This window comes from Suncus etruscus, chromosome 17 (genome assembly GCF_024139225.1).
Source record: "Suncus etruscus isolate mSunEtr1 chromosome 17, mSunEtr1.pri.cur, whole genome shotgun sequence".
Lineage (NCBI taxonomy): Eukaryota > Metazoa > Chordata > Mammalia > Eulipotyphla > Soricidae > Suncus > Suncus etruscus.
The window spans coordinates 32,473,109-32,533,036 of NC_064864.1; the positions used below are offsets into that span (position 1 = coordinate 32,473,109).

At 44.7% G+C, this 59,928-nt stretch overlaps 1 protein-coding gene across 1 annotated transcript; it reads right to left on the reverse strand.

Moving 5' to 3' along the window:
- Positions 1 to 22,170: 22,170 nt before the first annotated feature.
- Positions 22,171 to 50,979, reverse strand: OGDHL (oxoglutarate dehydrogenase L). Its single transcript, XM_049790768.1, has 24 exons — positions 50,884 to 50,979; positions 48,284 to 48,348; positions 46,623 to 46,830; positions 44,923 to 45,093; positions 38,811 to 38,913; positions 38,315 to 38,430; positions 38,057 to 38,211; positions 37,098 to 37,244; positions 35,346 to 35,436; positions 32,414 to 32,593; positions 32,131 to 32,259; positions 31,492 to 31,671; positions 31,079 to 31,231; positions 30,469 to 30,571; positions 29,917 to 30,045; positions 28,917 to 29,067; positions 27,976 to 28,103; positions 27,124 to 27,302; positions 25,507 to 25,578; positions 25,280 to 25,405; positions 25,101 to 25,173; positions 23,448 to 23,611; positions 23,138 to 23,292; positions 22,171 to 22,923 (listed from the first exon to the last, which is right to left on the reverse strand). Exons 3-24 carry the CDS (start codon positions 46,827 to 46,829, stop codon positions 22,800 to 22,802), a joined length of 3,036 nt encoding a protein of 1,011 aa, XP_049646725.1. The 5' UTR covers position 46,830; positions 48,284 to 48,348; positions 50,884 to 50,979; the 3' UTR covers positions 22,171 to 22,799.
- Between the last annotated feature and the right edge of the window lie 8,949 nt (positions 50,980 to 59,928).

Below are 59,928 nucleotides of genomic sequence, written 5' to 3' on the forward strand. Positions count from 1 at the left end.
CCGAGGCAAGCTGTCAGGGGATGCCTGGGGAAGCCCCCAAATGTCTCAAGACATCGGAAAAGAAAGTGCTAATGGGGTTTTTAGATGGGAGAATAGCACTAGAACTTTGGTAGAGAGAATGGTGATAATTATACAGAAAGATATGAAGCTAAACAACTGAAATTTTATAATATTACAAACCCATGACAAATCAATGAGAAATTAAAATCTTAAGTATCTAGGAGCTGAAACAATAGTACAGTGGATAGGGTATTTTTTCCTTTCGTAAGTTCACCTATGTTCAATCTACAGCATCCCATATAGTCCCCTAAGCCAGCCAGTAGTAATTCCTTCATGTATATTTAGGAGTAACTTCTGAGCATTGCCAGATGTGCCCCCCAAAGAAAAACATACCCCCAAAACCCAAAAATAAATATTATATACTTAATATTTTTTTAAAAAATATTTTGTGACAAGAATAGTTAAATATAATCTCTGGTTTGCTCATTCAGCTACTAGATTGTCCAAAACTGTAACTTGGTTGCCCTTTGTGACCAGAATGGGTATTTATAATAGCAAATTATTAAATACCTGATGAGACAAGCTAATTAAAGCCCACCATCTTTGCCATAAATGTGAGCCAACAGTCAGTTAACAAGACTCTGTGCTGTGCCATTTGAGCCATATCATCTTAGATTTCAGGTCACATGATCCTTGGCACTGTCTATGGTTCTCTGAGGCACCACCAGGAACAATCCATGAGCAACAAATCTAGCATAGCTCCTAAGCACTGCCAAGTATGGTCTAAAAATGGAAAGGTAGATCAGAGAGTTAGCTCAATAGGCTGAGCACACATGGAGGAGACACAAGTTCAATCCCCAGCACAACATATCCCTTGAGCAGCACTGAGAGTGGCTCCCTATGCACTGCCAGGTATGACTCCAAACCAAAAAATAACAACATTCAAACACAAAATCACAGGGTCAAGGAGATAGCTCAAAGGGCTGGCACTCATGATTTGCATGCAGAAAACCCTAGGTTTGATCCCAACAACACATGGTTCCCCAAGCATTACTGGGAGTGGATCCCGGACACTCCTTGGAAGTTCCCTCTAAGTACAAGGAGGAGGAATAGGAAGAAGAGGAAGAAAAGAGGAAGAGAAAAAGGAGGAAGAAGAAAAGGAAGAAAAAAAGGAGAAGGAGAGGAAAGAGAGAAGGGGGAAGGAAAGAGGAAAGGGAAGAAGAGGAGGAGAAGCCACCACCAAAATTAAGTATAAAAATAAATATTATGGGAAGAAATTCAGTAGATAGAATAAACTCTAGACAGAAGCTGAGGACATCACAAGGTTGGACTGAAATAGTGACACAAGAAGCTATACACAGAAATTGAGATGTTTAAAAAGGCACACAGGATCTTGAAGGCTATTTTGAGATGTATAACAAAAGATAATATGTGTTGCAACAGCAGAGGATAAAGAAATTGGGGAAATGCATATTTGAAGAGATAAGACATGAGAACTTTCCAGAATTGAAGGGCTTGTTCTCAGAGCACATTTTGAGAAATCGGGAAAAAAGGCAGAAAAAGAAAGCAGAAAAAAAAATCTATACTTGAAGAAATTGCAACAAGGCTGAAGAATGTGAAATGTAAAAAGCTGACAGATAAAAGACAAATTGCTAAGAACAACAACTTGGCTGATGACAGGTTTTCCATCAACAACTAGAACTTGAGAAGGGAGCAGGGGCTGGGGAAGGAGCTGGTTCAGAGATGGAGAAGCTGGTGGAAGGCTCTGGATTCAGTCCCCTCCAGTAACACTAAAGGGAGGGAGGCGAGAGAAAAGAAGTCCTGACTTCTAAATAACTGAAAATAAAAAATTCAATTTAAACTATTATGCCAGATAGACTATGAGTGATTTTTAAAAAAGGAACTTTTATACATCTGATGTCTAAAAGTCTAGCATATATAGACTCCCTAAAGTAACCATTTCACTTTGGTATGGTACGACATGAAAATGTTAAAATGTCTGACATGAAGAAAGCTTTTATACCTTCAGGTCCCTCATCACACAGAGCGGGGGGGGGGGTGTACCAGTGCTAATCAGGAGGAGGTGGAGAGAGTGATAGAGTATAGGCAAGTGTCTTTGGTATGATTTTGTTTCCTCTTTTTTTCAGAGTGGTGGGGGATTCAGTCTGTTGTACTATCCCTCCAACCCCTAGCCAAGCACTTCGTTTTTATGAATTCTTTAATTGAATCATCATGAGATACACAGTTACAAAGTTGTTCATGATTGAGTTTAAGTAATAAATGTAAAACACCCTTTACCAGTGCCCATTTCCTGCCACAAATGTCCCTAGTTTCCCTCCTGCCTCTATCCCCTGCCTGCCTCTGGAGCAGATATTTTCTTCTCTTATTCTCTTATTCTCTTATTCTCTTATTCTCTTATTCTCTTATTCTCTTATTCTCTCTCTCTCTCTCTCTCTCTCTCTCTCACACACACACACACACACACACACACACACACACATTTGCAATATTGTTACTGAGGGTGATTGTTACTGATAATGATGCCTATCACTTTATCTTCTTTCAGTATCCAATTCTTGTCCAGAGTGATCATTTCCAACTATCATTGTCATAGTGGCCTCTTCTCTGTCCTAACTGAATTCCTTAACTATTTGTAACGAACTTCATATCATGAATTGGTCCTCCTAGCTCTCATCACTTTGGTTCATTCCAGGAGTCTTTTTTGTTTATTTTAAATCAACATTCTAGCTTCCTCTGTTGTATGGAGGTGTTATGCAGCTAATCTTCCAGCTCACTGATTCTGTCCTCAGCAGCTGTTACTCCGCTGGTGAGTCCTTCCTGTTGCATTTTCATTTTGTCTGCCAAGTTTTTCAGTCCTGTTATTTCTGTTTGAGGTTTTCCTCATATCTACGCTCATATCATCTGGTAAAACAGAAATTTTAGGCCACAGAACTCTCTCCAGAGTCAGAGAGTACTCTTGTTTGGTTTGTTTACATTTTATGATTTGTATTTCAACTTGGACCATTTCTGCTGATGATCAAAATCACTGATCTTTTCTAATAGTGTCCAAATATGCTTATAATCATATCCTATAATCCATAACTTTTGACTTTGGAGAGTGTATTTTCTTTTTTGTTTGTTTGGTTTTGTTGAGACATTTGACTGTGTTCAAGGTTTATTCCTGGCCCTGTGCTCAGGGATTACTCCTGGTAGTGTTTCAGGACTACTGTATGTGGTGCTAGGGATTCAAACCAGGCACGAAGGTCTTACCTCTTTCCTGTACTATCTCTCTGGTCCCAGTGTTCTTTAGAATTACCTTATATTTTCTGAGCAGTAAATTTTCTTTTATGAAATTTCACATCCCTTCACCTGTGATATTTAACTTTTTATATAGATTTATTAATGAAATAATTCCTTTAAAATTAGACTGATCATAACAGCATGATACTGAAAAAAAGACAGACTTTCAGACCAATGGGTCAGAGTAGAATATTCAATGACAAACCCCCAGGTATATTAATATTTGAATGAATCAATTCAACAAATAGTGCTAAGATAATGTACAAGAAATTAAAGATTGAGCCATATCTAACACCTTACACAAAAGGTAAGACCTTGAGGTTCAAAGACCTTGAGATTAGATCTAAATTCATAAATTTCACTGAAGAAAACATAAGCAGAACATTCCAAGACTTAGATCTCAAAGGAGTTTTTAATGATAGGATGCCAATGGCAATGGTAAAGAATCAAATCTGAATGAATGGGACTACATCAAACTAAAAAGTTTCTATATGGCAAAAGAAACACAGGATAAAACTAACAGAAAGATAATTGAGAGGGAGAAAATATCTGCACTCAACACATTAGATAAAGGGTTGATACTAGGATATACAAAGTACTCACAAAGATTAATCTCCCAAAATCGAAAACCCCATCAATAAATGAGAATAAGAAATGAACAGATGCCTCTGTGAGAAAGACCAGCAAATGGCCAACAGGCACATGAAATAATGCTCATCATCATCAATTATCATTAGGGAAGTCCAAATCAAGACAACAATAAAATATCATCATACATCAGTGAGGATGGTGCATATCAAAAATATTGGGAACAATCTGTGTTGGTGGGGATCTGGTGAGAAAGGAACTCTCACTTGCTGCTTGTAGGAATGTTGTCAGGTTCAACCCCTAGGGAAAACAGTATGGAGAGTTCTCAGTAAACACAGAATTAAGCTGCCATATGGCCTAGCAATTTCAATTTTAGGTATCTATTTCCAGGAGAGATCCAAAATACTGTTACAAAAGGATGCATGCACACTGCTATTCATTGCAACGTTTAGTAAAGTAGCTAAGAGTTGGAATCAACCTAGATATTCATAACTATAAGGAATGACGTAATCATGTAAATTACCATAACTTGGATGGAACTGGAAGATATTATGTTAAATGAAATAAGTCAGAAGAAGGATATATACAGAATAATATCACTTGTATGTGGTATTTAGAATAACTGCATGAAGAAATGCAATGCTTTAAATAAGGGTTGTTGAGAACCCTATAGGCCCCAGAGTAGGAAAGAAATTGAATGAAGGAGAAACACAAACATGAAAGGATGAAGTATGGGGGACAATGGGTTTCAGGTTCATTGGTGGTGTTAAGAAAGTACAAAACTAAATATCCAAAACAACAATGAGATATCATCTTACACCAGTGAGGATGGCACATATAAAAAATAACGGGAACACTCTCTGTTGCCAAAGTTGTAGTGAGAAAGGAACTTTCCTCCACTGCTGATGAGAATGGTGCCTAATCCAACCACTCTGGAAAACAGTATGGAGGGTTCTCACTAAACTCAAAATTGAGCTGACATATGATCAAGCAACCTTCCTTTTGGGTATCTATCTATAGAACAGAAAAACATTCATTCAAAAGAATGTATGTGCAACACTATTAACTGCAGTATTCAGTACAATAGCTAAGACTTGGAATCAACCTAGATGCCCAACAACAAATGAATGGATCATAAAAGTGTGGTACAGGTATACAATGGAATACTACATAGTTATAAAAAATGATGCAATCATGCAATATCCAGCAACATGGATAGAATGAAAAGATTTTGTTAAATGAAGTAAATCATAAAAAGATAAACACAGAATGATATCACTTATATGTGGTATTTAGAATGACTGATACTATATTTATAAAATACTAAAGATTACCAAAACCTTCTAGAAACAATAGATTTGTATAGTAGAGTGGTAGGCTACATATATAAATTGGTATGCAAATATGCATGGCTTTTCTGTGTACAGATAATGAAAAACTAGAGATATTAAAAATTCCATTCACAATTGTGCCTCAGAAAAATCATGTATCTCAACTTAACAAAATAGATTAAAGATTTATACAAAGAAAACTACAAGGCATTGCTTTAAGAAAAAAAAGAGGACACAAGGAAATGAAGATATAAACTCTATTCATGGATTGAGAGGATTAACATAATTAAAATGGCAAGACTTCCCAAAGTATTTTATAGATGTAATGCAACCTCTATAAGAATACCCATGACATTTTTCAAACAAGTAGATCAAACACTCTCAAAATTCATTTGGAACAATTAACTTCTATGAATAGCAAAAGTAATTCTTGTGTAAAAGAAGATGAGAGAAATCACTATCCCCAACTTTAAGTTGTACTAAAAAGTAGTAGTCATTCAAACAGCACAGTACTGGAATAAAGACAAACTCTCAGATCAATGAAACAGATTTGAATATTCTGAGACTCACCCCATGAAAACTATTAATTAATCTTTATAAAGAAACAAGAAATATAAAGTGGAGCAAGAAAAGCCTTTTCAACAAATGGTGTTTGGAAAACTGGTGAATTATATATAAAACATGAACTCAGACCTCTCTTTAACACTATGCACAGATATAAAATCAAAAAGGATCAAATACTTTGATATCAGAGCTGATATCAAATGTACCACATGGTACATAGAGGAAAACATAGGAAAAACACTCTTTGACATTGAAGTTAAAGGCATCTTCAAGAATGAAACTCCATTGTCCAAACAAGTGGAAGCATAAACAAATGGGATAAACAAATGGAACTACTTTAAACTGAAAAGCTTCAGTACTTCAAAGTAAACAGTAACTAGAACACAAATAATATCCATAAAATATAAGATATTATTAACCCAATACCCAGCTGATAAGGGGTTAGTAGTATCTAAGATATAGTAGGTACTGCTAGAATTTAGCAGAAAAAACCTAACCCCATCAAAAAATGGGGAAAAGAAATGAACAGACATTTCCTCAAAGAAGAAATACAGATGGCCAAAAGGTATATGAAAATATGCTCCACATCATCAGTGAGATGCAAATCAAAACAATTATGAGAGGAGTACAGAGTAATATCACAGAGGTAGGGCATTTGCCTTTCATGCTGCTGACCCAGGATGGACCTGGGTTTGATCCCTGGCATCCGATATTTCCCCTGAGCCTGCCAGGAGATATTTCTGAGCTCAGAGCCAGGAGTAACCCCAGAGCACCATTGATGTGGTCCCAAAACTAAAAATCAAGCAAGCAAGCAAACAAACAAACAAACAACTATGAGATAGCATCTCACACCAAAGAGTCTATAACACATCACAAAACAAAACAAAACAAAACAAAACAAAACAAAACAAAACAAAACAAAAAAACAAGAACAACTACTTCTGGTGTAGATGCAGGGAGAAAGGGGCTCTCATTCACTGCTGGTGGGAATATAGACTGTCAGCCTTTTTGGAAAACAATACAGATATTCCCTCAAAACTAGAAATTGATCTTACATATTATCCAGAAATACCCTAGGAACTCAAAAACACCATGCAGAAAAACCTTCTACACTCCTGTTACAACACTATTTACTTTAGGCAGAATCTGGAAACAACCCAAGGGCCAGAGAACATATAGGTAGGTAAAGAAATTGTGATCTATATAATGGAATACTATGCAACTTTTAGTGAAAATCAAGTCATGGGGCCGGGCGGTGGCGCTGGAGGTAAGGTGCCTGCCTTGCCTGCGCTAGCCTAGGACGGACCGCGGTTCAATCCCCCGGCGTCCCATATGGTCCCCCAAGAAGCCAGAAGCAACTTCTGAGTGCATAGCCAGGAGTAACCCCTGAGCGTCACAGGGTGTGGCCCAAAAACCAAAAAAAAAAAAAAAAGAAAGAAAATCAAGTCATAAAATTTGCTTATACAGGGAGGCCAGCTTTTCTCAGGTATGGGGTTAGGGGACACCCCATGTCAGAGGCCTTCTCCCTAGCTTTGGGTGTGCTGGGAGGCTTGGCAGCCCCCAGCTGTTCCTCTGGACTCCAGGCCTTCCTTGGGTGCCGCTCAGGTGGCCTGAAGTGGGTTCCAGATGGACTCTTTAGGGGTCCTCAGGCTTCCCCCCCCATTCTAGGGGGGAGGAGCATGGAGAGGAGGCTGGGCAGATATCTGGCTTCTGGTTCTCTCTGATCCGGGAGGATAGCTCTTCCCAGGTACAGGGTTAGGGGACACCCCACGCCGGAGGCCTCATCCTTAGCTTGGGGGATGCTGGGAGGCTTGGCAGGCCCCCAGCCATTCCACTATTTCTCCCCTGGACTCCAGGCCTTCCCTGGGTGCCGGCTCAGGTGGACTCTATAGTGGTCCTCAGGTTTTCCCCCTTTCTCTCCTTACACTAAGGGAAGGATGCATGGGGAAGAGGGTGGGCCGATGCAGCACTGGTATATGTTGGGACATTCACTAGTAATTTGTTTTTCTTATTGGTCTTCATTTTAAAAACTATATACTAATACTATATATATTGAAAATAAAATGAGAGGATGGACTCTTAGGTTGGGAAGAGACCAGTAATCTTTTCCTACTTGTTTACTCTCAGTGGCCTCTTGGCCTCTTCCTTCCTTCATTGTGTAACTGTGGTTGCTACCATACTAGGTTTCTGATTAGTTCCACTCAAATGCATTTCCCGATATGAAACTGCAGGGAGTCATTTTGCAGACTCCAGAAGGCTAAATCACAGACCAAAGTGGTGTCCAGGATTCAGCACCCTCCTCCCAACTATTTCTAATGACATACAAGGGACATGTATATCTCCTTTGAATATTGTAGATATATTCCCTCAACCGCTATAACTATTATTGAACATCCCCTTAAACGGTGACAATTGTATCCACTGTTTTATGTTAGATTGTTTATTTTCCCCACTTTTTTTTTTTTGGTCACACCTGGCGGTGCTCAGGGGTTACTCCTGGCTGTCTGCTCAGAAATAGCTCCTGGCAGGCATGGGGGACCATATGGGACACCGGGATTCGAACCAACCACCTTTGGTCCTGGATCGGCTGCTTGCAAGGCAAACACCACTGTGCTATCTCTCCAGGCCCTATTTTCCTCACTTTTTATCTTTTCTTCTCTGTGAACTGTTCAATAAGGAATTTTGGTAAAAAGAGTCCCTCAGTTTAATGCTTATGTTTGAACCAAGTCACAGGGATTGTTGGACTTGTTCTTGCGGTCCCTATAGGCACTGATAATGCTACGTGGCATTATTCCTTGTTTGCATAGGCACATTAAAATGGAAAATACTATACATACAAATAAGTTCTTATCTAATAGAGATAGGAACACACAAATCTTGTAGTGCAATGGGACCTTACACCCTGAACATTGACATAATGACCTGGCACAGGTCTCAGATGAATGGGTATTCTCCCTTTACCGCGGAACCAGGGAAGTCATCTATGAAACATCCAAAGTTGTCTGTAACATCACCTGGAAGCAATTCTCTACCAGGGAAGACCTTACTGCTGCTCTGACATCGATCTACTCAAAAGAGTCTTCCCTTAACACTGAGAAGACTTAACTACAACAACAACCTGCTTACTGACCAGGGCTTTCTGCATAGCCCTTAATTGTGAGTTGAAATTAGAGGACGCTCCACAGCATCCTGACTTCAAAGTAGGATATGCAGGTTCCAGGATCTTTAATACATAAACCTGATGCCAACAACAGAGACTATGTGAAAAATAAAACTACAATGACCTGGACTGGACAAACTAGTTTGCCTGGAGCCTAGAGTTGGTCTTATGCCAGGAAATTTCAGGGGTAGGGTCTCCTTGTATTTAGACCAAGGCTTTTCCTTTCCATGTCCCCCATATTTGGTGGGCCTATGGAAATGATAATTGCCACTCTAACACCATTTTTACTGTGCTCCTTTGTTAAAAAATAAAACCCACTTAAACTTCTGAGGTTAACTTAAACTAATATGCATGTGCATGGAAATGTAAAAAACTACTATGCCTTCAAGTTTAAGAAGTTACATAAATTTTGTGGCTTTTGATTGCTTTGTGTACAGCTAAGAAATGTTATGATGTACTACAATCTGCGGTCTTGAGGGACAAAGTAATTGTACATGAGTTCTGTTTTATTTTTCTTAATGTTCTTTGACTGTAAGTTCAAAATTAAGGTGTCAGCAGGGGAATTTCTTCTGAGACCTTTCTTTTGGTGATTGTCCTTCCACTGTAACTTTACCTTGTCCTCTCTCTTTGCATGATTGTTCACATAATTAAAAATAAAGAAAAGAAAAAAGAAAAAAATAATAGGTAAAATTATTTTCCGAAGTGTAGTACATATCTTAACATTTATTATATACTACTATGATTTCTCTATGGTTATTTTGATGACCAATTTGTTTTTCGGTTGGAATATCCATTACATATGTAATTTTGTACATTAAAATTCTATTTAGCAAAAAAATTGCTTATATGTGAGTGTATATGAAGAGTATTATGTTGAGTAAAATTAGTCAAAGGAAAAGGATGAGATATAGAATAATGGCACTAATTTGTGGAACATAAGAAAACTTGAAATATGGTAATAATATCCAGAGACAATAGAGATGAAGGACAGGAATACCAATCCATGGTAGGATGCTTGCCACAAAAAGCAGTGGGTGCAATTAGGGTAAAGAAGAGTCCATTATGACGATGAAACCAATAATTTTGGACAAGAATTGGGTGCTGAAAGGGAATAAAGTGATACATATGCATGTTACCCATTCATTAATAATAGTGCAAACCAATGTCAGAAAGGGAAAACAAAGAGAAAAAGACAGCAACTGAGAGAGAAGTAAAATGCCTGCTCTAGAGGCAGACAGGGGGTGGTGGGTGGATGGAAAATTGGGAACACTGGCAATGGGAAAAATGAACTTTTGCAGGATGGTACACATAGAATGTACACATTCTATGACAAAAACTCAATCATAAGCAACTTTGTAATCATGGTACTTAAATTATTATTTTGAAAAGCTTCAACTTTTTATTTAGGATTCAAAACAATGTAAACCATTAAAAGTGATGAATTGAACTTCATTAAAATTATGTTATTTCATTCTGAAAAAAATAATATAAAAGATAGACTTTGGGCAGGTCCCTGCCCTTTCACACGGGCGCCTAGCCGGGCACATCTCCCGGAGACCCCAGACGCCGGCCGAAAGGCCTGCGCGGGTCCCTGCTCCTTTACACGGGCGCCTAGCCCGCCAAATCCCGCGGAGACTCCAGACGCCGGCCCGGGAAGCCTGTGCGGGTCCTTGCCCTTTCACACGGGCGCCTAGCCCGCCACATCCCCCGGAGACCCCAGACGCCGGCCCGGGAGGCCTGCGCGGGTCCCTGCTCCTTCACGCGGGTGCCTAGCCCACCACATACCCCGGAGACCCCAGACGCCGGCCTGGGAGGCCTGGGTGAGTCCCTGCTGCCTCACGCGGGAGCCTAGCCCAGCACATCCCCCAGGGACCACGAGCGCCTGCGAGAGTGATTTGGGTAAGTCCCTTCCCCCGGGTGGGCACCTGGAACGGCAACTTGAGCAACCCGAATAGACGGGGGGAGATAGGGCCAGCCTTCTGGACTCGCAGGTGACCTAGAGCAGTCCAACCCCCTGGACCCTGGAGTGGACCAGGGACTCCCCAAGGGCGAGGGCAGAGCCTGAAGGGTCGGACTGAGGGAACTCCTTCAAGGGAAACTTGGAGGGGGGAGAGCTCCATTGACTCCCAGAGAAAGGAGGGGGGATTGGGAGCTAGGCTCAATAGCGCCAGCAACCAGTGTGGCCAGGAGTGGAACTGCACCGCTGACAGAAATAAGGAGTAGAAAAGCTATAATACCCACTGCAGGAAGGCTGAACTCTAGGTAGCAAAGGGGAGGAGAAAGAGCTAGGTTCAACAAACCCACCCAACAGCACCCTCTAGAAACACCTTCAGGAAGGGGACCAAAGCAGGCCGAAATTAGAAGCCACAGCACTCCAAAACACACCATTAAATACAAAGAATTATGCGTAAATCAAGGAAATCCCTAATATCTGGAGACAACATGACAAACCCTATTAAGTTTCCAAGTCCACCAAAACGCACAGATCCATGCGAAGAAGACCTAAAAGCGGTCATGAGGAAGGAAATGCAAGAATTACTAAAACAGATGAAAGAAACCCTAGCAACCGAGTATAAGAAAGCCATGGATGAAAGAATCAGCCAAATTAAAGAAGAAATGTCAAAGAACATGAGAGATTCCATACAAAAAGAAGTGAAGGATTTAAAAGACAAAGTAACAAGCCTTACGAGCAGAAACACAGAGTTGGAGAAGCACATCGAAGAACTCGAAGGAAAACTGCAATCAAAAAATGATCAAGAAACCAACAAAGAAATAAAAGGCAAAGCACTGGAAGGAAAAATCCAATATCTAATGAACAAAGACAAAAGAAACAATCTAAGAATTGTGGGTATACCAGAAGGGGAGGAAATAGGGAAGGGGGAAGAACAGGTAGTCAGGGAGATAATAACAGAGAACTTTCCCACCCTCTGGAAAGACAATTCAGGACAAATCCAGGAAGTCAAGAGAGTCCCTAATAAAATAGACCCTAATAAACCCACACCAAGACACATAATAATCCAAATGGCAAAAAACAAAGAGAAAGAGGAACTCCTAAAAGCAATAAGGGAGAAAAAAAACCTCAAGTACAAAGGAAAAGACATAAGAATCAAACCAGATCTCCCATTTGAAATAATTCAAGCAAGAAGACGGTGGAATGACATATTTAAACGACTGAATGAAAGAAATTTCCAACCCAGGGTCCAATACCCAGCAAAACTATCATTCATATGGGAGGGCAGACTAAAAACATTCTCAAATATGAAAGAACTTGAACTATTTGTGCAAACTAAGCCGATCCTAAGCGACTTACTCAGAGATGAATTACACAATCCAAACCCCCGATTGTAACAACAACCACCCCACACAATACAACTGCACAACAGTCCTCTCTATCAATAATTTCCCTAAATGTTAACGGACTAAACTCTCCGATTAAAAGACACATAGTAGAGAACTGGGTTAGGAAAAATAAACCGGACTTCTGCTGTCTACAAGAAACACACCTACAGTTACAGGATAAGCACAGGCTTAGAATAAAAGGATGGAAAGTAATCATCCAGGCCAATGGAAAACAAAAAAGAGCAGGGACAGCAATTCTTATATCAGACCAAATTGTATTCAACCTCAAGAAAGTGATCAGAGACAAAGAGGGTCACTACTTACTGATCAGGGGAACATTAGATCAAGAAACACTAACCCTGGTCAATATATATGCACCTAGTCTAGAGTCAGCAAAATATGTGAGGCAATTACTGGCAAACCTGGAGAAACACATGAAGGGAAATGTGATAATAGTAGGGGACCTGAATACTCCACTATCACCACTGGACAGATCCACCAAACAGAAAAATAGCAAAGAAATAAGAGCTCTAAATGAAAAATTAGAAGATTTAGGGCTAATAGACTTATATAGGGCCCTCCATCCCCAGAAAGCAGAATACACATTCTTCTCAAACCCACATGGAATCTTCTCCAGAATAGACCATGTCTTAAAATACAAAGCCAACCTATATAAGACCACAAAGGTAAGGATCATTAGAAGTACCCTTTCAGATCACTATGCAACAGAGGTTAAAATTGATATCAAGAAGAAGCAATGGAGAAAAACTAATACCTGGAGATTAAATAACATGCTGCTCAACAACACCTGGATCAAAGAACAACTCAAGGAAGAAATAAAAAGATTCCTTGAGACAAATGACAATGAAGAGACAACATGTCAAAATTTATGGGACACAGCAAAAGCAGTAATTAGGGGGAAACTCATAGCAATACAGGCCTATGTCAAGAAACAGGAAAATAACAAAACCAACAGTTTAAAAGATCACCTCAAAGAATTGGAGCAACAGCAACAGAGAAATCCAACCACAACCAGAAGGCAAGAAATAATAAAAACCAGAGCAGAAATAAACAACATCGAAACTAAGAAAACAATACAAAAAATCAATGAGACCAGGAGTTGGTTTTTCGAAAAAATAAACAAGATAGACAAACCATTGGCAAAACTCACCAAAAAAAAAGAGGGAAAACACCCAAATCAGTAGGATCACAAATGAAAGGGGAGAGATTACAACAGAACCCCAAGAAATACAACATATCATGAGATCATATTATGAACAACTATACTCAACTAGGCTAGAGAACCCAGTAGAAATAGACAGATTCTTGGACAAACACCCTCTTCCAAGTCTGGAAAAGGAAGATCTAGAAAGTCTAAACAGTCCAATCACCTCAGAGGAAATTGAAGATGTAATTAAAAAACTCCCTAAGAACAAAAGCCCAGGCCCAGATGGATTTACAGGTGAATTCTATCAAACATTTCAAGAAGACTTACTACCACTTTTCCATAGGCTTTTCCAAACCATAGAAAAAACAGGAATCCTCCCCAACTCCTTTTATGAGGCTAATATCACACTCATTCCCAAAGAAGGCAAAGACACCACCAAGAAAGAAAACTACAGACCAATCTCACTAATGAACATAGATGCAAAAATTCTCAACAAAATCTTAGCAAACCGAATCCAACACTTCATCAAAAAGATCATTCATCACGACCAAGTGGGATTCATACCAGGAATGCAAGGGTGGTTCAACATACGCAAATCAATCAACATGATACATCACATCAACAACATGAAAGACAAAAACCACATGATCATATCAATCGACGCAGAGAAGGCGTTTGACAAAATCCAACATCCTTTCATGCTAAAGACACTCAGCAAAATAGGATTAGAAGGAACCTTCCTCAAGATAGTTACAGCTATATATGAAAAGCCTATAGCCAACATTATACTTAATGGCGAGAAACTAGAAGCATTCCCACTAAGGTCAGGAACTAGACAAGGCTGTCCACTCTCTCCACTCTTATTCAATATAACCTTAGAAGTCCTAGCAATAGCAATCCGACAAGAGAAGGGAATCAAAGGAATTCAAGTAGGGAAAGAGGAACACAAGCTATCTCTATTTGCCGACGATATGATGATCTACATCAAAAACCCTAAAGAGTCCACAGTAAAACTCCTAGAAACAATCAACCAATACAGCAAAGTGGCTGGATACAAAGTAAATACACAAAAGACAGTAGCGTTTCTATATACAAACAATGATGTTGAGGAGAGAGAGATTAAAAATACAATTCTATTCAAGATAGTATCAAAAAATATCAAGTATCTAGGAATCAACCTTACAAGAGAAGTGAAAGACCTATACCAGGAAAACTTCAAAACACTTCAGAAAGAAATTGAAGACGATCTGAAGAAATGGAAGAACATCCCATGCTCATGGATAGGTAGAATTAACATAGTCAAAATGACTATCTTACCCAAACTTCTATATAGATTTAATGCAATCCCTATCCAAATCCAGACACAATTCTTTAAAGAAATAGAACAATCAATCACAAAATTCATCTGGAACCACAAAAGAGCCAGGATAGCCAAACACATATTGAAAAACAAGAAGCTGGGAGGCATCTCCTTACCTAACTTGAAACTATACTATAAAGCCATAGTAATTAAAACAGCATGGTACTGGAACAGAGACAGGACCTCAGACCAGTGGGTCAGAACAGAATTCCCAGACATAAACCCCCAGATATACAGCCAACTAATATTTGATAAAAGAGGCAAGAATCTGAAATGGAACAAAGAAAGCCTATTCAACAAATGGTGTTGGTACAACTGGAAAACCACATGTAAGAAAGTGAAAATCGACCCATATCTCACCCCTTATACAAAAGTCAACTCAAAATGGATCAAAGACCTTGAAATCAGACCCGAATCTATAAAGTTTATCGAGAATAAAATAGGCAGAACACTCGAAGACCTATATATCAAAAAGGTCTTTGAGAATGGAGCACCAATGGCAAGAACTTTAGCATGTAATATAAACAAATGGGACTACATCAAACTAAAAAGCTTCTGCATGGCAAAACAAACCCTACTTAACGCAAGAAGACAGCTAACAGAATGGGAAAAAATCTTTTCACTCGACATATCAGATAAAGGCCTGATATCTAGAACATACAAAGCACTCAGAAAGCTGAGACCCTCAAAACCAAATAAAGCCATAAAAATATGGGGAGATGAAATGAATAGACACTTCTCTGAGGAAGACAGAAGGATGGCCAACAAACACATGAAAACATGCTCACCTTCACTCATCATCAGGGAGATCCAAATCAAGACAACAATGAGATACCACCTTACACCAGTGAGGATGGCTCACATCAAAAATAATGGAAACAACCTTTGTTGGCGGGGATGCGGTATGAAAGGAACTCTCATCCACTGCTGGTGGGAATGCCCCCTAGTCCAACATCTATGGAGAAAAGTCTGGAGAGTGCTCAAAGAACTCAGAATTGATCTGCCATTAGACCCAGCAATTGCTCTCCTAGGCATATACCCACAAGATGGAAGGACATTCATTCCAAAATACGTATGCACCCCACTATTTATCGCAGCACTCAGTATAATAGCCAAATCGTGGAACCAACCTCGATGTCCAACAACAGATGAATGGATCATTAAGATGTGGTACATATACACAATGGAATATTACATGGCAGTCAGAAACGATACAATCACAGACTTTGCAGCAACATGGATGGACTTAGATCATGTTATGTTAAACGAAGTAAGTCAGAAGACAAAAGATAAACACAGAATAGTGGCACTATTCTGAAACACCTAGAACATATAGTTTAAACACAACTAATACCTAACAATCAAATAACAGGGTTTAACAGAGTAGAAACTTCGAACACTGTAACACTCAACATATACGTGGGAGCAGTGTCCAAAATTCATGAAAAAGGAGCAACACAAACACTTGACAACACATTATACCACAAAGAAAACAGCAACAACAGAAACAACAGCATTAAGAGAACAGGTATGTATTCAGACTTCCAAAACAAAGGCCCACAATAATCCCTTAGAGTTCGTATACAGGAACACAAGTATAGAACACCAAGGGAAATCACGACTGCAATGGCAACATACCATAACACTATGTTTTAATGCCTTTATCTTACTATATTTTAAATAACCTCTCAGCTTTTCTGCCCACAGGCGCCCTTGGATACAAAGGGCGGACAAACTAAGATGGCAACTCGGGATACCACACGAGATACCATACATAGCATGCACTACGAGAGGGCCACGAGAAAACTCTCTAACATATACTTTATCTCTAGGTTATACCTTCTTTTAGGAATTGAAGCACGTGACCAGTCAGACCACCGAAGCAGTGCCTGCGATGTACAGACTTAAACTACAGGCTCTATTCTTCGAACACATTCAACCTAACCAGCATTCCCTTGCTATTCTCTCCTCTCTTCTCACTACTTTTTTTTTTAATTCTATTCTTCTCTTTACTTTTTCCCCTTTCTCTTCTCCTTTTCTTTCTAAGGTATTTTCTCTTTTCTCTCCCTGCATACCCCTCCCATATACCTTCCCCTGTCTCCCCTCTGGAAATCCAACTATCCCTTCACCCCTCAATTCCATCCAGATCTCCCACCATATTAAAACTCTTCGCCCTAATCCTCAATCTATTAGGCATCAAGACCGACCTCCTACCCAACGAAACAGTACCCAGCACCCAGGCGAGGGGACACCCAGTCAAACCCACACCTCGTCTCCTGCAAGAAAAGACAGCCAACTCCCTGCGGACTCATGCTGTGCGGCCTTCCCTACCAACTCCCCCTAACGTGGACTGTTTCTTGAAACCGGACCTAGGTCCAAAAGTATCCCCAACGCAAGAACTCTTCCAAGACCTCCCTGCCGCAAATTTTTACCAATCTGAAGATGGTCAGGGGGTGGGATAGGAAGATGCCTGGGAACCCACACACCACAAGAAACACCCAAAAGACAATGGGAAAAACTGTACCTCCAACATTGGCATAAGACTGGTAATACACCACCTCTTTACCTACTCTCCCCCAAATGTAAGGTAGTCTTTTGCACCACTTTGGTCCTTTAAAAACCTCACTAACTCACCTTAAATTTTTTTTAATTTTTTTAATTAATTAATTTATTTTTTAAATGTTTGTCCTACATATACATTTGTGAGCGCATACATTTTTGTTTCCTTTTTTTTTCTTTTTCTTTTTCTCCTCGCTTTTGGGTATGTGACCTCTTTCTGTTATCCCCTCTGTCCACCCACAAATACACAGACATTATAATGTAGCACCACTTCCCCCTGCAAAGGCACACCAAATAAAGGGGAAATCTTACATATAAAAAAAAAAAAAGAGCTCTTGTCTACTAGAGATGGGAACTCATAGTTGTTTATAATACAGGGATATCTCCTACCTTGAAAATATGTCATGTGGAATCAACTTAGACCTCAGGTGTTTAGATACCATTCATCCAGCCTTGAACCCTGGATCCCAGACATAGAAACGGCACAGTTCCTCACAACAGCGGCAAGAAACAAATCCCAGCCGGGACAGCCTTAATACTGCGGGGTCAACAACAAGGGCCAACTCTAACATGATTTCCTGACAATGAGGAAAATCCGAGCATCCTGACCTTAGAGCAGATTAACCTACCTTACCAGCTAACGACAAGACAAAACCAGAAGTCTTGGCACCCTTTGGTAGGTCCAAAAGCCAAGATCGTGATTTATAGTTGACTGGCTGCTAGAACTACGACCAGACGGTATACATCTTGGGACCAAAAAAAAAAAAAAAAAAAAAAAGCCCTAGTTTAGGGTTTGAACTATGACCTGCACAATAATCAGGATCCCCAGTCCCAAAGGTCCGGCAGAGAAAATTGTAACGGAACGGGACTTTTGGAAGCACAAAGAAAGACGCTATCCTAGGTGCCACCCTAGGATCAGTGCAAAGACCAAGATCACCAACCACAGAAGATGGATTAAAATGACACGGAGGTAACAGAACCTCTAGAACCACAAAGACTGACTTCATCATAAGTCCCACCTCAGGATCTGTGCAGATACTGAGACCTCTAAACACAGAACAGAAATCTTCCACACACCAAAAAAAAAAAAAACCACCACCGGGAGAGTAAAGGTTCCTGAGCAAAGTCTAGTGTTGATCCCATGACAGTATGCTCCAAGGACGGAGAAACCCCATATCTCTTAGGCCAAGTGAATTCCTTTTCGAATGACCCCAATATTTACTGTGCCTGGGCAGGAGGGAAAAAATAAAAATACAAAAAGCACAAAACCTTGGTTATTATCTATATATTTTTTTACCTCCATTTATTATTGTTATTATTATTTTTATTCACCTATCTATTTTGGTCGATTTCTCTGTTTGGGAGTGATTATTGAAATTGTCCCCAATCATACTTATATTTTCTCTTCCTTTCTTTTCTTTCGTTATGTGCTATGCCATGTTTCTCATTTCAAGACCATGGCGTGTTTTGTTTGTTTGTTTGTTTTTGTTTGGTTTTTGTTTGTTTTGCTTTTTGTTGTTTGTTTGTTTGCCTGTTGTTTTTTTTTTGTTTTTTGTTTTTGTGGTGCTTATCGATATAGCTCAAGCCCTCACTGGATATTTGACACTTCTTTTGGTACTGGTGGAGTGTTTCACCTTCTTTTTCTCCATCTCTCAAATCGATGATGAGAGCCTCTGGAAGGATTCCACCCAGTTTCGGGGTATTAGACCCTTACCCCAGTTTATTACTTTTCTCTTTTTCAAACAAAACCACGCAACTTGAACTAGCTAGTCCTGCCTCCAGTTAGAGGGGGAACTAAGGGAGGCATCAAGACCAAACAGGTGCAAGACTACTAAGTTGTGGGTTAGATACAGAGGGGACCACATATTCTAGCCGACCTGGGGTGAGGGAAGAGGAAATGGGAGGTAGGACAGAAACGGAGGTGTAGGGAGGACAATTTGGTGATGGGAATCCCCCCTGATTTTATGTAAATATGTACCTAAAATATTATTGTCAACACTATGTAAACCACTATGATCAAAATAAAAATTAAAAAAAAAAAGATAGACTTTGGTAGTTATGAAACATGTATCTAATAAGGAACTTGTATGAAGTTTATAGAAGGAATGCTTACACATTGTAATGGCATCAATAAGTCATGCTTTTTTACACTTCTTAACTTGAAGTAGCTTTTGAAATATGTAGTGTTGAATGATAGCCTTTGTAGACTTTATAGTTTCACCAGTTGATAATCTTTCAAAACTCTAGTACAATGTCACAATCAAGATATTGATATTGACAGTCAAAAATATTTCAATCCCAAAGTTTCCTGATTTACCCCCCTGTTGGCGGGGAATGTCAGCAGGATACCTGCTAATATAAATATAAACTGGTATCTGTTTATACTGAATATATGTTTAAAGATTTTTTTTAATTTGAGGCACTGTGAGTTATAATACTGTTACTAACAGAATTTCATGCATAAAACATTCTCACATTACACCCTACACCCTCCTTCAGTGTCCTCCTCCGCCCCATTCCCCAGACCCCTGCTGTTGTAAACACAGTTCTGTATTTAATAATTCTATTCTTTGCTCTTGGGAGAACTCCTTGGCATTTTCCCCACACTGATAGGCTTCAAGCACCTACTCTGCAAGTGTGAGGCCTGGGGTCAATCTCCTGTGCCACTGAGTTTCTGTACTCCCAGCATCTCACACAAATGCTGCCATACCATACATAACAAGGTGGATACAAAGAGCAAGAAAAAGCGAACATATGTCAGTACCATGACCAGGACCTGCTATCTCCTAGCCAGGCAGTGTCTGTGCAACACAGTGATCCCCTGCAAGCACACCAGGAGGCTTTAAAAGGTGCAACTCCAGGCAAGTTCCACAGCTCAGAGTTGCATATACTGCAGCCTGACGTCCCCCCAGTGAACACCCAGCTAGGCACATTTATGTTGGACCCTATCATTACAATAAAGTGAAGAAGTACAAAGTTCTTTCAATTAGAATTTTGTTTTTCAGGAGTATCTATTCTGCTAATCAGCCTATCTATTGAGGTTTAAAGTAATATTTTCTCTGTTTATCTCTGTTTGAGACCACACTTGGCACTGCTCAGATGTTATTCCTGGTGATTCGCTGGGGGCCATGTGATACCAGGGATCAGATTCAGGAATTACAAATGCAAAACACATGCATAGATTTTACAATTTCAGAAGAACAAACCATCCCTGTCCTCTGAAGCTAACCATAGATATTATAAGTCTTTCCCTAGCACCTGCTCACATATTCATAGACTCCGGATCCCTTCTTTTTCACAGGTGGGCATCCTGTGTGCTGAGCAAAACAACTGGGTCTTCCTGGCCTGTTTGAAGGTGCCTGTGGAGAATGCCGAAGGGGAAGTGTATTCCAGCTGTAGAACATGGGCTCTCGGGCCCGGAGAGATAGCACAGTGGCATTTGCCTTGCAAGCAGCCGATCCAGGACCAAAGGTGGTTGGTTCGAATCCCGGTGTCCCATATGGTCCCCCGTGCCTGCCAGGAGTTATTTCTGAGCAGACAGCCAGGAGTAACCCCTGAGCACTGCCGGGTGTGACCCAAAAACTAAAAAAAAAAAAAAAAAAAAGAATATGGGCTCTCTGGGCAAGTCCAGTACCTCCAAAAGGTAAAAATCTATGGGAACTGCTCAACTGCAGAGAGAGCCCAGAACAGATCACCACAGAAGCAGAAATGCTAGTGTGTTTCCCAAGGTGAGAAAGGTGGTCTTGTTGACACAGGTTTGTCCCTTTGGTGAGTGACCCTGGACAAATAATTTCATGTGAACCTTGATTTCCTCACCTTTAAAATGGGAGTAGCCCCAATAAGCAAACACACCATGAAGGTTAACCTATGTGGCAATCCGTGCAAAACACTCAGCTAAACAACTGGCACACTCTAGAGGTAATTGTAGCTGTGTTTACTTTTTGACAACTGAAATGCTCCTGGGGTAAAATTCAAAGTATACTGTATTTTTTGCTTTATAAGATGCACCTGATCATAAGATGCACATAGTTTTCTAATGCTCTCCTCCCCTGCACTCAGGCTTCAGCTCCAGGCAGCATTCGTTCCATAAGATGCATTTTGGGATGGGGGGAGTGTGTTTTGTTACGAAAAATACAGCACTTCCTAAAGTTGCACTTGTGGCTTTAACATTCCTGTTTCTACCTTCTGGTTAGTTTATCTGTTAGGTTGTCCCACTCCATCATGGCTAGTATTTCTGGATCTGCTCTAGAGACTCACATGTCCTGGGTATCTTTCAAGCAACAACCCCAGGCTTTTTTTTTTGTTTTGTTTTGTTTTTGTTTTGTTTTGTTTTTCCTGTAGCCCTCTGCATTTGCCACCAAAATAACTCACAACTCCATGAATCACTATGTCTATGGTATCTCCAGAGGGGCTCATGAATGGGAAAAGCCATACAAAAACACAAACTTCTTTCACCATAGACTCAGTGCTGAGCACAGCAAAAGTGCTCTGAGAAGGGGTAAATGAATAAAGGACTTGTAAAAAGTAAATTATTTCTTCTGTGCTGCAGCTCCGCCGGCATCTTTGCTGGGAGGTAAAACCTACAAAAGGCCAGTAGGAAGATGCCAGTGGTTTTCTAGTGGGAAGGTGCCAGTGGTTTGCACACACAGGCCAGTACTAAGAAAAACCATATAGCAAAGGTGGCATTTGCCCTCCATGTCAGCTTCTCCTGCTCTTTTTCCTGTCCCTGTTAAGCCAACTGCTGAAGGTTGTTGAAGGATGAATCCTTCATTTTTACATGGCAAAATGAAGACAGAAAGTATCTCATGAATCTTGCTTTTATTTCTGTTATTTGGTTTTCTACTTTACACATGAGCTATGGCCATATTTTACACAGAATCTGATATACCTCATTAGGGTATGCCCCATAAAACTGAGCACAAATAAATCATGGAGCAGGGTTGTGCTTCACCTGATAAGTTATTGCTAAAATCTCTATTTCTATTAGCACAAAAGCAACTATTCCTCAGATCTACAGATGTACAAGAACAGGGTAAACGCTAGCCAGTTCTGCCAGGATGGGACAGACTGGAGACAAGGTTGCCAGCCTCGACAACTGTCTGCTAATAAAATTACTGACACTTAGGGAGATGCCACCCCCAAATTTCTAGGGCAGCTGGAGAAATACTTCAAAACAAGCTCTCTTTTCTTAGCCTACACCCCTGCTTGCTCAATTCTAATAGAATTTGGAAACAAACGAACAAACAAAAGAAAACAAGGCCCAAAGTGGTATAATCCTGAAGCCAGCAGTGACTATTCTTTGGCCTCAATAATCTTTTTTATTCTGGGGAGGGGAATCCCATCACCCATCTCCTAGGCACGGGCAACTAGCTAGTCCCCAGTATTCCCAGAGAGCACTACTGCAAGACCCCAACAGGTCTTGCTCAGCTTTTAAAATGTCTTGCCCTCAAAGGCCTGGAGATTGAAGGCTGTATCTAGAAACTTCTTCAGAGATACCAGGTGAGTGTTTCTGTTCCCCGTGGCTGGAGCAGCTGCTGGATCACGGCCAACGTACCTGGAGAGAAGACATGAGTTAATGGAAGGACAGAACCTTGATTTTCCCCTATCTCAAAGTCTATCAGACTTTATCATGCTCCTGGTGTTGAAAGATAGAATCTGAAGGCCTTAGAGGCTCAGTATCTGGCCTACAGTGAAAGGAAGGAGGCTATCTAGTTCAGATATAGTTGTGAGACAAAAACAAAGGTGCTCCCCTCACCCCCATTATGTACCATATGGGCCGTGCCCGGCTCAGGATGGTCATGAAGCGTGGGCTGATGTAGTCATAGTAGCCCATGTTCTTGTGCTCCTCCTGGCACCACACCAGCTCTGCATTTGAATACTTCTCTGCCTCTTGTTTAATGAGGTCAAAGGGGAATGGAGAGATCTGCAGCAGGTAGGGAGAAAGGGGAGTATAACAAGGGTGCCCATGGCTAACCTGCCAACCCATGGCCCATGGCCAACCTGCCAACCCTTCCTGCCAAGAAGTGTGGTGGCAGTTTGTCCTCACCTATCACCTGATGTAATGAGGTTTAGGCATACCTGCTCCAGGCGCGTGATGGCCACCTGGCTCTCCAAACCCTGGCTGTTCCGCTCCTTCACCAGGTCATAGTAGACCTTGCCAGTGCAGAAGATGAGGCGCCGTACCTGCTCAGGGGACTTCGATGCAGCTCCATCCTCTGGAATCAGCCGGAGGAAGCTAGTCCCTAGGGACAGCAGGATGGAGCCATAAGCTTCTGGAAGGGACTGAGTTTATGGGGGAGCCAGCAGGACACCCTAGCACCATCAGACTCTTCCACACTCTGAACTAACCTTGGGCTTAGGCCTGTGATGTGATTCTTTTGAGCCCAAACACAACAGAGGAGAAAGGACAGTCTAAGCTGTCGCTCAGAAGTGGAGAGAGAAAGGTAAGAGCCAAGGGACCAGCAGCTACAGGGGATGGTCAAGTGAGGAGTGCCTGGGGGTAAACTCTGGAGGGAACGAAAGCAAAGATGCCTCACCCCAACTGTGAGCTTCATTCTGCCTAGACCCACTCCCCATGACACCCTGCCCATCTCCTGCCATCTACTACTATTTAGATGGTGCACAGTTTTTCTTAGCTTTCTCCATTTGCAATCCCCTTTCCTTCTTTTGTTTTGTTTTGCTTTGGGAATTCTTGACCATATCTGGTTACTCTGCACTCAGGAATTACTCCTGGCAGTGCTTAAGGGACCATCTGGTATGCTAGAGATCCAGGTCATATATGTGCAAAGCAAGTGCCCTTCCTTTTATCACACTCCCTTTTCAACCAAGAAATGCACCCAGGTAAGCCTTGCTGCTAGAAGTGCCTATAATTCATTCCATGACTCACACTGAATTGATGATGTTTGGTCACTGCACAGTCAGAAACCTTTATCATGACACTGCATTTAATCAGGTGACCCCATGCATATGGGGTCATGAGCCATGATTTAAGAAGCTGAGAAGGAGGGCCCCTTCCTCCCTCCCTCAGGCTATAGCCAACCACCCATTTCCAAATTGTAGCCATTGTTTCTTTCTAAGCTGGTGCCATGGACCAAGTCAAGCACAAAGCCACACACACACACACACACACACACACACACACACACACACACACACACCAAGAAAGCTGCTGTCAGTCAGATTGCCCTTCCCAGGTAAGGACATTAAGAGGGAGGATTACAAGCTGCTAGTCTCACCAGAGTTAAGCACTGGGTGCCCAGTTTTACTGATCTCCAACTAATATCTCACCCTGACACTGGGCCCTTCAGAGGTACCTCGGTCCAGTCCATTTCTAAAAAAACTGAGGCTGAGAGCTTGACAAAGGTGGAGTGGGGGCTGGACAACATTGGGCTCCAAAGACCAATAACTGGCTCATGCGAGAAAGAATGGGACAAACCTGGCACAGTGTATCCCATCTGAGGGCCAGAAAAACTCATTCTGATCTCCCACATCCCATTTTGCCTGGCACAGACAGGCAGCCCTGCCAAGTGGCTTGGGGAGTTCCAGTGCATCTCTGAGCCTGGCACTCAGCCTAAGAGACCTGGGCAGGCCAGCTGGCAGCCTGCCAATCTTCCAACCTAAGAGCTGTACTGGGAGTTGCCACAGGGCTGATGGAGCTCCAGGAGTAGAGGTCCTACCACAGGCTTCTGGGGCCCCATCAGCCATTCTGACCCCCCAGAGTCCAGCACATACCAGACACCATTTGGTCAAAGCTGGACTTGGCATCTGGATGCCTCAGCAGAGATTTTGGTGTGAAGACAATCAGCTAGAAGGAAAACAGGCCCAGTTGACATCTGTCCCCGGCCAGCCCCCACCACCCACCAGCCCTCGCCCCTGCGCTGCAGAGGTGTACAAGAAGGGCAAGCACTCACTGGCTTGCGGAAGGGCAGCAGGATTTGTCGGCGCAGGACATGAAAGTAGTTAGCTGGAGTGGAGCAGTTGACGACAATCCAGTTACAGTCGTAGAGTTGGCTCACCTCAAAATCAGGAGTGAAGGCCTGTGGGAGGAGAGCGTGGCTGGGGGACAGCCTGGTAACAGCACCCATATCCTGACAAGGCAAGTTAGTATTCCAGGACCCATCCCAAGAGCAGCACTCACAGGATATGCATCTGAGTCATCATTGCTCATCTGCAGGAACCTCTCAGGCCGAGCTGACGAGTGCTCTGGACCCTAAAAGCAAAATCCAGGTGTCAGGGGTGTTGTTAGAACTATGGAAGGGACAGTGACACAAGACAGTATTGGCCTGGTATGGACTCCAGGACTCAGGGAGCAGGCAACCTAGATGGTTTCTCAGGATTCATAGATAAGAATCATAAAATGTAAGACTAGGGTCTGGAGAGATAGCACAGCAGTAGGGCGTTTGCCTTGCATGCAGCCAATCCAGAATGGGTGATGGTTCAAATCCCAACAACCCATATGGTCCCCGGTGCCTGCCAAGAGTGATTTCTGAGTGTATAGAGCCGGGAGTAACCCCTGTGTGCCACTGGGTGTGTGACCCAAAATCCAAAAAATAATAAATAAATAAAATTAAAAGTAAGACTAAAGAATGAATAGAGTCCCCAGAGGATGGGTTCAAGGCCAGCATGTGTGAAGGTCTCTACAACCTTCTTTAAATTTCTATCCCTCTTAAAGGCTCTGTACTCTGTTCTCCAGACCCCACACACACTTTTCACAGATCAGACAAGTAATATAGACACTATTTCCTCACTGACAGAGGAAGACACTGAGAGGCATAGATAAAGAAACTACTTTCTGGGTCAGGGATATAGCTCCATGAGTCATACACAAACTTTTTATGCTGGATATCTGGGTTCAAACTCCAACACCACCTGGTCCCCTGAGTACTGCTCAGAGGGACACCCACCCCCATGCATCTCTAGCAGGGAAAACCCAGAGCAGAGCACTGCTGGGAACAATTCAAAAATTAAACAGAAAAACAAAAACAAACCCAAGTTCACATGACCAGGAAGAGTCAATTATGAGCTAAGCAGTCTCTTCTTTCCACCCCACCCCTGTGCCTAAGAGCAGCCAGATATCCCTACACTGACATCTAAGCTGGCTTCCTAAAGGGGTGACCTTCCTCATGCTGCCCCCCAGTTTCCTACCTCCACCAGTATGGCTCAGACCAGTCCTTTTACCCATCAAAAGCTCTACCCAATGACAAAGAAGCAGGCGACCTTCAATCTATTGCAGTGCCTGGCATGTGAAATGATTTAGACTGGCCCAGTCTGGGGGAGCTCATAGGGTCAGACCAAAACCACTCAAGAATAGGCAGTAAGACAGTGGGGGTCCCTGACCACTGACCAGGCCCAGCTGAACGCAGGCATCTGGCATCTCCCCTGCAGCCTAACCATACCTGCATACCTCCCTCTCCCCCATAGGAGGGTACAGACTGGGTACGCCACAGGGGACCAAATGAGATACAACAAGGTATAGCAGGGGTCTAGCTTACAGCTCCTAGCTCTGTGATATCAGGCAAACTACTTTGCCTTCCTGAACCTGTGCTCCTTTATCCATGTAGTAGAAGGAGGGTCTGCTTTGTGAGGTTGTTGTGAGGACAGAAATGCTAATTCACCAGGGAAATCTTAAGCAAAGCTTGGCACTGAGCACACTCTCAGATGATCAGCAAGAGTGGGATCATTATTGCTGTTTTTGGCAAGGGCATCATTGCATTAGCAGGCCAACCATCCAGCCCTAGCCCCCCAAGGCCCTCACCATGCCCTCCATGCCATGTGGCAGCAGCAGCACGATGCCATTGTGCCGCACCCACTTGGCCTGCCCTGTGCTGATAAACTGGTCGATGATGCACTGGGCCGTATTGTGGAAGTCACCGAACTGCGCCTCCCAGAGTACTAGTGCGTTGGGGCTGGCCATGGCATAGCCCAACTCGAAACCTGCAGAGAAGATACCAAGGCAGAGTCTGCCATCCCCTAAAAACCCCAGTCCTTCCATATGCACTGTCCTGCCCCTACTCAGTCTCTGGCAGACCAGGAGGATCTCAGAAACTCCTTCTCCCAGACTACCCTGCCCTGGCTATTGGTCTGACCAACTTCAGCCCTGGAGGCCAGGAGCCATGAGTAGACATGATGGGAAGGGTGGAGAGTCTAGAAAAAGGCAGGAAGCACTCAAAGGCAACTCCCTACAGAGGATGAGTACAAAAAGACTGTTATCAAGAGCCTGAGGGAGGACAGGACACACACACACACACACACACACACACACACACACACACACACACACACATACACACACACGGGACATGAGACCTAGGATCCCAGAATCTTGGGATAGAGACTCAGGCCAGGGTGGCTGGGTATAGTACAAAGGTGGGAGGCAGGTCATGAACACAGGGAGAGGTCATTCAGCAGTTCAGCCACCATGACGTCTAACAGGTCTTGTTTATTGCTGAGGCTGGGAGCTCTGCTTACCAGAGTTTCCACTCAGCATTCAGGCTCCCAGGACAGCCTCACATAGCTCCCAAATCCGGGGTACCCAACGCACTGCACTGACTCTCTGTATACCATAAGCCTGCCCTGGCCTCTGGCTGCAGGCAGAGCTGGGACGCACCCAAAACTCCATACTCTGAGAGGGAACTATTGCACACGGTGTAGGGTGCCTGGTCTGGCCAAAGGTGGTTCATGGGGACACAGATCCTCCTGTCAACTTCTTGGTCATGGAGAACATGGTGTCGGTGGCTGCAAGGGAGAGAGCAGAAGAAAGACATGGCAGACAGAAGTGGTGAGCTGTCCTCACCAGGTCAGGCTCTGCAGGATGGAACCTGGAGCTCCTTTACTGGTTCCTGAGCACAGATGTGAGGGTCTCCATTTCTCACTCACAGAAAGACTGATGAGGCCTTGCAAAAGGAAGAGTATGAGACTGTTCCCTAACAGTTACAGCCGCAGGTTACCCCTGCTGGTTCTGCCTGCTGACCCTACAGGGAGCAGGGACCCTTCAGGGAAAGAAACCTGAGCTAGGCGAGGGGAGTATGCAGTCCTTTAGGGAGCACTGAAGCCATGGCACAACCACAGGATGTGAGGATGGCAATGGGTGAGACCCAGACACCACAGCACAGCACAACTCACCCTCCCATTAAATCCAAAACATTGCAGGCATTAGATGACATGTCATGGGCACAACTGGCATAAGTCCTGATTCTGGTCCCCAAAACTCAACAGCAAGTTAGGGAACTGACTGGACACAGTTTTCACACAGAGGATCTGGTGATATTAGTGCCACAGGCCTGAGATTCATGATCCTCTTTGATCAAGTTATCAGCTCTGGGTGATGAAGGAAAACAGTGAGAAAACCAGTGCCCCCTATTAGCCAAGTCAATGAGAGGGGCCTATATGAATATCTCATAAGCCAGATAGGGAGCTTGCCAGAGGTGCCCCAGATGAAGTCAGAGAAGAGGAGGAAAGGCTAGCTCTATCTTGTAGCTCTGAACTAACCCCAGGTAGCTTCTTGGAGAATCTGCCCAGGGTCTAGGGGCTGGAGCTGCCTTCCCTCACCTGAATGTGCCTCTCTCCACATCCTGCCCACTGAGCCGCACGTGGATACCCTCTTTGAGCAGGGAGCCGAAGGCCATGTACTCAGCCAGCGCCCAGTCCACTGTCCTGTTCTTGGTCATGTCTGCACGGCCTCGCAGAATGCGAGAGAGGCCTGTAAAGGGAATGGACAGTTTGCTCAGGGCCACCAAGGCACCAGGGCCCAGAGCAGACAAATCAGCACAGCAAAACCCTACCCCAATCCCAGGGCTACACAGGCTCCAGGAGCCTGACTTCCCCAACCCTTAGGGCCTCTCTTCACAGTAGGGAGAGGGCACCAGAAATTTGGTCCTTTTCTCATAGCCCCCCAAAAATATGCTGATTCTATACTCTCCAGGCAAAAAACTGTCATTGACTCGCCATCACAGCATTAAAGGTACTTGGGTAGGAATGCAAGAATCAAGCCCACACTGGACTTCCGCAGGCCCACACCCACAAAGACCCCATAACATGAGCTGAAAGTAGATACCCTAGGACACTTGGGTCTGCAAAAATTGGGGAGAACCTCCCCAACTTGATCCCCCCAGGGAACTCCCACAGGCTGGTCTCAGGGTGCATTGTACAAGAGTCCTGCTCCTGCCACTGGGGCCCTCAGGCTTCCTAAGCAAAGGCTGTGGCTGCCCTGTATGCAGTCACCATGGCCCAGCAGTCCAGGCTTTCCCCAGAGTATTGGGTCACTCTCTTCCCATGTGGGTGAGTTCAACATGGCCAGCCTCCTACAATTCGGGCCTGACTCTCCTCAACCCCTATGGGAAGTTCTTGCTTCCTAGCCCTGGAAAAGGCAATAGAAAAACCCAAGGGAGCTGATGCAAACTTGGCTGCCAACACCACACAGCATCACTCTGCCAGCTGAGAGATGCTGCTATCATGGGCACCTGATGTGTGGCCGAGACCACAGCTGAGTCACCAGTCAATTGCCCACACAACTGTCAGAGTCATAATACCAGGACTCATGCTACTTTACCTGTATGGATCTTGAAGTCCTCCAGGGGCACAGAGCTGGCCACGGTGCCAATGTGCAACAGCATGTCCTCTGGGATGCCTGTGGTAGGGCATGTCATGCTCTTGGGCTCCCCGTCCATGTTGAAGAAGCCTGAGGGAACAGGAATTGTGCACTTTGGTGGCAGTGGGGCCTCAGAGCTTTGGTGATTCAGCCTCAGACTGACTCAGAGTCAGGCCTCAAAACTCCTCACGCCATCCTAATGTGTAACCCCAAGATCATATACAGAAAGACTCAGAGCAATAAGTTCTGGCTCTGCTGGGCTGATGGCATGGTGTCATAGCCATCTGGTCCTATCCAAAAATTGGCCATCAGGCCTCCATCAGGGTTCTCCCTTCCTAACTTGGTTCAGACTATGCTGGACACACATGCTGTCAAGGCAATGGCTTCTTCCCTGTCTTACACACAGCCCCCACCCTACCCCATCCTGCAGGAGTGAGCCCAACACAGTCCCTAGGGATAGTGCCACCACCTCAGAGTTGGGTACTGGTTTCTCATCCCACATCACTAGCTCACCTGGCCATGGGGAATCAAGCCAGTGCTTGATGTGCAGGATCTTTTTGTCCTTAGACCTGCCATAGGCCTCCTCACAGATCCGGTCGTACTTGGCAATTTCTTCCTGAAACCAGAGGCCAATGCAAATGAAGCCTGGGCAGCTAAAGACTAGGTCCTTTTGAATCATCAACCTGGTACCCCTCACTCTCTGACTGTCATGCAGAAACCTCTAGCCAGAGGCTAAAGTCTGAGTTCAAGTGGATCCTAGACAGGTTGCCAAGGTCTGGGGGTAGTGGGTCTATTGTATGCTCAAGTAGAAATTTGGGAAACACACAAGAAAAATTTACTATCAAGAGTTACCCCAAATGAGATGAAAATATATTCATAAAGAACCTTGAGGAAAATGTTGGTTCAGAACCATCTCCTGCAAGAGCCTTCCTGGATTTCTGGTTCCCCATATAGCAGCATTTGTTCATTTCACCAGTGAGCAAATGTGTTCTGGGGTTCTCTGTCCCTCTTAATAAATGGGAGTTCTTGGGAATCAGGCTCACCACTGGCAGCTGAATTACCAGTATCCAGCCACCACTACAGGGTCCTAGACCCACCTAAGCTTATCCCCCTGGCCACCTACCTCAAATTCTTGCAGGGTGACAGTGCCCTCAGCAATGAGCTTATCTGCATATTTCTTCAGCACAGGTACCTGCCTGTGGATTTGCTTGTACATGAGTGGCTGTGTGAACATGGGCTCATCCATCTCATTGTGGCCACGCCGGCGATAACAGACCTATAGGGATCCAATGGGTGATAGGGGAGGAGATGGCTCTCTGATCACCGTCCCCACAGGAAGTATGGTTGGCAACAACACTGTGAAACTGGGGCATTCCTAGAAGCTAATTACACCACAACTCCCTAAGTACTACTCCCAGCCCAAGCATAAATGGATTCCAGAAACTTTGATTCAAGATCTCCCAACCCTCAAACCCACCCCTTTGTCACAGCAAAAATAGGCCACACACCTCCACCTCAGCCCCCAGGTCGTCCTACCAGGTCAACCACGACGTCTTTGTTGAAGGTGTTTCTCCACTCAGCTGCCACACTGCACACATACATCACAGCCTCAGGGTCATCTGCGTTCACATGGAAGATGGGCGCATTGACCACACGGGCCACGTCAGTGGGGTAGGGTGAGGAGCGGGCCATGCGGGGGTCTGTGGTGAAGCCAATCTGCAAAAGTAGAAGTCATGGAAGGTTACAGTTTAGGAGAGCCAAGAGGGTACCAGCCTGGGAGGCCAGAGGGACAAGGGGATAGGGTGGGGCTGAGGGGGGGATCCTTCAGGATTATCAAGCAGCCTACATGAATGAAAAGGGGGGAATAGGGATAGGGAAGGGCCCTGAAATCATAATCAGCAGCTATGCCCAGGAATGGCAGCACTGTCCTGAGAAGGGTTCTGCTCCTTCTTATCTGCCCACTTTCCATGGGTGGCAAAAGGTACATGTGCCTGGTAAACCTCATCCTATGGACTAAGTTCAGGGGCCTGGGTAACTAACTTGAGTTCTGCAACCTCCACCCAGGAAACCCATACAGTGAATGGCAGGCCCACTGCCCTAGGTCATGGCAGGGAAACTAAAGAACTATAGGGCCAGCAGCAGGACTAGCTCCCTCTTGGGTCCTGGAACAATCACCTGATTGTTGACAACGACATGTATGGTGCCATTGGTGGTGTAAGAGGGCAGGTCACTCAGGTGGAAGGTCTCATAGACGACACCTTGGCCAGCAAAGGCAGCATCTCCATGGACCAAGATGGACATGACCTGTGGGCAGAATATGAGCCAAAAGGAGCACCAAGATCCCAAGCCTGAGAAGAAGCCCTTCTCCCCTGGAGGCAGAGACCTAAGGCCTTACATACTAAGTACCCGACCCTAAACCTCCAAATCAGCATCCTCCCTTCCTATCCAGGGAACTTGCCTTCTTGCCCTGGGCATCCCCACGGTAGAACTGCTCAGCCTTTGTCTTCCCCTGTACCACTGGGTCCACAGCTTCCAGGTGTGAGGGGTTGGCCACGAGTGACAGTGTGATGTTCCTGTTGGTGACACGGTTGATCCTCTCATGGTACATGCCAAGGTGATACTTGACGTCTCCAGAGCCCTGGAAATTGAGGGAGCCCATGAGGAGCCCAACTTCCACTTCATTTTTAAACTGGTAGAAGGGATGATACAAAGGGCTGGAGCCTTGCACATGGGAGCCTTGCCAATAGCATCCTGAGAACTATGCTAGAGCATCCTCTGAACACCATTAAGAGTACCAGGACCGACCCAGGAAAGACTGTCTTTAAGCCATCTCCACCCTCTTTCTTCATTGTGCCTTACAGGCAAACTGTCTCAACTGAGTATCCAGACCTCAGAGCCCCAGCCTTCTTCAGCCACCATCCTCTCAGTGTCACTGGCTGCAGAGGAAGCAAGTAATTGAGGCTATAGTGACCATGAGAGCAGAGATGGGGGAGGAATCCTAGGGAAGCTGAGACTCAGGATTCCTGCCAAGTCTTTCCATCAAAGTAACCAAAAAACCACACACACAACAGGCAAAGCCACAACCACAAAAGAAAGCACAATACTTGACCATCTTGGAGTGGGGAAAACCTTTCTAGACAATGTACATCAGAAGCCTAAAATGGCAAGAGAGCTGGGATCTAATCAATTTGTCATAGGAAAAGCAAACCCTGGTACAGTGTTAACGGGCAGAAACATCAAGCCCGGAACATATTTGTAAGACAAATGCCGAGACAACACCAATTCCCTTTATACCAGAGGCATTTTGACAGGTCAGTAGATAGAGAGCTTCCAAGCCCCAGAAGAAAATGAACAAAAGCCATAAGGAGTAATTGACAGCAAAAGAAACCAATGTATCTTAGAGACATGTAAAAAAAATCACTGTATCTACAAGAAGCATCAAGGTAAAACAGCCATGTTCTGCTCTGGTGGCAGCAGAGGCAGGAAGAGTGGATGGTGAGGCACGATGGGCCCCTGGCACAACCCACTTTTCAGGGGTTTACAAGCTTGTAGGGCAATGTGCTCTCACCCATGTCACTCCACTGCCCCTTGACAATTTACTCACACAGGCAGAGAGACACTCACTCTGGCCAGCAGCCCACCTACAGGGGACTCCTGGGGTTTATGACATGTTCAAGAAGAATGTGGGTCATGATCAGTACTGTCTATTCATAAGCAGAGCTGCTCTAGTAAGTTCCTATCTGCATGAAACTTTCTAGAAGAACATACATTCACACACAAAAAAACGGGCCACATTGGCACCACAGGGGATAATAAAAGGCAGTCTCACCTGAGGACTTGTATTGCCTTTTAGGAGCTTTAATAAAAATAAAATATGCTCATATTAATTTTTATGCAAAAAGGCTTTACTATTTTTTTTGGCCACACCACTGGTGCTCAGGATTTAATCCTGGCTCTTAACTCAAGGATCACACTTGGTGGGCTAAGAGGACCATATGGGGCACCAGGGATTGAACCAGGATCAGCTGTTGGCAAGTCATATGTCCTACCTGTTGTATTATTGCTCTAGCCCATTAACCCCTATTTTAGAGTGACCTCAGGATAGGTTTTATAGTCTACACATGCATCTCCTTGATTCCTCATAAGCACACTAGAAACAGGTTCCCTGATTCCTATTTTACAGAAGAGCAAAATGAGACTCTGAGAGAAGAAAATTAAGCAGAATAAGCATGATTGTGAGAAGATTCTAGGCTAAGAGGTAGTGGATGTGAATTCTAGACCTCTTCATCCTGCCCCGTTGGTGACTGAGGATGTCATTTAATATCACTCACATACTAAGCATCTCTTACCAGGTGCTCAGTATGTGGTCCTTGCCCTCACTAGGCTACCACAGAGATGTGCACTTAAACAAACCATTCACACGTACTCACATATACACCTGAAGAAGGCCTGGACACATATACACACATGCACAGCTAGAGAAAGAATGTACTCATATATATACCTACAGGAGGCCTGATCATACACACATGTCCACTTACTCATGTATGCAATACACTCACACCTGGTAACAGTCAGAACACACAGCTGGACAAGGCCAGAACATACAGAGATGCACTCCTGAAAGCCAGCATAAGACAGCTGTACTGACAAAGGGGCACAGAGTTCCTGAAAGACGAGGAGATTTCAAAGGGGAGATGAAAAGCAGAAGGAACAAGAAGACCCTGGGCAGAGGCCCCAGAACAGGCAAAAGTGTGGGCAGTGGGGCAAGTGTGGGTGCCAGCATAGGTGAAACAGGTAAGTGCCTGCTCTGCTTCCCTATGGGCGTAGGACACCATCTTCATCCCCCTACTGTCCTGGGCAAAGAAGTGAAATGAGATGGGCCCGGAGAGATAGCACAGTGGCGTTTGCCTTGCAAGCAGCCGATCCAGGACCAAAGGTGGTTGGTTCGAATCCCGGTGTCCCATATGGTCCCCCGTGCCTGCCAGGAGCTATTTCTGAGCAGACAGCCAGGAGTAACCCCTGAGCACTGCCGGGTGTGACCCAAAAAAAACCAAAAAAAAAAGAAGTGAAATGAGGTTCCTACAGTGAGCAAATGGGACTCTGGAATACATGCAGACACAGGGAGCTGAGGTGAGTCATGCAGGCCTTTCCTGTACCTCCCTGGGCCTCAGTTTTCTTAGGTATAAACAGAAAGGGTTATCCAGAATTTCTGCAAGTTCTGCCTACTGAGACTGGAGCAGCTGTAGGGAAACTCAGATACTCCAGTTTTTCCAATTTATCCACATATCTGTTCTTCTCTAACCCCTGTGAACCTGAAAGGTGCTGGCCCAGCCCCCTCGAACACTACCATACCTGCCCCCTACATGCTCTGGGTTCTGGGCACTTACCTCATCTGCTGCCTCCAGCTTGGGGTCAAACTGGCAGAAGATCTGCTCCAGATCCTTGCGAATCACATTGGCCAGTACATTCAGCCTGCCCCTGTATAAAAGGAATTGAACTCTCTCACCTGGCAGGAGGTCTCTTCCCACCTATACTCAGAATCCCTAAATATTCCCTTTAGAAGCAACATGGGGGTCCTGAAGGGTCACCTTAGCCTTTCATCCTATCGACCTGAAAGACCATCTGTGGCTGGTCCTGGCACACCAGCTTCCCTGGCAGATATCCTGCAACATCTCAGACTCAGGGGCAGGGCTGGGCCCAAATGGACAGAACACTATCCTAGCCCCAAGGTAGCTTTCTCACTCCTCCCTCCAAAAAAGTAGACCCACTACCTGGATCTACCTTACAGCAGTGCCCACACTCCACACTCCTGCCCAGCAGTCTGGGGGAGCAGATCAGGGAAGAAAAACTGGTGTGACCCAAGATCAGAAGTCACCAGAGGGGCCAATGTTGGAAAGAAGCCAGAAACTGAGGGTTCTCCAGTCTAGAATTTCACACTGTTTCTCAGGATAGGTACCAGGGGATGCCTCAGCACCCCTCAGCAGGCACTAACTTCAGGTCTGGCCTTCTGCCCTGAGAGGTCAGGCGCAGAAGGCAGTCCACCACTGGATGGGAAGGTCTGTGGGAGCACTGGAGCAAGATGGATACACTTGGCCCTCTAAGCAAAACTCTGACCTCAGGAGCCTCCTCAGTCAGACTACCAAGCACCACACAGAGCCCAGAGCCACTCCTGAATCATGGTCCCAGCACTATCTCCCAAATCTGCTGTCATGCAGGTGTCAATGCCACTGCAACCCACTGGGGGGTCTGCACAGTGCAGCATCAGGCAGACACAGATCCCTCAGAGCACACACTTGAGGCTAACAAACTCAGGCTCTATTGGATGCCCTAACACCAATGGTATGTAATGTGACTGGGCAAAGTTCAGTCTTCAGTACTCCATGCAGCCCTTGAGCCCCCCAGGAATGGACCCTGAATGCAGATCCAGGAGTATGCCTTGTGCACCAACACATATGGCCTAAAAATCAAAACAGCACACAAGTGGGCCCAGCCGTGAACATCTGGAAATGGTTACAGAAAACACCAGCTTGTCTCCACACTGCTCACTCAATGCAACTTCCCACAGCACATTCAGGAGGTCCCTGGAACAACCTGGCCTCTGGTCTCTGTGCCAAGCTGTTTTCCATGAGTCACAGGCTTAAGCTCACTGCCCTGCTGCTATAACTGACTCACAGGTGTTAAATATTAAGGTCAAAGCAGCCAGCCAGAAGCCAGTAAATGGGGCTTAACCTCATTTCCCTCCAGAGAGGTCCCAAGCCAGTGTTGAACACTGGCCCTGCCCTCACCACCCTAGGAAAGGACATCTCTGTGCCTCCTTGTCCCCAGGAGCCTCAAGAAGCCACAGCCCTTCTCTGAATCTTTGACCAATATGGGGTGGTGAAGAAGAGGAGGGAAAGGAGGAAGAAAAGAGGAAGGAGAGGGAGAGGGGAAGAAGAGAAAGAGGAGGAAGCATAGGAGAGGAGAAAGAGGAGGAAGGTGAGGAGAAAATAGGAAAGAAGGAGTTGGAAGAAGAGGAGGAGGGGAGGAAGAAGAGAAGGCAAAGGAGAAGAAAGAGAGGGGAAGGAGAAAGTAAAGGAGGGGAGAAAGAAGAGGAGGAGGGGAGAAGAGGGAAAGAAGAGGAGAAAAAGGAGGAGGACCACCTGTGGGGCATTCCCAGGATGACGTTTTCGATTCCCATCTCACTGGACTTATCAATGATAGTCTTGAGCGCAGGAATCATGACCTCACAGCCCTCCAAGCCAAATCGCTTCTCTGAGGACCACTTCCGAGCCAGGAAGTCTTCAAACCTGCTTGGGAAAAGGAGATGGGAAAGGATGGAGAGACTGGGGTTCTAAGGGCTTTCAGGGTGGGGAAAGGTCCTTATCAGGGCTAGGAGCTGGCTGCTCAGAAGCCCAGAAAGCCTCAAAGTCACCTCCCTTGACACAATCTGGCTCCCATCCTGCACACTCTGATGTTCCCACAACATTGAGCACCAGTGGGAAGGAGATCTAAGTTCACCCACTGCATCAAAGTTCTGTGCTGGCACCATTCCCGACTACCACCTTCTGCCACCTCCAATCTCATGACTATAGTCAGCCAGCTCCAAGGCCAGACTACCTCCTCACCTGTGCCTCACAACACTTTCTCCATTCCCAAAGATACCTTCTGCACAGTTCTAATTCCTGCCTAAATTTCACCGCTCTAACCCCTTCTGTGCCCAGGCTGGGCCTGAGGATCATCTAGGCCTGCTCAAACCTGAGTGGGACTAGCTGCTTAGCACTCCAGTGGATAAAGGCAGGCAGTGCCCCACTCACAGAAGGGTCAGCCCTCTCACTCTTCAGAAGGACGTCTTCTAGCCCTCACTACCACAGCCACTCACTGACCTCTCCCATACTATCAGGGTTTCCTGCAGGCAGCCTCACCCCCAACCTGCTCTGCTGAGCACTGAGCCTCATGAGGGACTCCCCATCAAGGGTGGATCAAAAAAGACCTCTCTGGCTGTGCCTTCCCATCTCTCTTTCTCCCTATTCCTACGCCATGTTCCTTTGCTGAGACACCTTGCCCAGATACTGAGCAGGCCTGGGCGGTATGAGCCACCAGGGTGGTACTGAGGACTGACCTCATGGACCGCACCAAACGGGCTAGCAGCGTGCGCTTCTCCTCAGTGGAGAATTGCATCACCCCAGGGGTCTCGAACTTCTGCCGGATCCACTGGCACTGTTCCACATCGTTGATGAACATGAACTCCAGGCCAATGTGCTGGCAGTAGGTGTTCTAGGCAGGCAGGCAGGGAATCCAGGAGAAACTCTGACATCTGCAACGGAAATGGCAGCACCCTCCTTCCCTCCTAGCCTCTGCTTGGCAGGGGGCAGCTCACCTCCAGACGACGAATGATCTCTCGCAGTGAAAGGGTATTCTCTGTACCCCCAATGAAGGTTGTTGTGGGCAGCTGGAACTCCTTATCCAGATCAGCCTCCTGTAGGTCATAGAAGGCTGAGGAGGCACCACAAGGTGGGGTTGGGGTACAAAGAGGAAAGAGGGTTTGGACCCCACACATTCCTAGATCTCTTAGTAATCCCCTTTCCTCAAACCCTCCTGCTGGCTGAGAGTGTGAGAAGCCTAAATCGCAGGGATAAGAGTGCAGGGCCAGCCAGCAGAGCCAGCCAGGACAGCTCAGACAAAGTTCTTCAGTGTGATGAGCAGAGCAACAGCTAGGGAGGTGGAAGACAGCCACAGGGGGACATGCCTGCAGAGGCCTGCTGCATGCAAGCAGGGCAGTGACCAGAGGCCTTGTTGTTTAAAGGTTCCTCATGGGGCACCAACTATAGCTGCCTCTAGCCCTGTGAACACAGTGCAAAGGTGCTGACTCTCACCCAGTTTGTCAATGGTTGTGATCAAGTCTGAAGGCACAAAGGAGTCCAGGTCCGCATCCAGAATGCCCAGGGGGTCCAGCTGAGCAACATGGTGACCTCGAATCTGGGACAAGAAGCAAGGTCAGAGAGGGTCTGGGAGGCAGCAGGAGACTCTCACCAGGAACCAGGTTCCAGACCCCCCCACCTGTCACTTCCTGCTTTAGAGTTTCCAGTGTTATGTGTCCCAGATGCTTACAAGTGCCAACCAAGTCTCTGGAGCAGCAGTTTTCAAATACAGGAAAGAAAAGGTACATCAAATATTCATCATTAGTACAAGTAATCTTGAAGCCCCAGTATCTCCCCAAATATCCATTTACAGGAGACCAACAGAGGATGAGAAAAGTCCACACAGGGGAGAACTACAGAGCCTTCAAAAGAAATAAAGATGAGAGACTTAGCTAAATGGATTAAGTGACTTGCATGGGGGAGCACTGGGTGCAATCCTGAGCACCGTATAGTAAGTCCCTGCTAGCACTGCCAGCACTGACCCCTGAGCACAGAGCTGGAAGTAATCATCAAGTACTCCCAGGTTTGGCCCCTGTATCTAGGGCAACTTAAAAAAGAAGAAAATCTCTACCACCTACTGTGAGGTAGGTTCCATGTTGAGCAAAACGAAGCAGATTACAGAAAATTATGCAAATGAATGACCCATTAGCTAAGAAAAGGAAACTATAAGTAAAAACATGTAACTGACGTATGTATATTTGTATCTGCATAGACATTTAGAGATGTATTGCATACATCTAATTATATGCAAGTGTGTATTTATTTGTATCTATGTAAAATAAACACATACATTAAAATAATACATTGCAAAGTAAAAAAATCTATAAAAGGAAAGAAAGATAGGATTGAATAGAATGATAGGGCTAGGAGCTGGACTTTTAAGGCCTCATCTCCCTTAAAGAGTGCATGTGCAACAAGATGAAGAGCAAGCTTTGCCTGAAGGAGGCCTGGGTTCAATCCCTGGCACTGCATGATCCTGTGAGCACCATCAGAACTGGCCCCTGAACACAAGACAGGATTAGCTCCTAAGAACCATCAGGCATGGCCTACCCAAAAAAATCTGACTATGGAATCTTGCAAATACTTTATGACCCTATAAAACAAAATTTAAATTGAATGTAAGGAGATCAGAGAGATAATACAGAGATAAAGCATTTGCTTTGCAATGTGGAAAACCTAGGTTCAATACCTGATGCCACATGTGAAAAGAATATGAAAAGAGGATGGGAGGAGGAGAATGAAAATAAGTCAATAAATAAATATATGAAATACTGATCCTGCCTTTCCCAGACCATTTGAACTTAGGGATAAACAGAACTGACAGGGGCTGGAGTGATAATACAGCAGGTAGGGCATTTCCCTTGTTTTTGCCAACCTGGATTCCATTCCTGACATTCCATATTGTCCCCTGAGCCTGCCAGGAGTGACTGCTGAGTACAGAGCCAGGAGTAGCCATTACTGCTAAGTGTGGGCCAAAAGCAAGGAAGCAAACAAAAGGAAAACAGAGTTGAAAAGAAAACCTTTTTCTAAATGAAGTATTTTGATGTAATAAACAAAGACAAAATTAGAACATTATCCTTTTTTTCTTACCCATCCCCAAGAGTTAATTTGTCCAATATTAATTAGCCATTTAAATGATGAAGTGCTCATCACCACCAGGAAGCTGATTTCATAACAAAGAAAAAAACCAAATCTATATTGGATAAGTTTCCAGATATTACTACCTATTTACAGAAATTACAAAGGACAGAGACACAGTGACACCATGGGGATGCAATCAGCTAACTCCAGACTCAGAACAAAACAGAACAAACAACCCGGTTTCCTCCTGGGAGGCAAGACACAGAAAGGCCCCTGCAGAGTAGAAGAGGCTTAAGAACCATTTCAACTTATTACAACCTGTAGGTTTATTTGGATCCTGATTTCTGTTCAAACAGGCAGTAAAAATAAATTCTGACGCAAACAGCAAACATATACCATTAAGATATGTACTGACATTAAGGACATTCAGGATTATTATTGTTTCTTTTAGGTATAATCATGTTGCCACGGTATAGCTTTTTTGCTTTTGTTTTTGGGCCAGACCTGGTGGCACTCAGAGGTTACTGGTTAATGACCTACAAAAGAAGTTGTTGTACTTAAAAGCCTTTTTCCCCTAAAGGCTGCATAGTATTCCATTGTGTAGATGTGCCAGTTTCTTTAGCCACTCATCTCTTGTTGGGCTTTCAGATTCTGGCTATTGTAAATAGTGTTGTGCTGAACATAGGGGTGCAGAGGTCATTTTTTGAGTTGTGTTTTTGTGTTCCTGGGGTAATGCAAACCAGAGTGTCAAAAAAAAAGAGAGGAGAGAGAGAAAGAGAGAAAGAGAGAGAGAGAGAGAGAGAGAGAGAGAGAGAGAGAGAGAGAGAGAGAGAGAGAGAGAGAGAGAGAGAGAGAGAGAGAAGAGAGATAAGAGAGAATTGCCTGACCTAGAGACAAGCAGGCGTAGGGGCGGGGGTGGGATGGAAATAGGAGACATCAGTAATGGGAACAGTGCACTAGTGAAGTATTGTGTACATTGTTATGAATAAAACCCAACGAAAAAAATTTGTAATAATGGTGCTTAAATAAAGCAATTTTTATAAAAAAGAGTTTCTAGAGCCAGAGCAGTGGCACAGCGGTAGGGCATTTGCCTTGCACACGGCTGATCTAGGATAGACCACAGTTTGATCACCTGGCATCCCTTATGGTCCCCCAAGCCAGGAGCAATTTCTGAGTGCATAGCCAGGAAGTAATCCCTGAGTGTCACTGAGTGTAGCCCAAAAACCAAAAACCAAAAAAAAAGTTGTTTTTTTTTTTTTGCTTTATAGTTCATATTCCTCATAGCATGCAAAACATAACAGTCTGCAGATCATGGTTTTCTTTTTGTCATTTTTTTTCCTTTCCCCATTATTTAATATCTTAGTTAATGTTTCCTCAAATAGGTTTACTGATGTGTATTTTTAAATGTCAAAAATAAAGTTTTTCTATCTGGTCATCAGATCAATGTTTAGAATTATACATTTTATTTGGCAGAATGTGTAAATTGCTTTCCATCTTAGAATAAAAATTTCATCTAATTATTAATAAGGTTCTAGGGTCCACCTTGAGCCATTAAATATATTCATATATATTTAATTCATAAATTCAGTTAAAATTATTTAATGCAGGGAGTCAGCTACTTACAAAGAAATTGAAAGTTCTAGAGAAATTGGGCCATCACTGGGTTTGCAGGATCAAAAAATTCTCAGTTCCAGTTTACTGCTGTACAGAGATTAGGGGTTTACCTCTTAGAAAGTTGCTATGGCCAGCTGTGTTAAAAATTTTGTTATCTGGGCCCAGAGAGATAGCACAGGGTGTTTGCCTTGCAAGCAGCCGATCCAGGACCAAAGGTGGTTGGTTCGAATCCCGGTGTCCCATATGGTCCCCTGTGCCTGCCAGGAGCTATTTCTGAGCAGACAGCCAGGAGTAACCCCTGAGCACTGCCAGGTGTGGCCCAAAAACCAAAAAAAAAAAAAAAAAAAAAAAATTGTTATCTTTACTATGGTTAAAAACTCCCAGTGCTGCTAGACACTTTGTTCAGAAAAAAAGTTGCTGCCCCTTAGAACCATATCACACTTGCTATGATCCACATGAACCACTCGGATATTCTTCCTGTTCTCTTTTTTTATCCATGTGTCATTTTCAAATCAGTGCTTCAAATTTGAGTATACTGTATCAGAGCAACTGATTATGTCAGAAATCCAAATTACAAACTTGTCCAAAAATATTTTGGGGGAGGCCACACCTGGTAGTGCTTAGGGCTTACTCCTGGGTCTGTGTTCATAAATCACCCCTTGCAGGCTTGGAGGACCATATGGGATGCCGGGTCCATCCAGGTCGGCCGTATGCAAGGCAAACACCCTACCACTGTGTTATCTCTCCAGCCCCCCAAAAATACACTTTTAAACTTTTTTGGGGGGTTTTGGGTTACACCCTAGGGTCATTCCTGGCTCTACGCTCAGAAATCATTCCTGGCAAGCTCGAGGGACTATATGGGATGCCAGGATTCAAACGACCATCCTTCTGCATGCAAGGCAAACACCTTACCTCCATGCTATCTTTCCGACGCCAAACTTTATTTACCCTGTACTTTTTTGTTGATTTGTTTTGTTCTGGAGGCACACTTGGTAGTGCTCAGGGGCTACTCCTGGTTATGTGCTCAGAAATTACTCTTGGCAGGGTCAGGGGACCATATAAAATGCCAGGATTGAACCTGGAATGGCTGTGTGCAAGGCAAATGCCCTACCACTGTGCTATCACTCCCACCCCACATGGTATAGCTTTCAAAGAGCTTTTAATGCTAGAAATAATGTTGAAATACCTGATGATTAAAATAGGATGCCTGGGATTTGCTTCAAAATAATCATTCTCCAATGAGCAGATCAGAGGGAAGTAACAGGTGAAATAAGACAGATTTGTACGAGTGATAGCATAGTGGTAGGGCATTTGTCTTGCATGTGGCCAAAGCAGGACAGACCCAGGTTCGATGTTCAGCATCCCATATGGTCCCCCAAGCCTGCCAGGAGCGACTTCTAAGCACAGAGCCCGGAATAACTCCTGAGCACCACCAGGTATGGCCCCAAAACAAAAACAAACACATAAAAATAAAATACAAAAGACAGATTTGCTTCTCCAGGACTGTGCAGAGCTCAACAGCTTGAGCTTGTCCCCTTCCACCAATGAGCATTACTAGATGTGGACAAACAAACAAGAAACTTGGCCCAATGAGGTTCATCTACACAATTCTACTTTTCATGGGTTTGAAAATACCCTAAATAGTAGGTTTAGATTTTGGAGATTTTTTTTCAATAGTTTATGCACTAAACCAGACCTCTGTTTTCTACAGACTTACCCCTTGGCAGCTTGCACTGGTCAGACAGAACTTTCATAGGACTTAATCGTGCATGCAAATCACAGACCCTTCACTGGGTCCTGGCTATTGAAAAGAAAAAGAGCAGCACTGGAAACAGTGCTGAATAGATAAGGTCCTCGGTCAGCACTTGGAACGTTACCTTTGTACTGCAGAGCTCTACTTTCCTCTTTTTTTAATTTTTTTTTATTTTTCAAGTCCTTAGTTGGAGAACTTTCTGCTTCTTTCAGCCAGCCAAAGCAAATCTAATTAAACTAATGTTATTGGCTCACAGGTAGCCCCAGTCTAAGGGCCCGAGGCCAGGGAAGAATGCAAACTCAGCCCTCAGCCTTTGGCTTCCATCCCCACACAGCGGGAGCTCAGGAAATAAAACTGCCACTCACACACAGTACTGTCCACTATCTACAGACAAGCCGTTTGCTAAGGCCCCCCTCCTACCTGCTGCCCCTACCTGCAGCTCTGGCAGGAGCTTGCTGCTGCTTCCCCTGGGATCTCTACCAAGGGCCTAGGATGCCCTTGTCCATCTTTTTGAAAATCCCTACAATGAGTTTCTCCTGTGAAAGGCCTTGTTCTACCACTAAATTCAGTGAGACCCCTGTCAATGATACCTATTATGGTGTGAAATCCACACAGCGCTCCAATTTGTCCTGCTCAGTCAAGACTTAGAAACATGGAGCATCATCAGGTATCTGACAGACTAGGGACTCTGGTCCAGGGACCCAGCATGGCAGCTAAGTAATTAACACAAAGCAGTTGGGGGTCATGGAGTAGCTGACTGAGCCATTCACACACCCCATGAACACTCCACTCCGCACCTTCAGTTTAATCCCTCTTGAAATGCTTTAAAGACATGAAAAGTTGATCTATTCAACTTCCCTGCCACATTTCCTGATACCGATTCCTTCCTAAGTATTCCTCTTGGTACCTGGGAGATTGGGGTGCATGAGACAGGTACCATTCACATGTAGACCACACACCAACCAGCACATACTGTGCCAGGGGTACAATCTGACGAAGTAGTACAAAGAGCCACACTGATGGAGTCCAAGAAGGGCACTCTGAGGATATGACGCACAACAAGCAAGCCTCCTTCCATCCATCAGCACCCAGAACACCCAGAGGCATGCAGCCAGTCACCTGGTAGGCCCGGATCAGGGACTGCACAGCCAGGTGGTCCTCCACCAGCTTGTTGGTCTTGTTCTGGCTCGAGATGACTGCCCTGCTCTCAGGAACAACAGATGGGGCTTGGAGCTGGCCTGGCACACAAGAGGCCTCCCTCTTGGCTTTACTGAAGAAATTGTCCCAAGCCTGGGCAGGGGCAAAAACAAAACCACTAGGTTAAGGGCTGGGAGAAGCTGAAGCCATAGGAGACAGCTAATGTACATTCATTCTGCTAGCTCTCGGGGCTTCTAGGACTCTACTGAGAATTCATACCTGTTCCACTGCCCTGTCCAGAGCCCAGCTCTCTCTAAAACTCAGCTTGGTAGGGGCTGAGGGAGGCAATAAGCATGACCTGGGGACTTTAGGTGTGAAAGGAGCTTCTACCCCTGGGAAACACCTTCACATATGTGCACCCCCCCATAGGCTGAGGCTGGACTCTGAGAAGCAAATCTGCAGGCAGACAATCCACATGTTTAATGAGCATCTTCTAAGCCAACAATTCCACTGCTAATTTTTATTCTGAAAATGTACAACTATGCCTAGCTGCCCATACATAGCTCCCCTGGGACTGTTTATAAAAATAAAACTATAAAACCCACCTAAAGAGTGATTAATAGGAAATGAACTAAGTGATGGCACATTTAAAATCTAAAAGATTAGTTGGCCTTTATAAAAAAAAAAAATAAGGGGAAATGCATTACTGTGAACTTGAATATTGTCAAGATAGGTTGTAAAGCAAACACTGAGGACTTGTGAGGTAGCAAAAAGTGGGCATGCCTAAGCACAAGGACCTCCATGCCCTCTAAGAAATCTAGTACTGTCCTCCACAGACATACAGGAAGATAAAGGATATAAACACTAAAGAAAGCCTTTTATCAATACTCATGGAAATTAAATACATACTCTTTGAACCAAAATAATGTCATGTTGGGGAAATGATTCTATAGACAGCTGCTGTGTGTCAGATAACAAAAGCACAGTATTATACACTGCGGAGCTCAATATAAAACCCAGACAGGAAAAATAGAAAGACAGTCTGGGTGGCACATCCACACCACGGATTACTATGCAGCTGGAAAAAATGATGAGGTTTTTAATGTAGATCCTATGTACATATCTATGTAGGATCAGTAGAAAAAGACTGGGGCCTGGGTTAGAGAGTAAGCTCCAGGTGGTGACTGCATGTTCTGCATGAAGAAAGCTGAGGTTCAGTCCCCAGAACCACATGATTCCCGGGACTACATGGTCCCCCAGCACCACTAGGTATAGCTCCTTCCTGACCTCTACCACCTTCACAAAAGCCTAGAGTAGATAGATAGCATCTATTACATTGAGAGTTGCATTTTATAGTAAATTCACCAAAAGTCCCTCAAAGGATAGAGAAGACACTAAGAATGAACCGAGAATAGATAGGGAGAAATTGGACATTTGGGAGCTTTTCACTATATAATTTCTCACATGTCTAGGTTGGGAACTAGATGTGTAGAACACTGTGAAGTCAGACCACCAGCTCCAGAAAAGCTACAAGCTGCCCCCACCAAATATGAGCTCAAGTCTGCAGACTAACAAGCAAACCCAACTGTCCAAGGCCACAGGGCAGCAGTTGCATCTCCCTCAATTCCCCCTCCATTACAGCCTGGTGCAATTTCCCCCACCTTCCCCCAGGTGGTACTGACCTTGTGGACACTCTGGGGGTTTTCCAACCAGGCGAAGTACATCTCTTCTATGTAATTGGAGCCTCCTCTGTTTCCGCTGCCTGGGAAGGTAGCTGGAGGCCCGGATGACCTGCCACGCCAGCAGGATACCTGGACGTCATGGGGTGGAGCGAGGAAGCGCATAGCCCGAGCCCTAAGCAGGGCAGGAAGCAGTCTCAGTTGGCTCATTCTAGAGAGAGGTACAGTGGGAATCAGCATGGGCCATGACCAGAGCAGGGGAAAGGAAGCTCTACAGCCATTCACTCAGCTGCTTCCTATAGAGGAGATGACTGAGAGGACTATGGCAGGACAGAGGTGGATGGGAGGCAGCACTGCCTACAGGACACTCACTAAGTCCCCCTCCCACACTTACTGTGTCCCTCAATGTGGCGCTATTCCATCCAGTCCTGCCCAATTCTAGGACAAGCACCACATAGAACCTGCCTCATGGAGTGCCCAACCCAAAACCTGTGCTGAGGTCACAGAGCATCTCCCAGCACCAGCATTACCTCCCAAATGCACCTGAAATTCAGTCAAGAAGACACTATAGTAACTAATGTGCCATGTACAAAGTGAGCCAAACAGTCAGCAGAAAATTTGGGCAAATATGTGGAGAGAGGCAGATAGTGCAGGGTATTAGCTTTGCATGTAGCCAGCTAGGGTTCAATCCCAGGTATCTTATCTGATGCCCTGAACAATGTCAGATGTGGCCATAAAAAAAAACAAAAGTGTGGCAGAAGAAATCAGACAAAGGATCTCTATCTTGTACTACCTCTGAGCCCTGTTGTGGAGCTCTGGTCATTGTCACCAAGAGGTCAGTGACAAAGGCATCAGTGGACTTCACTGCAAAACTGGAAGGATCAAGGCTCAGAGAAGAGAGGCACAAAGGGTAGAGGTGGCGGGCAGACTGAAGATGGGCCCCAGCCTGGCCAGTTCTCAGTCACACCCACCACCACCTTCTGTGGCTCAAAGCAAGCAATCAAGACTCATGTCACTCAGACAGCCAACAGCTTGGGGTACTGACAGGTTAGGGAAGAAGAACCTGAAGCCCATCTCCCTCACCTGTAAGTCACCAGCTCTTCCCCAGGGAAAATTCCTGAATAAGGAACTTTCAATAGAGAGGAAGGGGAGGGCTTCCTTATATAGATTTCCACAGCCTTCTCAATCTCAGAGTACCTCTCGGGCTCCCCTAGCCAGGAAAACTGAGGGTTAATAGGGCTCCCTGAGACCACTGCTATCCCCAGACCTTGTCATGGGGTCTTGCACTAGAAGTATAAAGTAGGAACTTTCCTCCAGCCCAACCCACCCCAACTCTAAGAGCAAGCATAGCACAGCCTGGACCCCCACTGATGGCCTTGTGCCCAAAGAATCACAGCCTGTGAATCGAGTACAGGGCAGAACAACCATCAGTGGCATCCCCTTGTTCACCTCAGTACCAGAAAAAGTGTCTGAGGGAAGGGAGGCCATCAAAAGCCCCAGGTCCTGAATCAGAGGACCCCTTCCTTCTGTCAGCTCCACTAACCAGAATTCTCTTATGGGATCTTCCCTACCTCTTCCAGAGGTAAGAGCCTAGAGCAGAACACATTTCTTCCACTCAGCCCCTTCCCTCTCTTCCTCCCACATTCCAACCACCTCCAACTCACTTGAGCCAACAAGAGACCTCCTCAAGCAAGAAAATGTAGGTCCTCAAGGGTAACTAGCAACAGGTCTAAAGAGAAAAAAATTTTAAGTAAAAATCAAATTATATCACAGAGGGGAAGAGTTGTGTTTGGCTGAAACCTGAGGTTCAAATTCTTGCAAATATCAGTGAAATGTCATGCCACAGGCTAAGCCCTGCAGGCCAGAGATGTCTTGAGTAACACCTCTTCATTGCTGGGTGGGTGGAAAGGGGGTATTAAGAGAGCCCCAGGGCTCAGAAACTACTAAAGCATCAGAACAATGAAAACAGCCTAGCAAACTTGATCATTTCCTCTTCAGTGACAAAAGAAGCTGGAGAGGAATTGGAGAAGTAGTATAGCAGGTATGGTGCTTGCAGTGCATGTGAACAAACCAGGTTCTAACCCCCCCCCCTTCTGATGATTCCCTGAGCCCTGCCAGGAGTAGGCCCCACGATGTGGCAAAAAAAAAAAAAGAAAAAAAAAAAAAAAGCCAGACACCCAACCATCCTTCATTGGAATAAACAAGCACAGACGGTGAGGGCAGATGCTGGAACAGCCACTGAGCTCATTAAAACCCTCCCAACAATCACACTGCTAGTGGTACTGTGAGTGTGAACAGCCCTGTAGTGGAGCAAACCTGAGCCTCTCCTAAGCAGAGCGTGTACTTAGCCTCAGGCCCATCTCTCCACTCCTCTGTTTAAAAATTTTTCTCCTTTGGGCACAAAAGAGCACAGCCATAAAACCACACTGAACTCGAGCAGTTGATTAGTTTCCCTGTGCTAAAGGTGAGCTTATTGTAAGTGCCTACCAACAGCACCACTTGAAATGACCCTAAACATAGCTAGGAGTAGTCCTTAAACACCACCAGATGTGGCCTAAAAGCCAAAGGGGGAAAAAGGATCAGAGGTCAGAGCAAAGCACTTAGTAAGGTGCTTGCCTTGCATGTGACTGGCATGTGGCTGGCTTGTATTTAATTTCTGGCACCCGATAAGGGGTCTTACCAAACAAGTCTTACCAAACAAGACTCCCATGTACAGAGCCAGGAATAAGCCCTGATCATAGCTAGGAGTGACCCAAAAACCATAATTTAAAAAAGTTATAAACCTAAATTTGTCTGGGTGACCATGTATTTTCCAATGGCTGCAGCCAATACTACTATGTTTTAAATTAATTAATTTATTTTAGGGTTCTCGACCTCACCTGCATCTGTGATCAAAGGCCACACCTGGCTCTATGGGCTCTGGGGACTGACCATAGGTCATGCGCAGGATTGAACCAAAATTGAACAATTATAAGCAAGCAGCTTAATCCCGTTTACTCTCTCCAGCAGAGGTGCTTCTTTTACAAGGCTCCACTCCCACAAGGGGCAGATCAGTGTAGGGGAAGTGCCAATGCTTGGCTGCCAGCAACCTGGGAACACTGTTTTACAAACACCCACAGTGTAGGGTGACTGCAGACACTGACCTTCACCTGGACTGGCAGGTCAATCAGAGGGCCTCCTACTTCCATGCTCAAGCAGGGCTTGGGCACCCAGGCACCTTGACTAGTTGGGGACAGAACAAGGTGTTGGGCTCCATAGTGCCTGCCATCTCTGACAAGACCTCCCCACACTGGTGGAAACAACAGTCCAGAGTTAAGTTAGGAGCCCTAACCCCATCCCAAGAATAGCCTGGGTGCCCAGGAAAGCTCATGGTGTTCTATGTAGGAACAAATTCAATATGATCCTGGCCACCAGATCAAGCATCCTTCAACGTTAAGCCTTCCCTAACCCAGCTAGTCCAGGGAGACTTCACAGAAAAGAAACATTAGTTACTAGAGACTCAGGGGTTCCCAGACCCTTAAAAGGGGGGCGCAGTGTGAGTCCTCCCTGACTGTGAGACCAATGACAATAGCAAAGTGCAGCCCTGCCATGGTGTAGGAAATGCAGCAAGGTGCACTGCACCCTGCTAGGTCACAGAGATTACCCTACATATCCTTCTCCCATATATGCCTGTCAGAACAATCTCCTGGCTTGCCAGACCTCTGCTTCTCTTAGGAGTGGTTCCCCATGTGGGTCAGACACCGTGGTTAATTAAGACTGTCTTTAAGGGTCCCGATTATGAAACTACAGGGTGCTGAGACTTCGAAGCCGCCTATATGTCCTCTTTCCAGGCATGCATCGTGAAACCCTCCCCGACCCCACCCTAGCTCCCCTAGTCCTACACCCTAGCCCCATAAGGCACAGATGGGTTCTCTCTCCCTAGGCCACTAAAACCTGCATGGAATCATCTGGGTTGGAGAATATCTTGGGGTGCGGGGAGGAACCCCTGTGGAGTCTCAACTCCCACCGTCAAAAAAGATCTTTCTGCAAAACTGCATCCAGGGATCGCCTTGAAAGAAAGGCCGGGGGTCCTTGAGGAGACCGTGGGGGTCCTTGGAGAGGCTGTGACCAGCATAAGGTGGAGCCAAGGTCACACTGACTCCCCTAACCCTCTTCCCAGTGGGCAAGGCAGGGGTGCCCCAGGGGCAGCGGGGCTAACCCTCCAGATTGCAGAAGGAGAAAATCGGGACTCAGAGGGAAGGAAAGAAGGGGCTGCCGCGCTCACCGGGCCGGCGGGGGTCTGCGGGGCAGCGCGGTCCCAAACCCCAGAAGCGGGGTCAGCGTGCCGGGTGCGAGTTGCGGGGTGCCAAGGGCCTGGTCAGGTGACGCGCTGACGCGTCATGACGTCTCCGCGACGCCCCGCCTGGGACCGCCTCCTGCCCTAGACTCTGTCCATGGTGCTGACAGCCCGGCCCCGAAACTTCCTTCCCCAAACCCCCAACTCCCAAGTAAGGGGAAGGGAACCGCTCTAGGGATTGGAGCCCTAGCAAGCTGCTGGGCACCTGAACCCCACTACCTGTAGAATCTTAAGGAAAGAGTGCCAGGAAATAAAATGTTCTTTGGGTTTTCCTCTTATCACTGCAAAATGAGGTGCTATGAAAAGTTCCACTGTCTTAGACTGTTTGGGAAAATAAAAATAGCTTTCTTGCATGCATAGACCCGAGGTCCACCCTAGGCACCCCATATAATTCCCTGAGCACTGACAGGAGTGATCCCTATGTGTAGAGCCAGGAATGAGCCCTGAGCACAGCTGGGTGTGGCCCAAAACCAACTCCAAAAGTCTAAATTAATACGTAATAAAGTCTTCATTATAAAACGGTAAGAACTTTATGATGATTTATTTTCCTCCTTTACACTATCATAAATAATATTTGCTACCTGATCAATGTTATGTTGTTTTAAAGTATAGACCTATACACCACAACGTGTATTTTACAAAAACGCATTCAAATACTTAGCATTCAAATATTAAACATATTGATATGGCTATCTACAGGGCTGGGGAAGAATGGAGGAATGCAAATATTAAAAATTAAGTGATTATCCAGACCATATCTGATAGGGTGTTTTTAATAGTGGGACATGAATAACTCAACCATCTACACCTAAACTGGGTTTGGAGGGAGGTAATTTAAGGTTCTTATGATGAAGGACTGTGCCAGTTTATATTGAAGTTGTATTCACAGCACTATATAGTACATAACCTATATATTTTAGTAAGCATTTGCTGAATAAGTGAACATATGGGATGCTGGGATTCGAACCACTGTCTGTCCTAGATCAGCTGCACACAAGGCAAACACCCTAATTATGTGCTATCTCTCCAGCCCCAGGATGTTTATTTACTATGTGGCTAGCCTTGGTTTGATCCTTGGCACTCTGTATGGTCTCCTGAGCAATGCCAAGAGTAGTAAACCCTGAACACTACCTAGTGTGGGCCCCTTCTCTCCCCCAAAGAGGAGTTATTTTGCCTGTTGGATTTTTTTGTTTTTGCTTTTCAGCCCATACCCAGCTGTGTTCAGGAGTTATTTTTGGCTCTGTGCTCAGAAATCACTCAGACCAGGCTCTGGGGACTATATGAGATGTTGGGGATTGAATCCAGGTAGACTACATGCAAGGCAAATGCCCTACCCACTGTGCTATCACTTTGCCCCCAGAAGAAAAGATTTTAGAGAAGCAGAATGCTTGACAAGGAACATCATGTCTTTACTTCTGAGTAAAGGACCCAGAATAAAATAAGCCTGGTGTTTTACCCAGGTTTATTTGCCTTTTCTTAATTGTGAGGGTGTTGAGGAACAGAGCCATGAATGAGATCTAGGAATCAGGTCTGGAAATTATTCTTACTGTCTTAGGTGACCCCAGGGAGCTTTTGTGTGGGAAGGTAACATGAGACATTCTGCCATTTTTTTTCTAACAAAACACGGAGAACCAGTGGTGGAGGGAATATAAGTCTGGCAGGCACAAAGTTACTAGGAGGAGCACGAGACCAGGAAGTTAGTTACTAGGAAGGAGGGAGAGACTGCAGAAGCGATGTGTATGGTGCAGAGTACAGAGCATTTTCAGGCCTGTTTAACTAATTGTTTCCAAGATACTAACTGGGGTTTTCCCTACTAGAAAATGGTTTTCCCTTGGGGCCAGAGCAATGGCACAGTGGTAGGGATTTTGCCTTGCACATGGCTGACCCAGGATGAACCCAGGTTTAATCCCTTAGCATCCTATATGGTCCCCCAAATCAGGAGCAATGTCTGAGCACAGAGCCAGGAATAACCCCTGAGCATCACCAGATATGGCCTATAAAGGAAAAAAAATGGTTTTCCCAATGTAATCTCTACACAGGTAATTTTAGGATGTTTCCAAGTTGCTCTACTTTGTGGACTATTGCTGGGGACTTTGTCAAGGAGAGGCCACTAAATTATCTCTCACTCTTTTACTTTACTTTTTTGGCAAGATGTCTACATCAAGCAGTACTTCAGGGCTCATGCTTGGCTCTGTGCTCAAGGACCACTCTTGATGTGCAAGACTCAGGGGACCATATTGGGTGTCAGGAATTAAAATTGGTTAACCTGGGTGTAAGGCAACTTCTTTTTTTTTTTTTTTTTTTGGTTTTTGGGCCACACCTGGCAGTGCTCAGGGGTCACTCCTGGCTGTCTGCTCAGAAATAGCTCCTGGAAGGCACGGGGGACCATATGGGACACTGGGATTTGAACCAACCACCTTTGGTCCTGGATCAGCTGCTTGCAAGGCAAACGCCGCTGTGCTATCTCTCTGGCCCTAAGGCAACTTCTTTATTCACTGAACTATCTTTCCAGCCCTGCTAATCATCATTTTCTCCTTCTTTTTTGGTCACACCTCATGGTACTGAGCCCAGAAGTTATTCCTTGAAGGCTCAGGGGACCATATGGATGCTGGGAATCAAACCCAGTTGAGTCCTAGGTTGGCCATGTGCAAGGCAAATGCCCTACCCATTGTGTTATAGCTCTAGCTCTCCCACCCCCAATTTTTAGTTTTTAGTTTTAGGACCAGACTCAGGGGTGCTCAGAGGTTACTTCCTGGGTCCATGCTTGGGAATCACTCCTGGCAGGCTCAAAAAACCATATAGGATTCTGGAATGGAACCCAGATCAATCGCATGCAAGGCAAGTGCCTTACATGCTGTACTATCACTTGGACCCTGAATCATCTTTTGATGGGGTGTAATTGATGCTTCATGGCCTTGAGCTGGTTTTCATTCTTTTTGAAATTCACCTGATATTCATTGCCCTTATCTCTTTGTCTGCTTCAATCAGATGGAAATAGAGGTTTAAAAAGTGAAAGCAAAAAATATACCCAGTGAGATGGCAGAAAAGATAAGGTGAGGGGCCAGAGAGATAGCATGGAGGTATCTCTTTCATGAAGATGGTCAGTGGTTCGAGTCCGGCATCCCATATGGTCCCCGGTGCCTGCCAGGGGCGATTTCTGAGCGTAGAGCCAGGAGGAACCCCTGAGCACTGCCGAGTGTGACTCAAAAAAAGAAGGAAGGAAGGAAGGAAGGAAGGAAGGAAAGGAAGGAAGGAAGGAAGGAAGGAAGGAAGGAAGGAAGGAAGGAAGGAAGGAAGGAAGGAAGGAAGGAAAGGAAGGAAGGAAGGAAGGAAGGAAGGAAGGAAGGAAGGAAGGAAGGAAGGAAGGAAGGAGAAGGAAGGAAGGAAGGAAGGAAGGAGGGAAGGAAGGAGGGAGGAAGGAAGGAAGGAAGGAAGGGAGGGAGGAAGGAAGGAAGGAAGGGAGGGAGGGAGGGAGGAAGGAAGGAAGGAAGGGAGGAAGGAAGGAGGGAGGGAGGGAGGAAGGAAGGAGGGAGGGAGGGAGGAAGGAAGGAAGGAAGGAGGGAAGGAGGGAGGGAGGGAGGAAGGAAGGGAGGGAGGGAGGAAGAAAGGAAGGAAGGGAGGAAGGAAGTAAGGGAGGGAGGGAGGAAGGAAGGAAGGAAGGGAGGGAGGGAGGGAGGGAGGAAGGAAGGAAGGAAGGAAGGGAGGGAGGGAGGGAGGAAGGAAGGAAGGAAGGAAGGAAGGAAGGAAGGAAGGGAGGGAGGGAGGGAGGGAGGGAGGGAGGGAGGAAGGGAGGAAAGATAAGGTGGGAAAGACTTGAAAAACATTTGGAAATAAGCTCCAGGTCCAAAGATATGATTCAAGAAAATAAGTGTATGCCTTGCATGCTGATCCCACATTCACACGATCTTCGAAGCATCACTGGGAGTGATTTGAACACTGATCTGGGGGTAACCTCTGAGCATCACTGAGAGATGCCAGATGTGATCCCCAATGTACACACACACACACACACACACACACACACACACACACACACACACACACACGAGAAATTAGCTCCACCAGGCCAAGTGGTGTGATGATGTCTGAGTATGAAGGTAATAATAGCTCACAGGTTTCTGCTCTTAGTGATTGGGAGAGAGTTGAACTTCTGTGAGCTGGAAACAGAAAATGAGGAATGGGTAGTTTATAAGGTAAAACTACAACCTAGGAAAGATTAAGAACAGGCAGAAACAGAATTCAGCAAATCAAAAGATACTGGAAACTCACATGGATGGTCTACAGAGTGTCAAAGCTTTGGCCACTTTCTCCATTCTCTTCTCCTGAATATTTAGAAGGGCTCTCTGGAGTTATGACAACCTAAGACATACTGGCCTGAGTCATGTAGTTTGAAGGGTATGACATCTCTCCCTGGAAGAAGCTGCCCTATTGCATTCTGTTTACTGTGATTGGGCCAGAACCTCGAGAACACTATTGCAGTGGTATGGCCATATGCTCCTGGCCAGTCAGTGCCGTCAGTGAAGACAGAGCTGAAGACCATCTTGATTTCCATTCTCCTTCATCTTTATACCATACATGCACACATCAATAATGTTCCTCTGACATTTTCTGTGCATATGATATGTTTTTATGTTCCTCAAGTTTGCACATGCCTGACATTCTTCCTCATGAATATGTGTGAATTTTCTAGAACACTATTAGACTACAACTATTAGACTATTAGAATATCAGCTGCTAGTGCAGTATTAGAATATCAGCTATTAATATTGTCTAAGAACACTATTCGAATATCACCTGCAAGTGCACTCGGCTTCTGCTGGGCAAAACCAAATGCTTCTTTGACGCTATTCTCCCGTCATCCTTTCCTCTTATTTCCCTGTCAATAAACCTCTCTTCTCTCTTCAGATTTTCAGTCTTTTTCTAGAATAAGTCATGAGAGGAAACAGCACAATAGAAGGGACAAGAGAACCACACTGGGGGAAGCTGAGTCATAGAAGAGGCTAGTTGGGGCAGCCAAGGACAGAAGTCACTGCTGGAGAAGTCTGCCAGCCTAATTGATGGTAGGCTAATTATGCTGATTAAAGCAAATATGTGGCCAATCAAGGCTCCCTGCTGGTGGTTGCCAATCTCAGAAGATGGAGAGGAGGCAATGCTCAAGGGCTGGGCAAAGATTATCAGAAGCAGACCTCTTTCTTTTCTTCCTTGACTGCAAGCTTGTGTGAGTGTGCATATCTGTTTGTGTGTGTGACAGACAGACATATGTGTACTTGTTCCGATGGGGAAGCAGTATGCATGTAGGCTGCTCCCTCACTATGAGTTAGTTTCTCAGAACTACTAGAGAAGTTTCCCCATCGTTAGCACTGAAATACAGAAAATGTAGTACTATCCAGAAAAGGCTAGACTTGCTCAGACAAAGAGAAGCTTCAAGATAAACAAAATGCTGCGATAAGAGCATGAAAGGAACAACAAAAATTATAAGTCAGGCTGTAGAGATAGCAAAGGAGTTAAGGATCTTGCCTTGCACAGGGCTAACCAGTTAAATCCTGGCCTTCTAAGCATGGCTAGAAGTAAATCCTGGGCACAGCTAGTTGTCCCTTCCCCTTTATTAACAATACCCCAGCAGCAAATTCTTATCTGCAAAGCAAAGAAAGTTTCAATCCAGGCAGTTTGGAAAAAACCTTAATAAATTTGCAAAGGGATGTGGGACGAGAGGTTGGCATTAATTGGCAGGAACATGCTTTCCCCTTCTATGTTCTGTCTTCTCCCCCGCTGCTTCTCCTCTGAGCATCCATCCCACAGCCCCAAAACATCCCTATAATGACAGTTATAATCAGCTTTTAACTTCTAGTTGTTGACTGCTAGAACAGCCACAACCCTCCTGGCCAGAATGAAGGGCTCTGCACTGTTTGGAAGTGAGGGACAGGAAGGTGTTTATCTTTTGTTTTCTTTCGTTGAAATGGGAGGAGTGGACAGGCCAGTCTCCATCTCTGATTAGCTCTCATACCAGCAATATTTGGGAAAGATTCCATGTGGCTGGGGTGGGGAGACTCCTACACCTTTGAAATGGAAAAAGGTTATTCCATACCAAATGAGTAATTGGAGCTGGATCCCCAAGCAGAAGGCCTGCACTCTTTATTTGCTTGGAGATGGAGGATAAAAACCTATATTAGGAAGGGCTTCCTGAAGAAAAAAAGAGTGGGTATTTGGATAATAAAAATAAGTGCTGTGGGGAACTTTTGAGGGGCTGTAAGGGTCAACAGGGTCCAGAGCCTGTGGTAAGCGGACCAAAGGACAGTTCTCTGTGGCTGGGCTCAGAGAAACAGACAAGCCTATGGTTCAGGGCTTCACAGGGCTAGGAATTAGATGCATGTCTTCATTTAGCTAGGCCCAACCAAAGGCTTCAAATACACTACCTGATTTTTCACATTGGAGCCTCTTCAGGGTTTAAGCAGAAGGCAAAGCCAGGGTTTATTTTAATGCAAGATATGAATAATTAGCTTGAGACAGGGCTTTAGATGTGAGAGCCAGAAGACCTGCCTGAACTGCAAGGGCCCCTCAGAGAGAAGAGTCTGGGAAGATCACCAGAAAGATCCCCTGACAGACAATTATAGGCAGATTGCTGTATGGGGAATCGATAAAGAGCCTAGGGTGCCTCCACCCCTTGAGTTGTGCCAAGCCCACTCAATCTCCAAAGAAGCAGTCTCACTACAGAATTGGAGGGGTGGGCGATAATATTCTTTTTTTTTTTTTTTCCTGCTGACTCAAGAATCACATCCAATGGTTCTGGCCTGCTTCCAGTTCACCCAGTGGTGTGTGACTGTCAGCAGTGTGACTGTCAGGCCCTCACACATGCTAAACAGCTAATGTGAGCTATTGCCCCAGCTCAAGCCCTTAATATTCTTTGAAGCCAATACAGTTGTTTTCTTGTTATGCTTGGAGAAGTAATATGAGCTCACTGGGGGGAGAGAGACCCAGGAATTCTGGGCTTTCATGGTGATTGCAGAATATTGGACACTCGACAATTTAAGCAAAGCTCTCTCCATTCTGAGTATGCAGAGAAAGCAGATACCAAAAGGTGAAAACAGAAAGAATCTTAAGTGATTAACAATCAGACAGAAGAAGGTAAGCACTTGTAATGGAGTTACTTTTGAACGTCAAAAAAAAATTTTTTTTTTAAATAAAATGTTAGCAGGCAGCAAGATGACTTAAAAGGCTGAAGTACAAGGAATCCAGTTTTGATCCTTGGCACTGTATAAACACTCAGTACCAGAGGGAACCAAACCCAAATGTGTGATCCAACAAACAAAAAGTAAAATAAAAGCAAAGTTAATCATTTATCTTATAAATAGCTTTATATTTATATATTTTCTTATATTTTCAAAATATGAGGAAAATATTCAGTCTCCCACTCAAATTCAGCCACTTTGTAATTTCCCCTGATCACTTTAAGTAGTGTTCAATAGAGCACCCCAATCCAGGATTACCTTAATTCCTGAGTCAAAAATAGTAATGAAAATACAAATTATGAATTCATATTCCTCTTGTCTTTTGCAACAGAGCTTTAACAACAGAGCTTAAGAAATGTGGCTTCCCAAGGTTGGCTAGTAGTAAAAGACAGGCAGCTTTGAGTAATATTGTACACCAAAACCATTTAATGCTAACTATTATTGCTAATATAATTTTTGTTTGTTTTAGGGCCACATCCATCTGTACTCTTAGTTCTGTACTCAGGACTCATTCCTGGCTTGCTTAGGGGACCATATGGGAAGCCAGGGATGGAACCCAGGTCAGCTGCATGCAAGCCAAGAGCCTTACCCATTGAACTATCACTCTGGCCCCTCTAAGACAATTTTTTAAAAGAAAAGAAAATGAAACAGAAGAAAGAACACTGACTTCTTGACTTTTATTACCTCTTTTTCATCTGATTAAAAATACATTTATTAACTTTGCAGTTTGGGCCATACCTGGCAGTGCTCAAGAGTTTCTTCTAGTTCTGTACTGAGGAATCACTCCTGGTGGCACTTGGAATGCCAGGGAAAGAATTTGGGTTAGCCACATGCAAGGCAAATGCCCTACTTGCTGTGGTACTTTTATATAATGGAATACAATGCAGCTATTAGGAAAAACGAAGTCATGAAATTTGCTTATACATGGATAGAAATGTAGAGTATTATGCTGGGTAAAATGTGTCAAAGGGAGGGGAATATAAATAGAATAATCTCACTCATCTGTGAGATATGAGAAAAATATAGTATGGTAATAATATCTAGAGATAATAGACATGAGGTACAGAAGGACTATTACATAATAGGAAGCTTACCACAAGTTGTGGGGCAGTGCAGTTCCAGTAGAGAAGGACCACTAAGCAATTATAATTTGAACTGATCACACTGGACAATAATTGGGTGCTGAATTTTAATATATGTTAACATATACTTATATTCTCACAAATATTAAAAATATGTTAATATGTATTTAATACAACAAAAATCAAAATTATTAAAGGCTTGTATATTATAACCAGGGTCATAAAATATATAAAAAAATAGGTGACACGCTCCAGGAACTCAACATCAAAAATGTTTCAACAAGGGCACAGTGGTAGGGCATTTGCCTTGTATGCGGCTGACCCAGGATGAACCTGGGTTTGATTCCGGGCATCCCATATGGTTCCCCAAAGCCAGGAGTGATTTCTGAGCACATCGCCAGGAGTCATGGGGTGTGGCCCAAAAATCAAAAAAAAGAAAAAGAAAAGAATAAAATAAAGTATCAACATAGAAACAAAAGTAAGAATATTCAATGGGGGCCAGAGAGACAGTATGTCTGCCAAGGTTCAGTCTCTGACACCCTAAATTGATCCCCAAGCCCTGTCATGAGTAATTTCTGAGAACAGTGCCAGTAGTAAATCCACCAGATGTGGCCTCAGAACAATGACAAATAAAATATAATTCAAAAAATTATTTGCAACCCCAT

Excerpts from the sequence above, each read along its gene's own strand:
- OGDHL (XM_049790768.1), bottom strand. The coding sequence starts at position 46,829 with ATGAGCCAACTGAGACTGCTTCCTGCCCTGCTTAGGGCTCGGGCTATG. Across the intron at positions 32,594-35,345 it reads AGCTGGAGGCAGCAGATGAG|GGCTCTGGAGACGTCAAGTA; the intron begins GTAAGTGCCCAG and ends CTCAATTTCCAG. Across the intron at positions 29,068-29,916 it reads GGACTTCAAGATCCATACAG|GCCTCTCTCGCATTCTGCGA; the intron begins GTAAAGTAGCAT and ends TTCCCTTTACAG.